At 37.6% G+C, this 72,089-nt stretch overlaps 2 protein-coding genes, 1 long non-coding RNA gene and 1 other non-coding gene across 10 annotated transcripts; 3 read left to right on the top strand and 1 right to left on the bottom strand.

Annotated features, from left to right (window-relative positions):
• Window positions 1-13,727: 13,727 nt before the first annotated feature.
• On the top strand, window positions 13,728-14,838 carry LOC116259180 (uncharacterized). Its single transcript, XR_004173887.2, has 2 exons — window positions 13,728-14,188; window positions 14,277-14,838. It is a non-coding gene; the product is annotated as an uncharacterized LOC116259180 (long non-coding RNA).
• A 1,255-nt stretch (window positions 14,839-16,093) lies between these two features.
• LOC116259747 (DNA-dependent metalloprotease WSS1) lies at window positions 16,094-25,638 on the bottom strand. 7 transcript variants are annotated; one of them, XR_007574163.1, is made up of 6 exons: window positions 25,247-25,638; window positions 24,941-25,136; window positions 23,064-23,462; window positions 22,878-22,991; window positions 17,663-17,857; window positions 16,494-16,629 (listed from the first exon to the last, which is right to left on the bottom strand). XR_007574163.1 is itself a non-coding variant. In XM_031637674.2 (6 exons), exons 1-5 carry the CDS (start codon window positions 25,414-25,416, stop codon window positions 21,586-21,588), a joined length of 918 nt encoding a protein of 305 aa, XP_031493534.1. In that variant the 5' UTR covers window positions 25,417-25,638; the 3' UTR covers window positions 16,494-16,629; window positions 21,544-21,585. The 7 variants fall into 7 exon arrangements, 4 of the variants coding, with proteins under 4 accessions (XP_031493532.1, XP_031493531.1, XP_031493534.1 ...); XM_031637674.2 differs by lacking the exon at window positions 17,663-17,857 and adding an exon at window positions 21,544-21,624; XR_007574165.1 differs by lacking the exon at window positions 17,663-17,857 and adding an exon at window positions 21,503-21,624 and having other exon boundaries at window positions 16,510-16,629.
• A 16,196-nt stretch (window positions 25,639-41,834) lies between these two features.
• Window positions 41,835-43,308, top strand: LOC116258473 (uncharacterized). The gene has a single exon (XM_031635641.2). The coding sequence runs from the start codon at window positions 41,951-41,953 to the stop codon at window positions 43,130-43,132; it is 1,182 nt and encodes a 393-aa protein (XP_031491501.1). The 5' UTR covers window positions 41,835-41,950; the 3' UTR covers window positions 43,133-43,308.
• Window positions 43,309-57,848: 14,540 nt separating this feature from the next.
• Window positions 57,849-57,922, top strand: TRNAT-AGU (transfer RNA threonine (anticodon AGU)). Its single transcript has one exon. It is a non-coding gene; the product is annotated as a tRNA-Thr (tRNA).
• The last annotated feature ends 14,167 nt before the right edge of the window (window positions 57,923-72,089 follow it).

Genomic DNA, 72,089 nt, shown 5'->3' with positions numbered 1-72,089 from the left:
GGTGAAGGCGTTGGCATTGGCGGCATTGAGGGATTCTAGCCGTTTGGGGGCCTTTCAAACCCTTGACGTGGCTGCCTAGACCATTGCAGCAGTCTAGACTCGTGATTTGTGGTGAACAAGGCGTAATTGAGCCCATTTTATTGTATATTTTCCTTTGGAGCATGTATAATTATTGTTGAAGCATGCTAGAATTTAGAATTGGTGTTTTGAGGACGCATGTTAGCGATTGTGCTTTTTGGGGAAAGTGTAGGATTATGTTGGAGAAGCGTTAATTCATGTATTTATTGATCTCTTAGGCTCGAGGTGTTGATTTTTGAAGCAATAGGGAAGCATGGTAGAGATTGTGATGTTGTGGGGAAGATTTAGAACCGTCTTTTTGAGCACGTGGCTCACACTTTTGCGAGCGGGCGTATCTTAGAGTTATTTGGGAAAAGTGTACCTAAGTTGGATGTGACAATGAGGTTGACGCCTAGACTACAGAAAGCATTTAAGAATGTGTTAAGGATGGACTGAGCGAAGCATTGAGTTTTGGGGTCTTGTGGCAACGTCTAGAAGTCAGGAGGAGGCCTATTGGAGGGCCTATAGGTCGACACTACCCGTCGACACCCTCTTGAGGCGATGATATGTGCCTCAATGATTTTGTTTTAGCTTGGTTTGGATTGATAAGCTAATTAGTAGAGATATTACCTTTTTCTTTGTCTGCAAGTACACCGGGCACGTCCCGTAGACATTGAGCGACTAAATTCGAAGCTCGAGGCATTTTGGAGAGTTTTATGGACGCGTGACAGGTATGGCAGCATTCCAGGCAAATCCTTGCCTGGGGCATTGTGTGAATGTGTGTTCCTAGGATCTTGGGATCCTAGGATTATGATGTGATTGATTGATTGATTGTTTGGTGCATGAATGTGTGTATGCATAAAAATGGTTTGATATCTGATATGATGTGTTTTGAAAAGCTATTAGAAGTCTGTATGAACATAGGGTAGTTGTACTCATAATGTTGAGACAGCTAGCCAAACTGTTGTAGTTATGTATAGCCCTCGTGTAGAGGCAATTGGAGGTGTGAGTTCACTCGTGAAGTGAACCAACCTCATGAGCTAGCCAGTTAATTGTGTTTGTGCAAGGATAATTGTAAGAATGAAAGAATAAGAGATGAGAGGTCAGTGGAATGTGGCTATGTGTTTGGGAGTTGTCCCGCCTTTGCCACTGGTCTCGCCTGTTCAGAAAGCAGGCGGTGCAAGGCCCCAGGGTACTGTTGTGTGACGTGCTTGGAGCGTGGGCTCCTACCTTCCCAACCTGGGTGTCCTAGGGTGGCCTGAGTATCTCTCCGTGGAATTCACACATCCATGGATGAGTGCTCTACCGCTGCAGCGGATGGATGTATCCATACTGTTCTGGGCCACCACGAGGGTTATCTCTCGGCTATAGGCCACCCGCGGTGTGCACGTGCCTGTGTTTGCACGCACAGAAACTGTCAATTCAATGATATTTATGAAAATGAAATGTATGTGAATGAAATGTACGAGATTGATGTGCATGTGATTGTCATGCTTATGAATGCAAGTAACCTGTTTAAGCATGCCTTGCATGTGATCTGAAATTGTGTGACTGTGCATGTCGTGCCCTAACACGACATGATGTTAGACTGTTCTGATGTTTGCTCATATAATTGAGCCCTACCTAAGAGGGTTTGGACTTTTCCTGGCTTGTTGCTATACTGCGAAGGCTAAGCCTTCAGTTGTTTCCTTTTTCAGGTTTTGGCGGACCCGGGGCAGCAGGTTGAGCAGATGGCTTCACTCACGTCCTACTGGGAAGGTTTTAGGTCAATTGTAGCGCCGGCGCGTCTTGTTTTGGTTTTATTGATGCCTTATTTTTGTTAGGCATCAATGTTGTGAGTTGGGCATTTTTGTCATTGTACAGATGAACTGAAATTCTTATTTAATGGAAAGCTTGCCCATTGTTGGCTCATCTCTTTTGAAATTGTTGTGTAGTCGCACCTCGATGCTTGATGTTTAAAAAATAAAAATGTTTGAATGTCGAAAGGTCAGGGTGTGACAGTTTTGGTATCAGAACTATGGCAAACCCCACTATGGATGTGAGTTAAAGCCTATCTGTGAAGCCGTGTTGTCCAGGTACGCATTTATTTGATTAGATTGTTATTGTAGTTTTGATTTTGTCACGTATAAGTACGTAATGTGATTTATGTTTTGAACTTTGTGCTAATGCACGTTGTTATTTGATTGGTGAGATTAGTCATAGACTGGATTTGAGAATAAGGTTCTTGTTTGTACAGATGGAATATCATCGTAAGGGTAAGAAGCGAACTGGGCCATCCACAGAGGCACAAAGGGAGCCACGTCCGGCCCATTCCGATGCACATACCCCACGTGATGACAGTACGTTAGAGCACCAGTATGCCCAACTGGGTGGGGGTGCTCAAACCCCACCAAGGCAGACTCCACCAGTAGATCAACAGACCATTTTGGTGACCACGTTGCAAACAGTGACCTCCCTTATACAGTCAATGGTCAGTAACCGGATGAGTAATGCATCTCCTTCAGGAGACACCACTGCGCCACTTCAGGAGAAGGCATTAGCAGTGTTGTTTCAACAGTTCATGGCGATGCAACTGCCTATCTTTACAGGAGGGTGCAGTCACGATAAGGCAAAGCAATGGATTGAGGAAGTTGAACGCATCTTTGTGCTTCTGAAAATGCCAGAGGGAGACAAAGTGAACTACGACACTTACCTGCTGAAAGGTGATGCCATGGACTGGTGGCAATCAATTCGTGAGATCTGGTATGCAGGCCAATTGTCAATCTCCTGGTATTACTTCTTCCACACCTACTTTCCAGTGCATGCTAGGGACAAGAAATTGCAAGAGTTTCTTGATCTGCAGTAAAATCAAATGAGCTTGGAGGAATATATTACAAGATATCGACACTTGGAGGTGTATTGCCCACACCCCTACACTACAGATGGGGCCAAAGCAGGCAAGTTTGTGTGCGGTCTGCGGGATGGATTGCGAAGCAAAGTTTTGACGAGCAGACCTCGGGACTTGGACGAGGCAGTCACCATGGCAAGATGCATAGAAGAAGATTGGGTAAGGACACAGAAGGACCACCATAAAAAGGCAAGCCAGCACTCACACAGCGAGCGAACGCAGGTCAAACGCCAACACTTTGCAGGCAGGACAAGGCCTTATGAGAGGCGGGATGACCGAACCTTCAGACGGAACCAGCCAACCCGCAGTGAGGCCACACAGGGGTCAGTGGCCACTCCGACTTCTCAGAGGTGCCCTACCTGTTCTCGTGTGCACCCCGGGAAGCCGTGCTATCGGGAGATCGGAGCTTGCTTACACTGTGGAAGGATAGGGCACTTCATCAAAGACTGCCCCTTAAAGAAAGAAAGAGATTTGAAGAAGCCTGAGGCCGGTCCTTCTAGCGCACCACAGATGACTGGACGTGTCTATGCTACGACTGTGGAGGAGCTTCAGGCACACGATCTTGTTGAAGGTACTTTACTTGTAGGTTTTCATATTGCTAGAGTATTGTTTGATGCAGGGGCGACCCATTCCTTTATATCTAGTCGATTTGCTACTTCACTAAAAGTGTCGGCTAGGAAGATGTCATATGTTTTAAAAAGTTGTTAGCCCTATGCATGCTCAAGAATCATGTCGTGAGTATCTTCCTAATGTGGACGTGGAGATCCATCAACGTTACTTACCTGCACAGTTGGTGATCATGAGTCTCAGTGAATTTGATGTGATTTTAGACATGGATTGGTTATATGCGCATTATGCTAATATAGATTGCAGGAAGAAGCAGATACAATTGTTGACTGATGAGATGCAACCAGTGGAATTTCATGCTCGCAAAGCTAGTCGAACTGACAAGATAATGGTGTCTGCATTGAAAGCTAAATGGTTAATAGAAAATTGAAGTGTTGCTTTCTTGGTCAATGTGTTGACCAATGAGACTGAACCGATGAGGTTACAGGAGGTTGCTGTTGTGAGTGAGTATCCCGATGTGTTTCCTGAGGAGCTCTCAAGTTTGCCTCCAACACGAGAAGTGGAATTCAAGATAGAGTTGTCACCAAGGACAACTCCTATTTCTAAGGCACCCTACCGTATGGCACCAGCAGAGTTAGAAGAATTGAAGAAGCAACTGCAGGAGCTCTTAGACAAGGGCTTCATTCGACCTAGTGTGTCACCTTGGGGAGCACCGGTGTTGTTTGTTAAGAAGAAGGATGGATCAATGCGCTTGTGTATAGATTACCGCATGTTGAATCAAGTCACTATCAAGAATAAGTATCTGCTTCCAAGAATTGAAACTTGTTTGATCAACTCAAGAATGCAAGGGTATTCTCCAAGATCGATTTGAGGACAAGTTATCATCAACTCTTGATACGAGAGGAAGATGTTGCTAAGACTGCTTTTCGAACTAGATATGGGCACTATGAATTCAGGGTCATGCTTTTCGGGTTGACCAATGCCCCCACAGCGTTTATGGACCTCATGAATCAGGTTTTTCAAGACTACCTGGATCGATTTGTTATTGTTTTTGTTGATGATATCTTGGTGTATTGAAAGAGTGAGACAGAGCATAGAGATCACTTGAGAATTGTATTGGGTCTTTTGCGCAAGCATAAACTTTATGTCAAATAATCAAAATGTGAATTTTGGCTAGAGAAGGTAAACTTTCTGGGTCATGTAATATCGAAGGATGGAGTTTCCATAGATCCAACTAAGGTATCAGTTGTACAGAACTGGAGGACGCCTTGCAGTGTAACTGAGGTTAGGAGCTTTTGGATTTGGCAGGATATTATCGTAGGTTCATACAAGACTTTTCGAAATTAGCTACGCCCATGACTAAGCTATTAAGAAAAGAAGTGAAGTTTGTTTGCAATGAAGAGAGTGAGAAGAGTTTTCAAACTCTGAAGGACAAGCTTACTACTGCCCCTATTTTGACGCTTTCATCAGATTATTCTGGTTTTGTATTGTACACAGATGCATCAGGAATCAGTTATGGTTGTGTATTGATGCAATATGGCCGTATAGTGGCTTATGCATCAAGACAGTTGAAGGCACATGAGTAACACTATCCCACTCATGATTTGGAGTTGGGAACAGTTGTGTTCGCATTAAAGATATGGAGATATTATCTCTATGGGGCAACATTTGAGGTGTTTACAGATCACAAGTCATTGAAGTACATATTTGCCCAAAAAGATCTAAATCTGAGGCAAAGAAGATGGATTGAATACTTAAAGGATTATGATTTTGCGATATCATATCATCCAGGCAAGGCGAATGTGGTGGCTGATGCTTTGAGCAGACATGCTAAGATAACAATGTGTAGTATGTTGGTTCATTCTTGGAATTTGTTGCAAGATGTGATAGCGTGGCAGCCTTATCTCTGTGATGAGAACAAAGCAACGATGAGTGTTGTGATACAACACCCTTTGATGGAAGAGCTTGTATTGAAGCAAAAGAAAAATCCTGATTTTGCTAAAAACGTGGAAGAATGTAAGAAGGTAAATGCTCTTTGGCATCAAGATGGAGATGGTTCATTGCGGTTTCGACACAGATTATGGGTCCCTAGAGATGAAGGGGTGAAGTGACAATTGCTTGACGAAGCTCATAAATCTAAGTTTTCTATACACCCTAGCAATGCAAAGATGTTTCAGGATATGAGAAGGAATTTTGGTGACCTTGGAATGAAGCGTGAAATTGTAGAATATGTAGCACAGTGCTTAGTTTGCCAGCGAGGCAAAGCAGAGCATCAACGGCTAGGAGGCTTGTTGCGAAGAATTGATATCCCAGTGTGGAAATGGGAAGACATTACGATGGATTTTGTGGTTGGTTTGCCTCACACTAGGAGACAACATGATGCCATATGGGTAATTGTTGATCGACTTACGAAGTCTGCTCATTTTTTGCCAATAAGAATCAGTCAGTCCTTGGAAAGTCTCGCAGAGTTATATATTGGCGAGATAGTGAGATTGCATGGAGTGCCAAAGTCTATCATTTCGGATCGAGATCCACGTTTTACCTCTAGGTTTTGGAGACAATTGCAAAGGGCATTGGGTACCAAGCTTAAGCTGAGTACAACGTTCCACCCCCAAACTGATGGGCAATCAGAGATGACCATTCAGACCTTAGAGGACATGTTGTGTGCATGTGTCTTAGAGTAGAAAGGAGAATGAGTCAAACATGTGAAACTGGCAGAATTTGCATATAATAACAGTTACCACTCTAGTATTGGGATAGCACCTTTTGAAGCTTTGTATGGAAGGCCGTGCAGATCACCAGCTTGTTGGGTCGATTTGGGTGATGGCAAGATCGAAAACCCTTTAGTATTGCAACACTACACCGACCAAGTGCATTTGATAAGGAAAAAGTTGTTGACTGCTCAGAGTAGACAAAAAAGCTATGCCGACACTCGACATAGAGAGTTGGCTTTTGAGGTTGGTGATCATGTGTTCTTGAAGATTTCTCCTACTAAAGGCGTTTTTCATTTTAGGTGTGAAGGGAAAGTTGAGCCCAAGGTTGGTAGGACCTTTTGAGATATTAAAAAAGATTGGAGAGGTGGCATACAGATTGACACTACCACATGACTTGAGTCATGTTCATGGCGTGTTCCATGTTTTCATGCTTCGAAAGTATGTACCAGATCCTACGCATGTGATTGATTTTCAAGGTATTCAGGTGCGAGATGATTTGACAATGGAAGAAAAGCCTATTAGAATTGTGGATCAAAGAGAGCAAGTGCTTCGCACGAAGAGAACTCCTTTAGTGAAAGTGGAATGGCAGTACCATGGATTGAAAGAAAGCACATGGGAACTTGAGGAGGATATGTGAAAGAAATATCCACACTTGTTCTTGTATTGAGGTATGATTTAAATTTCGGGGACGAAATTTTTTTTAAGGAGGGTAGAATGTGATGCTCATTTTATTTTTCAAGCTGGGTCGGATCGGGTCCAGATCCAGACCCGAGCTCCACTCGTGGTAAGGAGCACGTCGCGCAAGGGAGTTCCCCTCCCTCGACTTCTTCAGCATCTTCTTCTTCCCCTTCTTCGTCTCTTTGTCTGCTACGACCGCAACACGGAAGAACGAGGCGGTGGGTTGAGCAGCGGCGACGGCAAGGGCAGCGGCAGCGGCGGCAACACGCGGGTAAGCTCCCTCTCTCACCCTCTCTGTCTGCCTCTCCCCTTCTCTCCTGCGCATTCTTCCCTCTCTGCAGCTCTCTCTCCTTCCACACACGTTGTCCCTCTCCTCCTTACTCGAGGTCTCATTCCCCTCCTTCTCTCGCCTCCTTCTCCCTTCTCTCTCGCCTTTTCCTCCTTCCACTTCCTTCTTCTCCTCCTCCGTCGTGTGCAGACACTTCCCTCACCGTCTGAACCCTCTATCTCCGACTGTCTCTCCCCTCTATGTCTGCCCTACCCTCTCTTCCCGTCTCTCCACTCCGTCTGAACTCCCTTTGGTCGATTTTTGACTCGTTTAGGGTTTTTGGTCAATGTGCAGCATGGGGACGCATTTGTTTCCCCACATAGCAGTGGGGTGAAGGCGTTGGCATTGGCGGCATTGAGGCATTCTAGCCGTTTGGGGGCCTTTCGAACCCTTGAGGTGGCTGCCTAGACCATTGCAGCAGTCTAGACTCGTGATTTGTGGTGAACAAGGCGTAATTGAGCCCATTTTATTGTATATTTTCCTTTGGAGCATGTATAATTATTGTTGAAGCATGCTAGAATTTAGAATTGGTGTTTTGAGGACGCATGTTAGCGATTGTGCTTTTGGGGAAAGTGTAGGATTATGTTGGAGAAGCATTGATTCATGTATTTATTGATCTCTTAGGCTCGAGGTGTTGATTTTTGAAGCAATAGGGAAGCATGGTAGAGATTGTGATGTTGTGGGGAAGATTTAGAACCGCCTTTTTGAGCACGTGGCTCACGCTTTTGCGAGCGGGCGTATCTTGGAGTTATTTGGGAAAAGTGTACCTAAGTTGGATGTGACAATGGGGTTGACGCCTAGACTACAGAAAGTATTTAAGAATGTGTTAAGGATGGACTGAGGGAAGCATTGAGTTTTGGGGTCTCGTGGCAACGTCTAGAAATTAGGAGGAGGCCTATTGGAGGGCCTGTAGATCGACACTACCCGTCGACACCCTCTTGAGGCGATGATATGTGCCTCAATGATTTTGTTTTAGCTTGGTTTGGATTGATAAGCTAATTAGTAGAGATATTACCTTTTTCTTTGTCTGCAAGTACACCGGGCACGTCCTGTAGACATTGAGCGACCAAATTCGAAGCTCGAGGCATTTTGGAAAGTTTTATGGACGTGTGACAGGTATGGCAGTATTCCAGGTAAATCCTTGCCTGGGGCACTGTGTGAATGTGTGTTCCTAGGATCGTGGGATCCTAGGATTATGATGTGATTGATTGATTGATTGTTTGGTGCATGAATGTGTGTATGCATAAAAATGGTTTGATATCTGATATGATGTGTTTTGAAAAGATATTAGAAGTCAGTTTTAAAATATCACGCATTTGCATGTGCATGCTAGAATTGATAACTGTTTACGACAGATGAGGTGGGGTATCGAGTCGAGTGTCTCCTCGACCCCAATTGTGCATTAGAAAGCATCTTAGAATGATAACTGCATAGGACAGCTACAAGCTCATCACAGATCGAGACTACTCTCTGTGGTTTCGCTAAGTTTTTCAAAAATGTGATTATTGTGATAATAAATGTGAATGTTGTGTTTGTTGCATATACATTGCCACGGGCAATGATACAAATGATTGAACAAAGGGTAGTTGTACCCATAATGTTGAGACAGCTAGCCAAAACTGTTGTTGTTATGTATAGCCCTCATGTGGAGGCAATTGGAGGTGTAAGTTCACTCGTGAAGTGAACCAACCTCATGAGCTAGCCAGTTAATTGTGTTTGTGCAAGGATAATTGTAAGAATGAAAGAATAAGAGATGAGAGGCCAGTGGGATGTGGCTATGTGTTTGGGAGTTGTCCCACCTTCGCCACTGGTCTCGCCTGTTCGGAAAGCAGGCGGTGCAAGGCCCCAAGGTACTGTTGTGTGACGTGCTTGGAGCGTGGGCTCCCGCCTTCCCAATCTGGGTGTCCTAGGGAGGGCTGAGTATCTCTCCATGGAATTCACACATCCATGTATGAGTGCTCTACCGCTGCAGCGGATGGATGTATCCATACTGTTTTGGGCGACCACGGGGGTTGTCTCTCGGCTTTAGGCCACCCGTGGTGTGCACGTGCCTATGTTTGCACCCACAGGAACTGTCAATTTAACGATATTAATGAAAATGAAATGTATGTGAATGAAATGTACGAGATTAATGTGCATGTGATTGTTATGCTTATGAATGCAAGTAACATGTTTAAGCATGTCTTGCATGTGATCTGAAATTGTTTGATTGTGACCATTAACTGGCCTTTACATGTTGTGCCCTGACACGACATGATGATAGAGTGTTCTGATGTTTGCTCGTATAATTGAGCCCTACCTAAGAGGGTTTGGACTTTTCCTGGCTTGTTGCCATACTGCGAAGGCTAAGCCTTTAGTTGTTTCTTTTTTCAGATTTTGGTGGACCCGGGGCAGCAGGTTGAGCAGATGGCTTCACTCACATCGTACTAGGGAGGTTTTGGGTCAATTGTAACGCCGGCGCGTCTTGTTTTGGTTTTATTGATGCTTTATTTTTGTTAGGCATCAATGTTGTGAGTTGGGCATTTTTGTCATTGTACAAATGAACTGAAATTTTTATTTAAGAAAGCTTGCCCATTATTTTGCATTGCTTGGCTCATTTCTTTTGAAATTGTTGTGTAGTCGCACCTCGATGCTTGATGTTTAAAAAGAAAAAAGAAATGTTTGAGTATCAAAAGGTCGGGGTGTGACAAGAAACTTTAGCTGCAAACTGCACTCCATTAGAGAGCTACAAAGTTGGCAATCTTGCAGAGAGGGTGAGCACTCTATACTAAATTATGAATAGTTTCTCCTTAACTTTCAAAATCAGATGAACAACTTGTGCCCATCTTCACATCTGGGGCAAAGATAGCTTTCTAAGATAATGGAGTTGACACTTTTTATTTGGACTTTGAATTTTAGGTGAGGAGAGAAAAGACATTGTTCCAGGGGGTGCAGTAAGGTAGCCTTACTGGATTGATTACTATGAAAAATTCCTACTTACTATTGCTTTCCATTTATTCAATTCCTTTTTCATGTCATTGATTCAATTCCTTTTCATTTTGCCCCCTAAGAGTCATGCCATGACTTGCTTGCCTTCTGGTTCAGATTCTTCAATCTCATGGTGCTTCTTCAACTTTTGGTTATGTACATGACACGAATATGGTTCATTTGAACCTCCAACAAATGCAGCAAAGACTAATTCAAACTGCCACAGCCGGAGTTCCAAATGTACCACATTCATTGAGGAGAGCTATTAGTTCTCATTTAACTTCTATTAATTGATAGAGTTAAATGCCCAAATGAGCTAAACGATTTAAATGCCTAAACGAGCTAAACAATTACATGCCTAAACGAGCGAGTTAACGTCAAAACGAGCTAAACGAGTCACCTAAACGAGCTAAACGAGTTAAATAAGTCAAAGGAGTAAATGTTAAACAAGTTAATGAGTTAAATGAGTTAATCGAGTTCGAGCTCGACTTTGTTTTGTCGAGTCGAGCTCGAGCTTATTATAAGAAGCTCGACTCGAGCTCGAGTAATTTTAGTCGAGTCGAGCTCGAGCTGGCCAAGCTTGGGCTCGGCTCAGCTCGTGTGCAGCCCTACTCTCCCCTCCCCGACAGCTGCCAGTGCCATTCCTTGACGCCAACGGCCCGCCGGGTCTCTATCGGGATGGCAGAGGCCCCACATCCCCGCCAGCATCAGGGAATGCCTCTAGCGGCCACCTCTCCCCCTTTCCCATCACTCTCTCCCTCTCTCTGTTAATCTATATATATATATATATATATATATATATATATATATATATATATATATATATATATATATATATATATATATATATATATATATATATATATATATATATATATATATATATATATATAAAGAAAGAGAGAGAGTGTGAGTGTTGTAAAAACCATACCGATAGAACAAGGACAAAAACCATGCCCTTTAAATATGATATTTGAGGTTTTTTTGTGGAAATCTAACCTTGCGAATATAATCTTAAGGATAAATTGATGCAAAATCTATATTAAGTTTTAATATTTGTTATAATAAGCAAAAATGAATGGCTCCTATAGCATCAACATATTAATAATAGAAAAATCTACATTTTCATAACTTGATTCAAGCATGTTTTATATCAAAATAGGTTTTATAAATATGTTAAAAAAGAAATTAAAGGGTCTGGTTTTTGTCGCTAATATAAGTGTCTGGTTTCTACCATATATATATATATATATATATATATATATATATATATATATATATATATATATATATATAGAGAGAGAGAGAGAGAGAGAGCAAACTGCAGGTTGTCCAATCCATCGTTATGGATGGTCGAGAGAAAAGATAAGAGAAAATGTATGAACTAATATTATATGATAAAAATCTATCATCTTTTTCTCTTTTTTTATCTCATAATGTCCATCAAGATTGATTGGACGGGCCTCTTGAGTAAGCTGGATGACTTTGGATAGCCAAAGTCATCATTTAATTATTCTCCCCTACACACACACACACACAAAAACTCTTAATGGAAAAATGAAATTCAATGAGAATTTGGTTCATCCCACACACGTCATCGATATCTTGCTCTTTGTACATGTGTGTGTGTGTGTATACACACACACACACACACACACGAGCTCCATCTAGTGAAAAAAGCAAATTTAATGAGAATTTGGTTCATCCCACATACACACATGTCATGGACATCCTGCCTTTCTCTACTATGTAGACCTATATGTGACTATTGATTGTCAGGAAAAAGTTTTATTTTGGTTCAAAATGTTGAATACATGGATTAGAACAAGTGATTGCAGAGATTTGTGCTGGAACATCCGCTTCTCATTTTAAAGAGAGGGTTCGAAAATATATTTATTCTGACTCAAAGAGAGAAATGCATTGGAGCACCTGTGTGTACCCTGCACCTGAATATGCACATGGTAATGTTCATTTCTTACCCAAAATAAGTCATTTATGGACCTTATTGGAAGATCCATGCAAATCCAGTCTAGTGTCTCTTTCACTCCACAATGATCAAAATCAAATGAATGTTCAATCTCTTTCTATCTAAGAAAGATCCATTTCTGACTTCTTGGTGAATAATACTGGAGTGAATGCATTTCCCCTAGCTTCAGAATATAATATTATATAGAATGGATTTGAAGGATTAGTCATCTTAAAATTAAGTTTCATTTCTTGTCTCAAATATTCACTTGTGGCATACCATACCTCGATTGATTGATGTAATTTTTCTTCCGCATGTACATTCCCATAATGATGGTGCTTCTCCAAAATCAAATTTTGTTGTTCAGCATCTTGGACTAACCATCTCTTAGAAGGTGTAAAAAGATCATCAATTCCTAATGAAATGGAGGTAGCAGTGGCTTGCTGAAAACCAGAGTTTTACTTGATCCAGAATGTGTGATGTATAGGTTATTCCAAAATGATCTATTAATCTTCTAATAAGCCGTTTTATGGCAGTTTTATCTATCACCTTATTGTGAAAGACTATATCAGCCCATTCTGCCATATGTACCTTCATATTCTGATGAGTAGGATTCGACAATGGGTTTGAGTCAGTGATACTAAGACTTCATTTTCTCGATATATAGGATGCTCCTGCATAACTTTTTGAAGTATTTCCCATTGGCTTCTTTTCCCCTTTTTTTACTTTTAGCAAGTCCTATGTTGGAAGTGAGATGTCCAATTGGACCACGAATTACAAATGTTTGAAAAAGTTCTTTTTTATTTCTTTATATATATACATATATATATATATATATATATATATATATATATATAGAGAGAGAGAGAGAGAGAGATGGTGGATCCCTTTCAGTAGGAATCCCCTCATTAATGCATTAGGTGGCTTTTAATCATGCATGTCTTGATGCATGATTTAGGATGTGTGCTATGTTAGAGGAGTCCAGGAATTTCATATAGATATGCATGCCATGTGCCGGACATTGCTTGATGTTAAAATATGTTATTAAAAGTATTTTCAATCATTACTTAAAGACCATGAACTATTGTTGTTTCATAATCATCAGTAACGCTCATGCTGCAACTATATTTTTGTGATGAATTTTAAATTTTAGCTGTCTAGTAAGATTGAACACAATGCAGTATATGAACCGTTTGAACCCTTTCCTCTAACGGTCAGTTATGTATGTCGTGCAGCTCAAGGAAAAGCAATCCAAATCTCTTGCACTTTCGTCTCTCCCTCTCTTTCTCTCCTGCCCATGTCTTTCTCTTTTCGCCACAATCTGTTTCTTCGCTATGGATGTTGGGGTAGTTCACATACTCTGCCCGAGCTATCGCCATGCATCACATGTCACAACGCACCACTTTCTCAACACATTGCCCTTGCCATGACTCTTTTTAGAGTGTTTCATTCACAGTTGGCGTAGCACTAACTCAATAGACCCTAGTAGCATGGCTGGTGACATCAATGCCTCAGTACTGGCGCTTGGACCATTCCCAGAACACAGAATCCCCACTGGTTTCCCTTTTCATCTCTCCTGTAGCTTCTTTCATGGGCCTTTTCAGCTTTCTTTTGACGTGCATTTAAATGGTGCACTTGGCTGGATGAAGCCCATCGATCCTGGGTAGGCAGGAGGTTAACAGTACACTGCCTAGAAAAAGAAGCCCAAACCCTCCCCTTATTCCCCTATCTTTAGGCCTTGTTTGATAGCCTGGATAAAATGAGAGGAGGGGTGAAATTTCACCCGCCCTACTAAAAACGCATCAAACAAGTTCACTCGTTTCCCGTAAAAGGGAGCGGGTGAAATTTCACCCGCTCGACACCGTCGCATTTCACCCCTCTTCCTCCCTCTGCAGCTCCTCCGCGTTTCAACATTCCTGCCTAGACTTGCCGTTCGAGCTCCCCAGCTCTGTCACCTTCTTACCGTCGCACTAGAGGCGTCGCCGCCGTGACCGTCGCACCAGAGGCGTCGCCGTCCTCTGCCGGTTCTCTTTCTCCCTTTCTCTCTTGCTCTCTGATGCCTTCCCTTTCTCTCTTGCCGTAACTTGTTCTTCTCTGGCATCTCACCTGCAGGGAAGAGGGATGCAGAGACAGGGCAGCATCCGCCACCGCCACGGTCGCCGCTCCGCTCGTCCGTTGGTTTGGGCATTTGTGGAGGGGATTTTGCGTGTTTGCCTTGATATTGTGCTTTGCTCTTCAGATTGCAAAAAATGCGTTTGGATGTTGTTATTCATTTGTTCATGGCATTCGGGCATCTGGTCATCTGGGCATTTGGGCACTTGAATTAAAACAAACGTCGTCAGTGCGCTTTCAATGGAGATTTTTGTTCTGTTAGTGTGTTCCTGCTTCCGAAAGCACAAGTGAAGGGTCATGATCCTCTAGTGGGCTAACCTGCAGTATGTTTGCCCTGTATCTACATAAAAATTCCATTTTGTGATGGGCATTCATGGAACCCTTCATAAAATTGAGATGGGTGTTTCTCAGCAAGTATTACCAATTCTTGTTTTGTGTTGGACGTGAACGTTTTTTACATTGCTTGATATCTGTACTCTTCAGCAGATGTTGAGACTACTGCTATCTCAGCTAGAACTTACCAATTTTTGTTGAATTGGGCCAATTGGCTTTGATTGCATGATATTTATGCCCTTGAATTGCAGCCAGAAAATGTTGGTTTTTGAGAGTGGTGCTTTGTCAACATATACCAATGCACTAGTTCTTGTTTATTCTTGAATGCAAGTCTTTGCTGCATAGTTGGACATCTATAACCTTGGTGCATGTCATAGGGAAACAATTGTTTTATGAAGTTCTCCAAGTCTTTCCATGTTAAATTCTTCATGTGCATCAAACATGGTTAAATTTATGACGTTAAATTCTTTCTGTGCATCAGACAGGGTTAAATTTACCATGTTAAATTTCGTCTGACAATCAAACATGGTTTCAGATTAGAAGAGGAAGAAATTTCATCTTGTAAAATTTTCCAAAAAAATTGACCATGGTAAATTTACCACATTAAATTTCAACCGACAATCAAACGGGCCCTTAGTGTCCTAGGCTGCGTCAGGAACTTGGGTAAGGTACAGTATAACAAGGACTGTGGTGGTTTACTGTTTGCGGTTCCAAGGGAGTAACACCCACCGGAAGCCAACTGGTGATGCATGTTGTACGTGCTGTTTACCCGACCAGTTATGCTACACCCCATGAGGCAGATGAGGTTCATCTATTCATTTCACCTTGCTACATCAAAATTTTCCCAGCCAACCGTATTTAGCCCTCCCTCATGTAGGCTTTTAAAATCTCCATCGTGCATGCTACAGTTCTCGGTCATCTCATGTTTGTCCAAACTGGCTGTCTTTCTTTCGATTCCATACTATCCAGAACTTCTGTTCGAGGTGCTCTTTTCAGGGTTTCATCGTGCACTTCTTGTGCGACTTGCTGCTTGCGAAAGTTTAAGGCTTGCACCAAATGCAGTTGTACTTGAGAGAGAGAGAGAGAGAGAGAGAGAGAGAGAGAGAGAGTCTATGCTTGAAAGTTTAAAATGTTGAAGACCCTGTGTGTAGACTGATGAATTAGGAATGAGTATGGAAACTTATTGCTCGAAAGCTGGGCATTTCAGGGAGTTTTGAAAATGACTTGGAATCAGCATAGCGTTCCCCTAACATGCCCTTTCTTATTTTGCCTTGTGGGGAAAGGCACGGGAATTTTGCTTTTAGTTTTCACTGTTGTCTGAACTAGACCTAACTCCAGTTAGAAGATGCATGTCCAGATAAGTATCTGACTTTGGCTTTCTGCCTTTTATAGGTCAAATCCAATGAATGTTATTTTCAACGGTTCATAATAGTAAGTAAGAAGGAATCTGGTTTACATTCAAGAACGACATGGGTTCATGCTTCAGCTTGCTATACTTGCCTTACTCCTGAAACTTCCAGAGTCCAGCCAAATATGTCACTGCTATTCCACATAATCTGATGTTTTTGCCCTATGGATCAGACCAGCAACCGAATAACCATTTTCATCCCTAGGAAACCTGAGAACGTGGAAGACATCAATATTTATCAAAATAATTCCACGAGGCAAATGACAGTTTCTTATGCGTGCAAGAGATGAAAGTTTCCATATACAAAAGGACAGTTTTTCGTATACAATAAGTTACCAAGACCACCATTAACCACCATAGCTATTCTATAGTTTCATATTCGCCTTGACATGTCTGTAAAACTTGGGATTTGCTAATGAGTCATGTTGCATTGTTTGGTCCACGAATAGAAACAGGTGGTCCATATGAATATCTCCATTGCATGCAAGCAGTGCATTTCTCCAGCTCAATCTTGTTTTCCAGGGTGCAGAACTTACAGGTCCAGATTTTGAACTTTTTTCTACCGCTACTTGCTTTTATGGCACCACAAGCTCCACATGCTAAGGCCAATGGCTGCAACAGAAACAAGCACAAGTAATTAATCCATGAAAAGAAGGATAAAGCAAAAAATAGTTAGATATAAATGTTTGATAGACCACAAAAGCACATCTTCAGAATGTTTGCTGTGCATCAGTAGGCCAATGGCTGCTCATTGAAAAGAAGTGAACAAAATGTGGAAATAGCAATACCAGAATCATAGCACCAAGTATCAGTAAGAAAAAAACAAAAAGGATATATTCCTTATAATGCTGCAAACTTCATTACTGCATTCATCAAGATGGTGTGAAATATCCATGGTTAAAAGCTGATACTTTGGATTAATATCATATTATAGACAGCTTTACCAACAACTTACACCAGGCACGTGTGAAAATAATTTGCTCCCCTCTTCAACTCAATATCGTAAATCACTTAGCAGTTTGTGTATGGAAAACTATATTCCATGTCTTCAAAAAGCATTGGCAAGTCTTGGTGCGAGAGTACAAAAAGAGCACATTTGACCACACTAGCTTTTACAGCACAAGCAAGGAACAGTAAATTTGAGGCAGTATCAGCAATAATAACAACTTCCAAGCCAACTACCATTAAACACAATCAGTTTATTTAAGAAAAGAATATGAAATTTATCTCAATTTCTATCTTAGTCTATCTCTATGTTACAAATGACACGTTGCATATAATGTGTTGGTGTAGATATTATAGCTATCCAAAAACTAATATGATGCACCACTGAAACTGTTTCGGAAGTGCCTTTCGTATGGTGGGTTTGACCCTGCGTCATGCGTAACAGCTCATAATGTAAAAATACATTACATTATGTAATGTAACTTCTAATATATGCATTATATTGCATCTCAAAGAAAGTTCCCATGCAACATTTCCAAACATATGCATCATTTGTTGATGGCCCAAAGATAGTTCCAATGTAACAGTCCCTAACATATGCATCAATTTTTTCAGGAACCATAGTATCCATGTGGGCCGATACAATCCATATCTTACAATACAGACGAGGCAAATATTTTAAGAGACCCAAACCCCTTACTCTAGAATTAGGGCTTAAAAACCCCTCAAGGTCTGGTTCCTGGATACTCTTACAAGTTGTTTATGAGGGCAGGTGAAGCTATTTTGAGGAGGAAATTGTCAATTTGAGGCTTCAATCATGCTTGAGTTTGCATTGAAGAGCTATGCCATATGGATGAAGAGTAAAAGTGCTGACACGTGTGCAAGCTGCAGCAAACTTCAAAAAAAAAAACTTCACTACAGGTGTGGCTATATATATATATATATATATATATATATATATATATATATATATATATATATATATATATAGTAAATAACAATGAACAGATAACAATTAGAAATCAACAAAGATTAGACTCATAAAAAGGTTGCTTCATAAATACCTTGGTAGAATAACAATCACAACAAACTAAAAAGAATAGATTTAAGGATTGTTGGTTCAACAACTTCAAGAAAAACTTCATGTCTTCATCACGCTTTATTGATATTTTGGTTGTCTTCAATGCTTTCATTGAAATCAATATCATGACCAAAATAATCTTTTAAATGAATAACAGGACCAATAAATAATCTACAAAAGCTACACTTTTTTCCTTTCTTGAAGGTAGAAGCAACTTGGAGTACACATAAACTAAGTCGTTTGCATGCTTGTTATTGAGTTTTTTTCCTTTTAATATTATATATATGAGAATATATGTTCTAGTGTCTCTCATGGTATGATGACGTAAGAGGCTGAGTTAGTAATTTCATTGCCAATTTTTGAAGTGTTAGCATTTGTGATTCATATGTCGAACACCAATCAAAATGACTTAGATTTTCAACTTCTCTTGAAAAGGACTTAGATTTTCAACTTCTCTTGACAAGGACTTAGATTTTCAACTTCTCTTGCTAACTCTACATCTTTAATCAAATCTTCCTGCATTGAACTTCGAATATTCATTATTGGCTTGTTTTCTAATATAAGGATCTCGGTAAAGTCTCTCCATGCATGAAATTCTATTTTTTTATATTTCATGGTCTTGATTTGGAAAGATATATCTAGGAGCTCTTTGCTGCTATTTTCTACTATAATATTAAGGATTCAAAAAAATAAACCATGCAGCGCAAGAGAATATTATTTTATTTTTATCTCATCTTTCTACTAATATTGAATGGATGTGATTAAAAAGCTCTAAATCATTAAGTGCAATACATTTCTTTTCATGCTTAAAAAACTATAGGTTGAATTTACTTAATCACATTCTCACATCTGATAAACCTTATGAAGGATAGGTCCATCCTTATCTACTTCCCTCAGCATGCACCAAATTGGCTCAGTGAACTCCAAAATACATGTCAATCTATCTCACCATTTTCCATAATAATGTTCTTAATTGCTTAAGATTTAGTCTCATCTTTAGCATGATAGAAGCTCCAACCATTGTGAGTCACCATATGAACTGATGTTTGTGTTACTCATAGAAACCTTTTCAACATGATGATGAAAAACTACAAAAAGATACAATCTATATTGGTGATTAACAATAAAATTTATGACATTTTTTGCACCTCTTTCTAAATATTCAATCCATGAAAATAATTCATGCCCTCAAGGATCTTTTTCTTCATTTGGTGGACCAAATATGTCCTTCAATGCCAAATTTAAAGTATGTGCAAGACATAGGGTCCAGAATACACTACATTATCAAGGCCGCCCTTTTTTATCATTTCTATAAATAACCATTTCAAATGTTTAACATCTTCATACTGCCAAGTGCATCACCTGCCTTCAAAATATTGGCTCATCACATGCAATAGCAATAAAATTAATTAGTGAATGCCTTTCATAGTCTATCCACCAATCAAAAACAATGGATAAACCAGTTCTATTCCATTTAAAAATTGTACTACCTAAATTTTACCCCATTCTTCTCATCCTTAAGAAATGATGTTCGCAATCTTTCTAAACTTGGAGGCAGATTTCCAACCAATTTGCTATTTACAACTACAAGCACAAAATTTCTTCTAATAAGAATTTCTAGCTACATTGAAAAGAATGCAGCTAGAATGGAAAAATTTACCGGCCAGTCTGTCTGATTTGTTCTTCCATATGACCCAAAACATGTCTCTAAAGCATTCTCATCTACATAAGATCTATGTCACATAGGTACAGGTACGGGTGCTGGAACCATGACGAAGACATGAAGTTTTTTTTGTAGTTGTTGAACGAACAACCCTTTAAGACTAATCCTTTCGGTTTGTCATTGTTAATCTATCAAGATATTGATGGAACCACCCTTATGAGTTATGACTGATGTATATATATATATATATATATATATTTCGCATCTACACCAAAGTTTTTTTGAAATTTGCTACATCCCACACCCGTCACCGTACTATGGACCCATGTGGCATAGCCTTTTTGTCCGGTATACAGGCCCCCATAACCAATTGTTCCTATCATTTTTATAAATAGCATTCTTGAGTTTTTTAATGGCAAAGATTTTCTCAGGTATTTTTTGGCAAAATTGTTTCTCTCGAGAATATCAACAATATTTCTAGAAAAGAAAGAATAATAAAATTAGGTAAAAATAAAATAATTAGAAACTAATAAGAAGACATAGAAATAACTTGATAAGATGATAAACATAATTTTTTAAAGATGACAAAAAGTATAGTCTAAGTTTAAAGTTTAATCCATGATGATATTAATGTCAAAAAAGAGAAACATTGAAAAAAGGAAAAGAAAAACATGATAAAAATGTGTTAAATTTTTTTTTTTTTAAAGTGTGTTTTTCCCAGTTTTCTTACTTTTTCTTTTTCCTATAACATAGTTTTTTTTTTTTGAAGAAAAAAAGCAATGTATGTGACAATGCTTCTAATAAAGACTCCATGATTATAGCTCATTGTATATAATTTTTCATAGAAAGGTTAGAAAAAGGAATAGAAGAGACTTTTTTGTCCATGGAAGATAGTCAATCGCACTTGCCAATTCATAGTATTCAGCATGTCCCTCAAGATGCAGCAACAAATTATTTTCATGATTTCATCAATGCCAAAAGGTTGGATAGAGAAATCACAGTAATTTCACCAACAGCTGGTGAACAAGCCACGCTTGAGGCAGGAAAAAATAAACACAATTAGATCGCATAAATCCAAGCCCTGATACAATGTAAATCAGAGCACAAGCACGCAAACTGATTTGGTACACAGCCTTAAGGAAAAACAAAATAGAGCCTCACACTATTCAAACCAAAAAAGTATTAATGAAGGAAAGGGCCACACACTTAGAAGACCTTGAAGGAAAATTCAAAAGAAGCATCTTTGGAGGGCAAAAAATGGCCCTTAAATAGACTTCCTATAGAGCTATTGGGATCTCCAATAACTAGAATTCTAGCCATTGAAGGCTCGAGCGTTTTCCGCCGCTGAACAGTTTCAGCTGAACAAAATACAGAACACCGAAAAAAGGCAAAGCGACAGAAATAAAAAGAACAAACAGAAAATAAATAAATGAGACAAAATTAGAAAAGAGTCCTATGTACAATATGTGTGTGTGTGTGCGCAACAGTTACTAACATATATGCAAACTATGGCACATATGCATAGAGTTTGTAACACATGACATGGTTCATATGTGCACATGCAACTATTCACATAAAATCTAAGACATGTTTGTAACATTCTTTTGTTAATTTTTTACTTAGATTTCACAATGGTTAGATTCGCTAGAACATCTGGTGACCTTGTATGTCAATATTGTCAATTAAACATTTAAAATAACTGGAACAGCTTATCAGTGTCTACGAGGTAGACAGCAAACATTTAAGTTGCAACTAAGTGGCAGACAAGATAGGTTCATGTTGACATAGGAGTTCACCTAAAAAAGGACAATAGTTGCAATCAACATCCCAGGTGTACCTGCATAAGTACTGTTTTGACTATAGAGATCAATATGATACATTAGAAATTTGATGGACCTTGACTCTTGTGATGAAGAAGCTGCACCAACATCAACAGCATAAGTTATACGACTACAACATCAAAAAGAACTTAGTGAAGATGCTGCACCACCATCAACAGCATAAGTTATAAAAGAACTTAGTGGGACGGCCAAAAAGTCTAGCGAAGTCATCAAGTCTTCATCGGAAATATATGTATCTCCTCTTGTTTTATTAGTTTAAGGACCTTGTTAAACAATTGTATTGTAGAAAAAGAATCTAAGAAATCATCATATGTATCCCTTCTTATTTTGATTAGTTTAACTATTTAAGGACTTTGTGGATAAATAATTAAATTCTTGAATCATGCACTTGCAAGTTTTACTCTTTGGCTTATATTAGGGACTTTTTTATCCATAGAGAACACTTTTTCCTTTTTTCCTTTTTTTGTGTTTCTTATGGAACCCTAACAAGATTACCAGCATTAAGCTGAAGGAAGGTGTGGATGATGTTTTGCAACGTTATACATTTTATTTATGTCAAAAGAATGTGGTTTATTATGCAATGTCACATTACCTATCCAACTATTGGCAAGACTGTTACCCGTCATGTGTCCCACTTTAATATTGGTGAAACAACAGCATGCCCTTGGAAGTGTACCCTAAGAAGGATGTATCTTAGGGTAAACTTCCAAGGAACTTAAGATGTGTCAAAAAAAAAATTTCTTTTATTTCCTGTTCTTACTCTTTTTGTTTGGCCTTTATTTAAAATATCACATAAAGCACTCCAAATTATTCTTATCAGTGTGAGGGATGCTTCCTTGAGGCTTGCACATTTAGGATCAAAATGTAAAATATGAGGCTGATTTCCTGAATGAAAGTAAAGGCTTTTTTTTCATAGAAAATAGGAAGCCATTTCAACCCTCCGAAGGAAAAAACTTGAAGGTTTATGTGCCTTTAGGTTATCTGAAGAGAAACGCATAAAGATTACAAGTTATCCTCACTTTCTAATTGCCTAAGTATTAGAAATTAAGGATCATCTTTGCCATCTAATGAAATATGCAACATAGTATGTATTTTTTATTATATAAAATTCAACACTAAGAGCAATTTATGATCACTTTTTTGTTAATATTATTCTTCTTGCAATTCTTTTATTCTATTTTCTAATTTGTGTAGATCAAAAGAACTGAAAATTTATGATTTAGGACATGAAACTAAGGTATATAGGCCCAACAAATGCATGGTATGACATGCATTTTACAACATCAGCTTAACTAAGCAATTTTTTAGAAGCAAAATATACCCAGCATACCTGGTTAAGCAAAGTGCAAGTACCACATTCCCACAAATCATGGTCCTCGAAATCTTTAGCCTCTGATCTAGGGACTTTTGGTATTCTAAGTTTTGAGCTGCACTCATATGCCTCCTAAGACAGCCAGTACAGTGGTTACTGAGATAGCAAAGCATTATGAAGCTAAAAGGCTAGTTCATCATCTACCTTCGACATGTCCATGTTAGAAGCCATGGAACTGTTCAAAACTTCAAAATGTCTCTTGACAGATGATTGCCTATGATTCATGGTGTCGCTTTCTGTTCCACAAGGATCATCATAGCTCTCAGCACCACACCATAAATCATCATGCAGCCTTCTTTCAGCAGCCATTGCAGCTGCTTGTATTGGACTTAATGAGCTCATAATATTGCTATCACCACCAAGGCGCCTTGGCCCAGAAGGAAGCAGAGCTGATAACTGTGCCCTTCTTTCTGCAGCATGTAACGTGACTTGGCGTAATGAGGAAAGAGGAGGTGTGTGGGAAAATCCTCCCAATCTTCTCCCAGGAGCATCAAACCCTTGACCTGTTCCTGTTACTCCTTTGGCAATAAGATCCTCGCATTCCTAAAACAAACAAAAGGATTGTCTCTCAATTCGATTATGATAATTGTCTCAAATATTATTCTCAAGTTCTTATGAGTGACATTACTCTCAAGGAAATCGCAGAAACCCCAAAAAAATAAAATATGTATGCAAAATAATAATAATAAGAAATTATGACATATTAATTTACTAATGATTTCCTTAAAAAAACATTAATAAACATTCAAAACAATTACTAAAATGTCAAAACAAAAAAGAGGAAACAATGGTTATTAAGATGGCAGTTTACAAAAAGGGGAATGAAAATCTCGGGAACATATTGTGATATTTTCATTAGAGCATTAGTTTCAAAATATCGCAATAGATTCCTTTTTCTTGTTTCATTCATTTGTTCTTCATGAAATCTCTGACATCTGTGGCAATGCTTACAAATGGACCATATGCATGCATCCATACAGTTTATTTGCAATCAACTTATATGAACTATCATATCACCATTTAATTTTACAATGTAACTTACGGATCGTGCACTACATTACTAGCTTGGCTGTCAACTCATGGACTAGTCTACTATAATTGCAAAATCAGTAGAGCCTGGACTCTGACTCGGTTGACAAGTCAAGGCCTAGTCATTGACTGACTAGTTATTATGCTAAGTTACCCTTCCATAGAACATCTACGCATAGTGATTAAATTTAGGAAATCATGAGAAAAGGACATGTCTGAGCACCAGTATCAGGGTGTTGAGACAGGAAAGAAGACAAATTTTCCATGTCTTTGTGACTTAGGTTGTGCCCGTTATGAAGATCAAACTGTGACGAGAATCGAAAAGTATAATTCAGAATTATTCAATGTTCTTCTGAAAGTTTGTAGGAACAAGTTATTGTTACATTCGAATCAATTTGTTGAGATTCCAGGTCAAACCGCCTAGCCTTTGTCTCAAGAGCAGGGAATGAGAGTAGGGCTGTAATAGACCTAGACACAAAAAGTTCTGCTAAGCAGGATTAGTTCAGCATTCCCTGCACATCCGAAGGAAAGGCTATTTACGTGTCTATTTTATAGTATGCAGGAAACCGCCAAAACTACTCAAATGCACTAATACGCTATACGTACATGAAAGAGAATTTCATTATTGTATCCGTACGGCCTTCCATTACCAAACGACGAAGCAACGCTTTTCAAACAAAGTAACAAACATTAAAGAGGGAAATGTGAAGCTTTCAGGAAGCATAAATAGGAAGTGGACAGAAAATGACAATTAAAATGGATCACAAACAAAAGCACTATCAGTTGGATAGAGAATCAAATTTTATTGGAAGAAAAAAGAAAGCACCTGAATGCCGCTCAACTTCTAATCATTTAAACGGTTCATGCATATTTTTCATCGATCTCACAGTTTTACTGTCTTATTAACGCGTGAAATATTTCATTAGAAAGATAAAAATATCTTAATTTACCCTGGAAGCTTTCAAACAAATCAGAGTAACTAGTAAGCTCACCTTTCTTATCGCATCCCAAAGGTTGTAGAAACTAGCATTGTGAGGGCCGTGCACATTATGGCAGAGCTCATGAAGCATCGTATCTAGGACCTGCTCGTAAGGCAGGAACTCCGAAATCCTATCGTGCCGCCTCAGCCTAAGCTTTACCTGCGACCCTCCACCTTGATTTACACCCAAAAGACGTGCATTTGAAGGACTGCAGGTAAGGTTTTATTTCAATTGGCCTTCGTAAGCACAGAAGAGGAACCAGGAAAGAAGAAAACCCTCGAAGAAGACGATCAAGTGGGGAACGAAAGAAAAGGATACCAGAATTCGGAGAGGATTTTCACCCTCCACTTGTGCTTACGCATGATAGGCTGCACCTGCTTCGCGATGCTTTGGAGGATCCGTCGGGCCTCGTCTTCCCCAGCCTTCTTAAGGGGCTTCACCTCCCACACCTTGTGAAGATCGCCAAGATCGGCGGAGCCCGATGGCATGTCGGACACAGGAAACTAGGAGCTTCCTCTATGTTGAAGATGAGAGCTTGATTCCCCAATCGACTGCAGAGGCATTTACCGTCCGAAGAAACCCTTGCGGTTCGATCGAGGCCTTCTCCGCGCGAAATCGATATTTTGAAATGCAAGAAAGCCGACGAACCTGGTTTATGTACACGACGCCGTATGCCCGGCTTGTTGCGACGGGTCCCGATGCGAAGCTGGTTGGTGTATGATTTTTTCGTGTAACATTAAACATGATAAAAAATAAATATGGTTATTGCAAAAGCAAAATTTTGGTAAAGAGCGCAAAAAAAGATTCTGAGATTCCACAAAAATAAAACTTATCACTTTGCATACGTTGTCTCGTAAATCTGTCATTATTTTATACCTTTTTTGTTATGACATACCTTTTATCTCATGCAATTCTCATTATCTAATGTTTATGTCATTGTAAGTCATTATATCGTATCACTCATTGTTATAATCTCATGTGCTACAGGTATGATATAGTGACATATGCTACATGTATAAGATAATGGGTACAAGATAATAACATGAGTATGACGGTAACATGAATAATAGGCCTGGGCGCCGGGTCGGGCGCCGCTGGCTACCCGGTACCCGGCCCGGTTCGGGCCCTTGTTTTATCTTATCGAGCTTTCGCCCACTGTGCCCGGCCCGGCCCGACATCATAACGGGCCGGGTCCGTTAGGCCCGTTAGCTTGAGAATGGATTCAAGAGTTTCGATTTAAAATTTTTGGAAAATGCATTTATGGATTTAGGGTTTTCGATAGGAGACAGCTATGTGCGTGCATTGAGTAAGCCTTGGCACCACCACCGTCGTCACACCGCCGGTCTGCCATCTTCACCATCAACCTCCAGTCCACCACCGGCACACCTCATGGCAGTCTTCACCTCCCGTCGCAGAAGGTAAGATCAACCCCAAATCCGATCCACTGCTTCAAATGGATTCAGTCGATTCATTACAAATCTTTTACTTTTTTGTTGATTGACTCAACATCGCTCTCCCCATCTTTCTCTATTGTACGATTAATGATGTTGGGTCATGGGGATGATGCATTTGCGGGTTGCAGGTTGGAAGGAAATTGGCGATCGTAAGGGAAACTGGCGATCGTGACGGTAGGAGTGAGAGGGATCGGGAAGACTACAGCGGAGCTCTTACACCATCCACCGCTTCCTCTATTCCCACTGCGATGTCACCGCGGCCATCGACCTCGCCCTCGCCCGCTTCGGCCGCCTCAACATCAAGGTCAACAACGAGGGCGTGAGCGGCGTCGAGGATTGCCACGACATTCGAAAGGTCGACCTCGGCGGATTTCAAAGGGATTTCGCCGTGAATGTGGACGGTGTCTTCTTGGGACAGTCGGCCCGGCCCGGTTAACAAAACGGGCCGGGTCGGGCTTCGGAATAATAGTCGGGCCGAGTAGCGGGCCGACCCGATCCAAATCCGGACCCTTAACGACATTGACTAAAAGGGTCGGGCCGGCCTGGCCCGGCCCGATGCCGAGGCCTAAAGATAATAGCTATGAGATAATGACATGGGTATGATAATAATAAGAGTATGAAATAATGTGTATCAGATAATAATTTATTAATAAGATATGATAATAAGATATGATAATGACATGAGGTATGAGATCATATGTATGAGATAATGACAGAAATACGAATTAATGATAGAGGTATGAGACAATGACATGATTACAAATATTCATTGCGCACAAACAATGTTTTGAACATTAAAATAAATATGCATATTGGTAGTATGGTCCACATTTGACATACTCTCGTTATGTACACGAAGCGGTGAAGAGAACTTGATGCTATCTCAATCATGTCACGTGGAATAAACTGGCAAGTTTTGAGGAGGTTGATGGACTAGATTGGTATGAGATATAAATGGCTCAACCAATATCTATATCAGATCAAGTTGCATGCATGCAAGCGCCAAAGAAGTGTTGAGGTATTTTTGAAATTTTTTATAAAGTAATAGATATTTTATATTTTTAAAACTTTTAAAATATTTTTATTCTTTAAAAAATATTTTAATGTGCATACTTTTGTCATTATACACTTCTCTGCACAATTTTGTGTGGACAGGTGTGCACATAACTAGCTTCTTACCCAAATGACATTAATGTCCTCTAAGCATAGGTGTCCCTAAGCTAAAGTCATCTTTCTCCTACGGTCCACATTGCTTATAGGCTTTGGTGGTTGGTAATCAAACTATTGTATATACATTTCTAAAGTTGACGAGGTAAACTACATCCCTCGAGCCAATAATATGTACCAAGCATAGAAATGCAGTCTCCAACAAGCCAATGTTTGGAATGTTGCCACTAGCTTTTATGTTTTAATTTTTTGCAATTAATAGTTTAGTTTTATTTGCTTTTGTTTAATGTGCGGTAACAGTAGTTTAACTTTATCTGCTCTTTGTTCAATGTGTTTTAACAAAATCACTTGATTTAAATTATAAAAAAAAGGAAGGTTGTTTTAATTGATTATGTGATTTGGTTTTTAAGGCTAAAGGGTGAAAAGCATGGGTGGAGACCCGAGTGGTCGCCGTGGGTGATTCCGTAGGAACCCACATCGTCGTACCAGGTACGATGCTCCTCAATTTTTTAAATCAAATGGTCCCCTTTTCAGAAAAAATATCATCGTAGATGGCACCCACTAACCCCATTCTCTTTCCTGCTCCTCTACCCTCCTCACATTTCTCCAACACATAACGACGATCATCAGTGCCTAGCGAGACGTCTTCCGGTGACCATTTGAAAAGGTCGCTGTTCTCTCCCTCGCAAGGTCTTACTCTTCCTCGCCCCATCAGAAGCCGATTTTCCCTCATTGATAGCAAGGGGCAGCATCATTTGTGAACAACTGCTAGAGAGATGCCCATTTGCCAGCTGTCGTCACTTGCTAGAGAAAGCTTCTACCGGCAAAACACCCACAACAATGGCATATATTCTCTCCCTCACTCCCCTTTCACTTTACTGTTTCTCCTCCTCTCACAGAAATTTTGTTGTCCATTCCCACATTACTGCCCATGGTTGGACAACCGCGAGCTGTTGGAGGATCAAGGACTTGACAGCTGACCACCATAACCTGTTGGTGGAAGTGCCCAACAGAAATTGTAGGGGAGGTTTCACTTTTCGTCTCGTTCCTGTTGACGTGGATATGAAGGAGTTTCTTCTTCTTTTGGTGGTCGTGGTGAAAACAAGAAAACTGTTAGCTTTTCTTTGGTGTCAATATTTCTTATCTATAATTTTAATGTTCTACTAAGCATGTATATTGGCCCGAGTTTAAATATAAACCTACATAAGGTGCAGATTGCCCTGACTAAAAGGCTTTTGTGAGTGTGTGTGATATATATATATATATATAGGGAGAGAGAGAGACAGAGTTACATGAATTGGACTATTGTGGTTGTTCATTGTATTCACTTTAATTTGGAAGACCTATAACTTGTCATTTTGTTATGCTTTTTTGCTTTGGCTTGCATGGCTTCAAGAAGTCTTATATGACTATGTAAAATCAGAAGTCAATATGTGAATTGAATCCATATAGACCAAAGCATAGAGAAAGAAAGCAATGAAACAGTTTTTTTGTGGGAAATTTGTGAGATATTTCCCCTTTTCCCTTTTAATTTTGTATAGAGTTGAATTCCTATCTATTGATTAGGCACAACGACTATATTATTAGCTTGTGTTTTCTACCATAAAGTTCACATGAAAAACCTTGGACTTGCAGATCAGATCATGGCTATGTTCCCTACATATGCCTCAAGATAAATCCATTTGCAGGGATGTTTGAATTCCAAGATTGAAAAATGAAGGATTAATGGAGAGTCAGACACATTCACTACCATTATATCACCTTATTCACTTGCATGTTGTTGGGAGATGAGAATGGCATTTGAGGGTGAAGGTCAACGTGAACTATAGAGTGCACTAAGCATTTTCAACAGTTTAGTTTCAAATCTAGTGCAAATTTAAAAGCTGTATTCAAGTTTTAAACAAAACTAAATCGAGAGGTCGAGCAACTTTAATGGAATTTGAGAGTTCAAAACTAGGGAAACTGAATTGGTTGGCTCTTTTACTAGATACCGACCAAATTAGAAGGCTGTGATAAATCCAATTCCAACAAAGTGACAACTAAACTCTAAAAAATATAACACAACATGAAGTGTTCTTACATTCCTCTCCCACATAAAAATCCACAAAAGAGAATAATAAAGAAACTAAACAAAGAGAATGACACATGAATCATGTTCCATGCGATGTTGCATACTATAAACTTTGAAATTTGAAGAACAAAACTTTGTTACTAAATATAATCAAAACCACGAGCATGAGGACAAAATTTCACAAGAAAATATTACGTGTGAGGAGAAAAGAACATATTATATAGGTTGCTAGAAAGTGAGTTGCAAATGAATATTTCGCCCGCTCATGCTTATGACATCTCTCTTATTTGATTCTAAGATTTTTCTCCAAAAATTCCTTCTCTGTCAATGCTACTGATCTAAACATTAAAAAATGGCATCAACGGCCTACGTTAATAACATGCTACCGAGCTTCACCCCAATTTTAAGATCTTCAAAGCAAACAACTGATATACATGCCAAGAAACCCAAATAGTCGCCAATCTAGAAATGCTTTTTGGAGGCTGGGCATCCTACCTCTTATTAATCACTTGAACAAAATAACATCTCAAAGAAGTAAAAGATGTGAAACCCTCGTCTATCACAACCCATCAGACTAGGATGAAAGCAAAAAAGCAACATCTACAAAGGAATTACAAGGAAAAATGAACATAGAGGATAGGCATTTCTTTAGACATCCTACCCCATCCATGGGGCATCTCTAGCCTTCAACACATTCACCTAGCCATCATAACCATATTTTATTTTTTTAGACCACCTTATTAAGGTATATTTCATCCATAACCCAATTCAACAAACTAACCTCATGCCCCTCACTTCCAACACACACGATTTCCCCCAAATCATGTTTTATTCTAACTGGAGCGAACCTCTTGTTCCCCTTCACCTTGGAGGCCACTTGAATGCATATATCTTCACCGTAAACTTCTGGCCAATCATTGAGGGAGAGCCCTAATTGAACCCACACCTTGCATTCTCGAATCTCAGACCGGTCTTTAAGAATATTAATGAAAGTCTCAACACACCTATGCCAAAGGATATCATTTACAAGGTTTGCAATCTGGGTGTAACTTTCTAGGTGGAGTTCAGGTTTTCTTATTGTATTTGATTTTTAGATGTAAAATCATATTACAGGATATATTCAAAGGGATTGCTTCCATTTGTAGTACCCATATCTAGTGATGCACAAGGTAGAGGTAATTCTTTCTAATATATTTTATGTATAACACATGCCAACTTCAATTGTGTCTATTTTCTATTTTAATTTCAAATGTGTGAGAATTCTGGTTAGCATACTAGAGTAGATCCTTTGGAGAAAGGAGTGGGATCCTAGAGGAGCTTGATACTTATCAGTAGGAAAAATGTTCATGGAAGCTTCATTGTAAATCTTGAATGTTGTCTCTTAGTAGAGCTCTTATTTTATTAATAATCATTTTCATTATTTGATTTCTTTCCTATACTCTTTCTCAATGGAGTTATTTTATGTTAACTAACCTAAAGCACAAAGCAAGGAAGCAGGTGAAGAAGAAAAATATATCAAGGATGCATGTAAGATACAATCATCTTCAAAAGATAAAATTGGTTATATAGTCCAAAAGGCTAACTTTGTATGTATTTGAAGTGTTTCTCGAATATTCCTTTTTGTTGTGTCTCTATCATTGCAAAATGACTCATTGGGCCTTGTCAATGAAATTATTTTGTGATTGATTGGCTAAGAATATTTCTGCAACTCATTCAAATATTCACCAATCAGAACTACAGTTTTCTTACAATCACAAATTATAAGCAATATCATTGTTCCTATGTGTTTATGTTTGTATATTCTTCATTCCTTTTGTTTATAGTGTCTTTGGTGTATACTTGTGTTTTCTTGTAATGGAGCACCTTCCCACTGGTCTCAATGCATGCTGGTATTCTGTATTTTGGGTGGTCGACATTTGAATCTTATGTAAGTGGTTTCGGTCATCTTATGTAAGTAAAGTGGGTTTCTTTTAAGATCTCATTGCTTAGATTCCCTTGTGATGAAGACAATCTATTCTTATTACAAGTTTCTCCTTCCATTCGCTTGTGTACTTTGCTTTTCGTACATATTCTTTGTTTTGAGTAATCTGTGTACTCTCTTGGCCCTTAAGGCTTATGGCAAATAAGCAATCATTGTGCCTCACAGTTTGAAAAAAGTAGGCCCGTAACAACTGGTATCAAAGCCAGCATGAGCATTTGGTACAGTGGGGCCTAAGGAGTTAAGTGTGTCAAGCAAACTGATGACATACTACTGTCTGTGGCCACATGGTTGGAAACAAGACAAGTTCTCTAGCAAAGGGAGTATAGACTCATCAACAAAAAAGGCAAGTGATGAGTGGAACCAACATATTGATGGAAACTTGACTGGTTACAGTCAATACGACTATTGCATCCTTTAATCATTTCGATGATTGAAGCTATTTAGAGCTTCAAGGACTACAACATTGGGACTAACCAGAATTTGAACTAGGTGAATTCTCAGTTGGAATATGTTTTGGCCCGTTTGGCTGTTATGGAGGATGAAATGCAGATCCTCAAAACACAAAATAGGTTCTTGGAGAATCGGCTTGCTAGGATGGAGGAAGCTGGAGGAGTAAGTGTCGCACCTCATATGAAAGTCCCTAAACCACATAGATACAATGGTACTCGAATTGTGAAGGAGATTGAAAAATTCATGTATCATTTGGAGAAGTGCCTTAAGGTAAATTGGATTTATGATGATGAGATGAAGATCACTACCGCTTCAATGTTTTTAACAAATGATGCCATGTTGTAGTGGCAAAGGTGGGTTAGTAGTGTTGAGAAGGGTCTTTGCACCATTGACAATTGGGATGAATTCAAACACGAAATGCATGAGCAATTCCTGCCTAAAGATCCATAATATATGGCAAGGATGATTTATATAACTTAAGCAGATGAGTTTGATCCATGATTATGTTTAGGTATTCACAATATGATGCTGAAGATTCCAAAAATGTCCAATGAAGATCGATTATTCCACTTCATGAATGGACGACAACCTTGGGTAGAGCAAGAACTTCGATGACAAGACCCCAAGGACTTGAGCAGTGCCATTGTAGCTACCAAAAGTTTGGTTGACACATCAAGACAGCCCAAGTTTTAGTATAAGCCCTATAATTCAAATAAAGACGGAAACAACAATCACAATAGTGATGGCAATAGTAAGATAACTGGACAACAAGAAAGGATAAACACTAAGATGACTGTCTAGAAGAACGGTGGTGGGAGTGGACGAGATGACAACAACAATAAGTCTTCTCAACCACTTCTAGGATTGAAGTGTCAGCACTATAGTATAAATCACTTTGCTTCAAAGTATCCAAATGTTGAAAGCAACTAGGGAAGCTACTCAAAACAATCTGCTTATGTGGTGTGAAGTCAAGAAAATGAAGGCCCGTAGATAGGAGCATTCCAGCTTCTCAATGCTTTGAAGGGGACGACAAAGGTGACAGTGATGACAACTACTAGACTTATGCACTTAGACATTCTTGTAAATGGAAAGTTCATAATGGCAATGGTGGACAAATTGCGACACATAACTTTGTCATGAAAAAAAAGGCAAGGAGATCGAGCCTCACCCTTGAGAAGGGAGAGTTACACATGAAGGCATTGAACTCGGAGGCAAAGTCCATCCGCAGAGTGGCCCACGGTGTGGATGTAAAGATTGAGAGTTGGTTAGGAAAACCCAACTTTTTAGTGGCACTGATGGAAAATTAGTTTAGCAAAGATGGTCCCGATGCCGCATCTGCAAGCTATTGGCATCCTAGACGAAAGGGCCTCTACATGGTTCCAACATTGACAACAAAGAAAGATAAGGTCAAGGTTGTGATATTGTCTGCTATTCAGTTGAAGAAATACCTAAAGCATGGAGATGAAACATACTTGGTGGCAATCAAGAAAGTGTCTAATGATCCCCTGGTTTGGTCCCAGAAGCGTTTGGGTTATTGGCAAGTACAATGTAAAAGAAGATGAACCGAAAACCACCTGTGTCATTTTACTATAGAGCCTATGAGTTCTTAGTTATGTTGTTTGAGTTGAAAAATGCCCATGCCACCTTCTCAACGCCTGATGAACAAGATTTCCTATCAATATCTAGAGAAGTTTATAGAAGTCTAACTCGATGACATTGTGGTATTGAGTGACAACTTGAAAGAGCATGTTGGTTAGTTGCGAATGGTGTTCCAAGTGTTGAAAGAAAATAATCTCTATATGAAGAGGGAAAAGTGCTTCTTTGGCCAAGGGGAAATCAACTTCAACAGCTATGTTGTCAGGCATGGCTAGCTGCAAACAAATACAGAGAACATGAAGGCCATCCTGGACTGGAACCCGAAAAGAAAATCAGCTCTGAATTGATGCTTCGTTTTGCTTCACTAATGCTTGGCTAAGTCTAGAACCTTCGTGCTAACAGCCTAGTATGGGGCACCTATAGGGATTAGTGTGTGAGACCACGATCCACAAACTAACAGTTCTTCCACCCATTCCACTAAGAGGAATTCTATAAGACCTTGTTGACATGTCAAAAGTGAGAATCGTGTCACTTTCTAGTTCCAGTTTCGGAGCTAGTGCTAGTGTCGGTTCAAGTGAAAGTTCTACAACAAGTCTAAGTACCTTTCTATTCTAGTTCATTATTAATTGCTTCCCTCTATCTGGTATCCAAGGGTGGGTCTTTGCTCATGGTAGAGGGAGGGTGGTGGTTGCATGAGCGAAGGAAGAGGTTGAAGCCGTCCAATAGTTGTAGTCTTTCCTTAGGTTGGCGATCTATTGTCAGTGGTTCATCAAGGAGTATTCTCTGATTGCTATGCCCCTTATTGATTTGTTAATGAAAAATCAAACATGGGCTTAGACGGAGCTAGTTCAAGATGCTTTTGCTAGGCTGAGAAGGCCCTTATGCAGGGACTTGTGCTAAAACTAGCTAGCCACTTGAAGCCGTTTGGAGTCCACACTAATGCTTCTGATTTTGCTATTGGTAGGGGGTTAATGCAAGAGGGACATTCCATTTGTCTATGAGAGCTGGAAGCCAAAGGATGCGGAGTGGCACTACTCCATGTGTGAATGGAAGATGATGACCTTCATGCACTACTTTTGTATTTAAAGGTATTATCTATTGGGAGCTCAATTTATTGTGAAGATAGACAATGTGGCAATAAGTTATTTCCAAACTCAAAAGAAGTTGACCCCAAAGAAAGCTTGTTTGTAATAATCTTTAGCAGTTCGATTTTGCACTGGAGTACAAGGCAAGAAGAACCAATGTCGCAGCCAATGCATTAAGTCATAAGGCAAAACTCGCGGCCACTTGGTCAAAAGCCTCCAAAGCATAGCTAGAGAGTGCTCTTATCGACCGTGTTTGCGAAGGCATGCGGTAGGATTTCACAACAAAGCACCTAGTGGCCCTGGCCGAGATAGGGAAGACTAAGAGATTCCATCTATAGGATGGACTTCTCCTCACCAAGCGCATATGCGTGTTCATGCCAAGGTGTAACAAACTTTGATGAGAGCTATTAAAAGAGTTTCATGACACATTATGGGCAAGTTATCCTGTCTAGAAGCAAACCCAAACACTCCTTGAACATAACTATTACTAACAATAGATGCATAACAAAGTTAAGGCCTATGTGATGATATGCCTCATTTGATAACAGGACAAGGTGACAAATTAGAAGACTACCGACCTCTTGGAACCTCTTCCTATTCTTAAAAATCCATGAGAGAACCTTTCAATGGATTTCATTGTCAGTTTCTCAAAAGTAGATAGCTTCAACTTTATGTTTGTGGTTGTGGATTGATTTTTTAAATATGTTACCTTGATTCGAACCTCAAAAGAATGTCCTATACAAATATGGCAAAGTTGTTCGTAAATAACATCATGAAGTATTGGAGTGTGCCAAAAAATGTTGTAAACAACCATGATTCCTACTTCATAGACAAGTTCTAGCATAAAGTGTTCCAATTACTGGGCTCAGACTTGCTGTTTTCAACAAACTTTTATCTGTAGGCAGATGGTTAGGTTGAGTACATTAATACTTTATTGGAGCAACACCTATGGTACTTTGTTAGCATGAGCAAAAAAAAGGGTGAAATTGTTAAGTGTAGTCCAATTCTGCTACAACTTGCAAAAGAGTGAGTCTTCAGGGCACAATCGATCCGAATAACCACTAGGTGGCAGCTGCTGATGCCACATATCCTTGCTGCCTAAGAGAAATGAAGGCTAGCCTTCACCTACCAGTTTTTTAGGGACTGGTAGGAGCAAATAGAGTTAGATAAAGCGTTCTTGCACAATGCCACCATATAATTAAAGAAGTGAACCAACAAGCAACAATAACTATGGAGTTTAGAGTCAGAGACTAAGTCCTCGAGAAGGTGTACCCAAATCATATGAGAATCTTTATTGGGTAACACAATGCCTTGATTCATAAGTATGAGAGACTATTCACTATAGTTAAGAGGATCGAGAAGCTGACATACTAGCAAGAACTACCGCTTGACCTCAAGGTATGTCCAGTGTTCTATGTTTGCAACTTAAAGCCCTACTATGTCGATGGTGAAGGCCTAGAGAGGAGCACACCACAACGGGAGCTAATCTTATAGTAAGTACATCAACCAAGTAAGCAGCGGACTAATAGGTGGAGTAGATTCTTCGAAACAAAATCTACTATCTTAGAGAGCCAAAAAAATAGCTTATGAAGTGGGTAGGCGAGGAGCAACTGAAGTGGGAGTATGTTTTCTAGATGAAACAACGATACCCAGAGGAAGTCTCAGCCTACCATGTAGTAGTTGGTGCTAAGGATGAAACATGATTTGAAGGGAGAAGCCTATTCCCCAATGTCTACATTAGTATACTCTTCTGTATGCCTGTGTTTACTTATAATAGAGTACCTTTCCACCAGTCCCAGTGCATGTTAAGGAAACTATATCTTGGATGATCAACATTTGAATCCTATGTAAGTGGCTTTAGCTATCCTATGTAATTCATCACGATCTCATTGCTTACATTTCCCTTGTGATGAAGGCAATCTATGCTCATTGCAAGTTCCTTATTTCATGCCCTTGTGTTCTTTATTTTTCGTGTGGACTCTGTTTTTGAATTATCAACACACTCTCTTGTCCTTAAGGCTTACATTGGATAGGCAACCGTCATGTCTCACGGTTCAAACAGGTCAGTCTTCCCAATGCATGATAAATATTAAGCTTTATCTCTATAGGAATGACAAAGAGAACACCTAAAAATCCAAAACTTTTTCCTTTAAGAGGATTAGAAAATTGATTTTTCTAAGAAGGGAACTATGAAACACTATAACATGAACCATATTGTATGACTTCACTTGCCATCTAAAATACAAAGTTTTGTAAACCCTACCGTAACTTTAACTAGGAAGAAAAACTTATAAATGTATGAGTGTATAATAGAGTGGTGCCAAAAGATATCGAGATAGACCTGAACATTCATGAAGAGAAGAATCATGGGTCATGAACTATCATTGTTAACCACCCTCACTTTATCTCTACATTTAAATTCATGCTCCTAGATGTTGTTTGGATGACGCTATCAAAATGGCAATTTCATGGGCAAAGCATTGTTTTGCCTCTAAAACAAAGCTTAACTTAGGTTTGAGTGACATGAAACTAGGCTTACGAAAAACCTAATTTCAAAAAACCACTTTTACACAGTGAATGAAACATGTACCCCAGGCTTTTTCACCCCACATGTAATTTTGGATGAGCTCACCTAAAAAGTTGATCAAATATATTCATGGGAGTCGTTCTCAAACACCATTCTTGTGACAAAGCTACCTTTAGTGAACTTGAGGCAACATTCAGGCTTGAGTTTTGTTAAACATTTATGCTAATTTTTTTGCTATTATCTTCAAAGCAATAAATTTCTAACAGTTTACAAAAAAAATTAGGGAATTTTGTTATCATCTTCAAAGGGAAGGAAGTTGGGATTCTTAGAAACCACTCTTTCGACTAGATCTTCAGTGCTTTTGTTGTTCTTGCCCTGATGGTTCAAGATGTCTAGAAATGTTGATGGAGTTTGTTTGGTAGTTAGGGGATTATGCTAAACATGGAGAAAATTAGGGGATTCTATTGAAGGAAGGTGGGTGAACATTCACGATGAGGGTGCTGCTTGATAAACTATAGGAGAGGAAAGAGAGAGAAAGCAAGAGATGAGAACTTATAATGTAGAATTTGTCCTGAATAAGGCATCTCTAACTGCAGCTCCATCGTAGGAGAGTCCATCATATACTTATTTTATTTCACTTGTTCATTACATTTTATATAGACAACGCTTATATAACTTTTGAAAAATTTTTAGCAAACTCGATGGGACATACTAATTATATGCCTTGCTAGCATTTTGTTTGAATGTCATGTTTTGTTCTTCTCATTTTTTGTTTAGTGAACCACCTTTCTAGCTTATGGATGGGTAGATTTTTCACTGTAAATCCTACAATTGAAGAATACTAGTTTCATATACCTTTTCATATGTGTATCAATATCCGCAAGTCAGAAAGGTAACATACTTGATTTTGCAAGTAGAGATAGAGTAAGGATCATGGAACCAATTATTTGCTAGCACTGATTCAATGCTTCGTTGTCTTTAATATTTGATAAAGTGACCCATTTAATCTTTATGATTTTTGTTTTCTCATGATGTTTATAGAGATCATCTATAAGAATGTTATCTACATGATTTTTGGATAAGCAAATGCCCTACTTGACATCAAGCTTTCACTTGTTCAACCCTGCGCCACCATACATGGTTGTGGAGATAGAATACGTGTCCAATGGAAGCACTCCAGTGTCAGCCTAATGCTACACGTGGGAACTTATAAACAAGACTGCAACTTTCAAAGGGATTGCTGGCCATGTTGCACTGATATGCTTCGTCCTTGCAGCACTGCATCACTTATCCCAAGTGCATTGTTATTTGCTTGACTCAACATTTGATTAGATCCTACTTGCTTCCCAAGCAATGCTGAGGTTGGCTGCATGAGCATCCCATATTGCTGCTTAGCCAAGATGTTAAAAAACTGGGATATGTTTATGTAGTTGATGGTCCATAGGCTTATAGCCAACTCTTCTATTTCTATTCTTCTTCTTCTTTTGTGTAAACTATTTAAGAAAACATTATATTTTTTAAGGTGTCATACAGATGCTACCTTAGCAATATTCTATCATAGAGAAAAACTTCTCTCCCCCTCTTTTTGGTGGGCTGCATGAAAATATTTGACCCAAAATCTGCTTTTTAAACCTCACAAGTGTTTTAACTATGTGTGCAATGCTGGAGCATTATATGCTACGGAAGACACCTCATGCAAGACCTATTGATCCCGTTTAGCATGATGAACACTATTGGAATGTTTCATGAATTTAGCACAAATATTAGGCAAAATAATGGTGCACTTATTCATTCAATAAATATTAATACATCATTTCTCATGCCAAACAAACCATAGGGTATACTAGTTATTGTTGTAGTGCTGGTGAAGATACGGTGAACCTGAGGAGGTAATCTTAGGAACAACTCCTCCACCGCAACAACTAAGGTCAATAAAAAGGCAATGATACCAGAATGGAACCAGCAAGTAAAGAAAATCACAACAATCAATAATGAAATGGATATAAGCTCCAACTTCTCCATCAACAGCCATACTGGTCATAATGGTTGTGTCGAGACAAAAATAAAAACAAATGTTAACATTAAAGTTTATTGAAAGAATCAAGAAAGCAAGAACTTACTATAGATGTAGGTCATCCAAGACGGAACCACTTAATTGTGTTGTATTCCATTTACTCTATTCTTTCTTGCGTCTTTTTTTTTTTGTTAAAAGTTTTCGTTAGTTTGCTTTTGCTAGTTTGCTACTTGATGAACTCAGATGTGGTCTAAAACTAGCTAAAGAAAAACTAATTTCGTCAACTGCATAAGGTCTAAGTGAGGCCAAATAGAATTCATCTCATAGGTATTCAAGTAACCTTGGCAGTATGGGTGCATCACTTAAATGATTATCGCAACTTGATTGGAGTAGGTAATTGTTCTCTACTTTTCATGCCAAGTGATAGGACTAGAGTAAACCCCTAAGCAAAGGCGTCATGAAAAGTAGCTGATTGACAATGAAGAACTAAAATGGCTTCATATCAGAAAATGCAGTTGGGATTCTATCTAAGAAAGCAACAAGACAACATTAAATAATCAAGCTTAGACACTACTTGAAAATAAACCTGGGCAACGGGCCGGGTACCCATCGGGTACCCAGTACCCAGCCCAGTCGGGTCCGGGTTTGGGCCGAGAAAACGGCCCGACTCGTTTATAAATTAAAAAATATATTTTTAAAATTTAATAATATGTATTTTATTAGTAAAAATATATTTTATATTATTAAAAATTTATTTTATAAATAAAAAAATATTTTTTATTACCAAACGCGCCAGGCCATGGGCCGGGACTCGGTCTATGGGGCCGGGCCCGGGCCAGGTTTCGGGCCTGACGGGCCGACCTGGGCCGGGCCGGCCCGTTGCCCAGGTCTACTTGAAAACATGTGAGAACAATCAACATTTGGAAGAAAAATTTTCAATTAGAATACACATCATAATGGCACAGACAAAACAACTAGTACATGAGATAACATACCACTTACTAATTGCACAAGCTTATAGACCTCCACATAGATAACATTAGGTTGTACACGAGAGTACACATGGTCTAAGGCTAAGTACTTGACATTGGTAACATAATGGTTGGCAGTCTTGCTTACAAATCTAATGAACAAATAATTGGCTGGAAATTTGTTTTCATTAAGACAAATGTTGGTTTCATGAAAGGCTTTCTGAATTAAGGTTATACTCTCAAAGATATGCTCATTTGTAAAATCTTACAAGTAGTAGCCATTTCATCATAACTTGTAATTATTCACTGCTAATTTTTAGACTTTAAGAAGTGTTAAAATGTTTAATTCACATTTAATTTCTATACTCCAAAAAATGTTAAGAGGTCTAGCAGTTGTCTAATTTTAGAGAGATGAGCGGTCTAAAGAATGACATGTTTTGGTAGTGCCTTGCGGTCTCTACCCATACTCATTGCGAAAACTTTCAGATAACACTTTCCCAAGTATAAACATTATTCCTCTTCTAATCTTTGATCGATAAAACTTTCCACAAAGTATAAATGGTAGTTTCCAAGTTTAAAGAATAATCTTCTTTTGATCTATGGGTCGTGTGGCTAAAAGAATTAGCTGAAAACGTGCATGTGTTACCAGCGGACTGTCAAGATTACTAAAGCTAGTTTTGTGCACCAGCCTATGCACACAATGATCGTACACAAGGGTGGACCTTACTACTAATATACAAACTTTTAGTATTGACCTTTGTGACAAATAAGATACAATGTCTATATTTACTTCAATGCCCTAACATTAAACAATAGACATTCTTAACATATGTCATATAGCGTCTGAGATAACAAAATGGATGCGACTAAATAACACAACTTATAGCATCTCAGATAATAAAAGGGACAAGACCAAATAATACGGCATATAGAATCTGAAATAACAATGCAGGTAAGACATCCTATAATGTCTGAGATAACAAAAGAAGCGATAACAAATAATGCATCTCATAACATCTGAGATAACAACAGAGATATGAGACAACAAACCAGGTCCTATAGAATCTGAGATGACAACGGGGTATGATATAACAACATGGGTCTTTTAGCATCTAAGATAAAAATATGAGTATATGAGTATGAAATAACGAAACATGTCTTATAGTATCTAAGATAACGACAGAGGTATAAAATAACAAGACATATCATGTAGCGTTTGAGATAACAAAAAGAGTATGAGATAACGACATATGTATGTAATAACGAAAAGAACGGGATAAAAAAACGAATATGTTTATTTACGTTCAGAGAGGTATATTGGTTATAACATTGGTTATTACGACATGCACATACATTAGCCTTTCTTTCAATCTCGATTCTATTGTTCAACCGCAAAACCTTCAACCACCACACGACTGCATTACAAGTGTGCAAAATTTTCGTGGACCATGGAAGTGTATATGACCTACTTTCCCACAAAATTTCGCCGGTTTCACGTCCCAACGATGCCAACAGCGATCCACTATGGTCTTTACGGACGCGGGACAGCGTCTTTCCCGACAAAGACGAACCGGTATATAAAACCCTGGGAGGCCATCCGGCTCGTCCTCATCGCGATAGTGCACAAATAACAAAATCCATGGCGGCAGCGCCCGTCTTCTGCCAGCTACTCCTCAATCGCCTTTAAAGGGTTTAACCAGAGGAAGATGGCGGCCCCTACCTTATTTCCCAATGCCTCTCTCTCCACTCTTAGACCCTCGACACAAGGTCCGCAAAAGCCTTCCTCCTACTCCTTCTTCCTAAGCCGGCGCCTAAAACCCTGCTGCCCCCAACTGAAGCCGTCGTTCTGCCGCAGCAGCATCGCCTTTAGTTGCAGGGCCTTCAACCAAGGAAATGGAGTTCCAAAGCCTGAGAAAATCCTCAGAACAGAACCACCGTCTACTACTGGCGCTACCACCAAGGAGAAGAGCCGTATACCTCATTGGTCGCTGATGTCTGCAGAGTCGTTGGTTCAGAGGGCCTCCGGATTGACGCCTCTGGAGGTGTGCAAATGGGTGGGCTTCCTCTCTTTGGCCGTTGCCGCAGCGAAGAGCGTCCTGAGGCTCGCGACTGATCCCTTTTTCTTGATGTACTTCAGCTGGACCTGGCTGTTCTGGCCATGGATGGTCGCCTTTTCATTGGGCGCCCTTGGCTTGTATTTTGCTTACAAGCATTCCGCCGGTAAAGCTTCCATCTGGGAGCAGCTGGTGGTGGTCTCCTCCGCCTTTACCTGGCTCACCCTTGTGCCGCCTGCCGTTGCTAATGGCTTTTTGGAAGGCTGGCCTGTAGCTTTTTTCTTCATCTACCATTACTTCTTCTTCTTCAATGTCAGCGTGAGGAAGAGGCTCTATGGGGATTATTACCTCAGGCCCCACGACGAGAAATGGGATGTGAGGCTCCCTCTCCCCTACAGAGTGGCGTTTGCTGCTGCCGTCCTGGTGAGTCATTTTCTGGCTGCGTTTGAGGCGCCCCCTCTTCACCAGGTCCCTGGAGGATGGCAGAACCTGCCCATTTGGTTGCTGGTAATGGTCGTTTTGCTTATGCAGTACAAAAGTGTTCTTCATCTGTCGAATTATTCGGAGAAGGTGGTTGTGCCGACTAGCGTGGTGCAGTTTGGCCCATTTCGCTGGATTCGCCACCCAATTTATGCTTCTACTATGTTCCTGTTTGCGGTTTACTTTGCGGCGCTTCGGGCGCCTTTGAGTATGTTGTTTATCCTGTTTGTTGGAGTTCTCTATTATGGTCAGAAGGCTAAATTGGAAGAGGATTTGATGTTGGAGAGTTTCGGAGATAGTTATGAAACATACAGGAACAAGGTTAGATACAAGTTCATGCCTTATGTATATTGAATGTTTTGGTGGAGGACAGAATCCGGCTTGTTCCCACCATGTCAAGGTTAACTGAATTTATTATTTTTCTTCTTTTGTATTTGGTCCCAGAGATTGTATCGGTTTTTGGTCTCTTTTAAACGAACTCTGTTCACGGCCTGCATATTTGAATCACCACATTCTTATTCCTTCTGTTATGTGTGATCCAATGACTTCTTTTTTATTTGTCTGCACGCCCGTGATGAACAAATATCAGTTGATCTTGGTAAGTGGCAAAAGCAAATTCTTTACCATTTTTTCCGGTAAAATATGAATATCTTGATTATCGTGCGTTAACGCTAAAAATAAAAGAATAATCTTCCCATTCAGCTTCAACAAGTGAAAGCGCAGCCATGGTCATGGTGATTCATATGATTGTTACCCTTGTCTCAAAAAAAAACAAGGATTGCTGTTTGCCTGTTTCTCTCTTTAATAGCTTCAAATTGGAAAGAAATGTGTCTGCATTGAGGTAGGGTAAAAACCCTAAGCTAAAACATTTGAGCATTTGATACCATTAATAGATGCTGAAAATAATTTTGCATGGTGATTGGAAAAGCAGGTTGGATGATCCTCAGCGAGTAAACTCTCGAGGTTATCAGGTACATGAAGATAATCGGGTACAGGAGGATCTTACTCTAGTACCTTTTGAGAAATCACATGATTGTCTTCTTGAGTTGATACGTTTCATTCCTAATGCAGGATATATCTTTCACAAATTTCTTTACTACAATTTATATTACTTCTTCTTATCAAGTTAGTGCTTCTTGTCATTCTTCCTCTCGAAGCTAGGTTTCCTTCACTTTGAACTTCTTTCTTTGTATCTTTAGGCTGTTGTATCTGTGGTCTTTCCTTTCTTTGGTTTGTTCTTATTGATTATGGAGCTAGTTGTTTTTGTTTTTCTTATGGTGCAGTCAAAGCCTGTCTCAGCAAGAGCTTCCTTCTCAAAATCATAAGATTAATTATCTTGGTTTGCTGGAAAAGCGGCTTATAACATCTTTCACAGTGTTACACCTCACAGAACTTTCAGTTCTTTTGGACCTGACATGAGGTTGGAGAGGCAAAATGGTATTGTGCCTCCTTGAATAATTAATATTATCTGCAATTGGAGCGACAAAATGCTCCTACCAGAAGAGCTACAGATATATCTTACTTTATTGTTTAACCTTGTGGTTTTCATGTTATGTAGTTATATTCTTTTTTGGTAACTTTGGCGTTGAGGTATCAGCTGCCCATATAGATCGTACAGTTACATAATAAGGCTGCTATCAACTTACCAATATGGAGGAAACTTTTGCTGGTCCTCTAATCTACGTTATATGTTCTGCAAGATGGAATAGAAGGTAATGCAAAATTAAGGTGATTCAACTGTCATGATATGATACTTAAGAAGCTGTGCAACAAAAGCTTCAATACACTTATCATAAGGGAGTTGTTATATAATGAACTTGAAGGTCTGTCATCAAGTAAAAATAATAACGTGAGCAGCAGACATGGAACTTATGTCAGTTGAGGAGGACCAGGATTTAAATATGCAGAACACTTCATATAGGTCTATCTAAATAAAAGTCGCTTGCTTGTAGCAACTACTGTCTTTGCTATATTTATGATGATATTTGATAAAAGGCAAGCATTTATTCTGTTGTATGATACTGATCTGATTCTGCAATTGATGCCTTTTTCTTCAACAAAACATACAATGATTATGATCATGCCATACAATTGATGCCTTATTCATGTACGTACCTTAGAGAACATGTTTCTCTTTAGTAGATGAAGGGAAAATAAACAAGTACAGCGTAGTTCATGAATTTTTTGGATTATTGTGTCCATGTTTGCCAAATACATTCTCATAATAAGCTCTTCATACTTTTAGTAAATGGTTGCCTTGCTGGAGTGGATTTGGTAGTATATATTGGTTTCTAACTTGGGTATGGGGAAGCAGATGATCTCTTGTTTCTGTCCTCATAACACTTGTCCATGTCTTATATTATATCGCTCATGGCATATGTGACTTGATAATAAACCCAATGTTATCGGTATCGCACAATACGGGCCCATATCGTGCGATACGTATCATATATGTTTAAAAAACCTATACGATACGCCTACAATATATGATACAACTTGTATGTAGTAGGCGTATTGGCCGCATCGTGCGATACGGCCGATACACCCCCGTATCATACGGTACAGGGATAAAATGATTTTTTATGTTTTTTTACAAAGAAACGTCTCTCTCCCTCTTGCTAAAAATGTCTAAAAGTTGTGAAAAGGGGAAGTTTTACTTTTCTACAAAAATTGCCCATTTGTATGATAAATTGTCGATTTAGGGGAGAACTCGCTCGTGGAGAAGAAGGTTGACTTATGGCCCTGTGGGAACGATGAGACCTTGATTGATGATAATCATGAGATATTATGTGTTGTGAACTTGTAATATAAGCTAAAACACTTTAAAGTTTAAACTTCAAAGTTGTGATGGGCGTCTATTATGTTCTTATGAATTTCTTATTTCTCAATTCTAAATGTATTGTTAATATATTATGGCTTATGAATGATGTGATGAATTTTTTATATAGAACACACTTGTTTTCTTTGTTTTTCCTGATTTTAGCAAATTTTTCTATTTTTTTTCTATTTTTAAAATTTTTATGAATTAAAAAATTTAATTTACGATACGCTACACTACGTTTATGATACGTTACGATATGGTGTATAGGTTACGATGCGCCTTTTACAACATTGAATAAACCTATTACCAATGTAATGTTGCCTTTTAGTTTTTAAGTTTTTAATTGAATTTGTATGTGGACAGTTTTGATAACTAGGGGATCATGGATGCACTAATCAACCAGAACGATTTACATATTTTATCTAATTTCATTGTCATGTTCTTTTGACATCATGGCTACATATGGCTTGATTTGACTTTTGTGACACATTTGCATATTCTCTAAGTAATTACTTCTGCATTTCGTGAGTGCTATAAGTTGTATAGTCTGGTTTTTCTACCCTTTGACTCTTGAATTTAGTTGTCTATGTAGTTTTATACTTTGACAAGCTTTAGTTTAGCAGGCGTTTTTTTTGTTGTTGCCTACAGAAATATCACTTTGTTTATTCATTTTGCTACACTTTTTAAGTGCGAATAACCCCAAGGAGTTGTGTGTGTGTTTTCCCTATCAATCGGGCTCTCCCATCACAGCCTCCATTGGGGTTGGTCTACAGGATCGTAGGTACTCCTCTTACTACAAGATGCTAAGGTGAATAGTTACAGGTAAATGATTTGTGTGAGACAAGGTAATGATGAAACTTTGACCAATGCATCTTACCGTCTGTTGGTTATAATTGAATAACACGTTATTAACTATTTATATGTAGTTCTTAGTAAAGAACATTACATAATAAGTAGACATGCATAAGAGAAAGGAAACAGCCATGGTAGTTTTACTTGTTGCCAATAAAATGGAACCATGGTTCATGAGAGGTCTTCGTTGTCAAAAGGCTGTAAGCCCCCTTCTGAAACAGTATATGGATTTTTACAACAAATTAGAAGGAATAAACTAAAAGAGGGACTGATAGCCTCCTTTTTTCTTTTTTTGTGCAAGTAGTTGAAGAAAAGGAAAATTTCTCTTATAGGCACTTGAATTCTGCATGTTGAAAAGACAAGTGCAAAAGTGAAGAGTATCTGGATCAGAAATTGATCTATGAGCCATTGAAAATGAACATTCCTCATTCTTCCTCTTATTGTTAAGAATCCTTCTCACCCTTAGAAACCTTAGTTTCTTTCCCCTTTTTATTTGTTGTTTCTTCACTTTCTTGGTTTTCAATGTTTCTTTCTATCAGACTTCACTGATTTCATGATTGAGGTCCATCTTTTGATGCTGTTGTCTTGATGATGAATGTTATTAGGTTCTTTCTGTTTTTCTTTCTTTTCTTGTCTTTTGTTAATTGTTCAAATATTGTATAGACCTTTAGTTCGAATTTAGGTGAACTTAATTATGATTTTTGATATGGTAAGCTATTATTTCGCTTTCCACCAATGTCTGTGGCCCATGTATTTATCCTGGTCTCTTCCCTTTGAGTCCTTCTTCAATAGGTTCTGCTCAGAAACCCCCAAATCTGCTTCTTTACGTTCAGATATTTCCCTTTGCATCGTTCTAGTGTATATTTTTGTATGATTTGGGTGCTACACTCAATGTCTTTCTGTGATTCTGAATTTCAGGATAGTGCGCATATTTATTGAGGCCTTTTCTGAGTCCACTCTATTAAAGTGAGTAACATTTCTTTCATGCTATTTCTGTTATTTTGATTCTGCAGGTTTTCTTTAAAGGACCTAGAAAATGCTTCTGTGTTAGTTCCTTCCACCTCCCATGTGAAATTCTCTCACAAAAATCAAATACGAAATGTAATCCTGAATAGTGCGTCTGTGAGACTGATGTTTCTACATGAAGGCAAAGCTTTGGCACTTATTGCTTGAAATGGAGAGAACGAAAATGTCAAACATTAATGTTAGCAAGTTCTTGTCGTGCGTTAGTAGCAACTCTTGTATTTTCATCTCCCGCTGTGAAGCTCCACTCTTAAATTGGTTATTTTCATCCAAATTTCAAATTCAATGGGAGATACTAGTTGCTACTTTCAGATTCTTTTCTTTTGGTTGCTAACTAGTGCAATTGTTGGACTTCTTTAACTGCGTCTTAGCTCGTTGGGTTATTTTGTTATACCATCAATGATGGACATGATTCCTGTGTGGAAAAATAAATAAATCAAACTGTTATTTAATTATTTTACAAGTTTGGAAATTGAGGAGTGATAGTTTTGGAAAATTAATCACCACAATGTATCTCTGCAAAGAAAAACAATGACGGAAGACAAAGAGGCGCCCACTAATCACAACCAACCTCACAGGGAGAGAGAGAGAGAGAGAGAGAGAGAGGGGGGGGTGGGGGTGGAGTGACCTAATTTGATCTATAACATTAGTTCGGTTGTTATTGCAAAAGTCTAAAATACCTTCACAACTTGCAGCATTATACACCGAGACGCACCCAATATACACTGTATAAATTTAATAAACAACCTCCTTCAATTTCCAAAATTTCTATCTTCTCTCTCCTGGTAAACCAGCCACTTGATAGGTGTGAGTAAACTGACGTTCATCCTTCAACTTTCTTTCTCACAAAGTGCTGATTGTTGCATTACAAAAGTAACTCTGTGGTACATTCTCTCAACTCTGTTAATAAATGTCTGATTCATATCATTTTGGGGTTGCTGCTGCAACCATATGTCTGTATTTAACTTTAGTTCTGGATTCGACCAGAAGCCTTTATTTTGTAACTTGAAGCCATTAGGATCACTTGGCTAGTTTACCGTCGGTGTAAGTGACCATTTCATGTGCCTCTTTATTTTTCTTGGCAGAAAGATCATCTTCAATTTTCTCTTTTAGATATTTCAAAATTCTCTTCACAACATCCATTTGACTAGTCTTCTAATGCATGATTTATGGAACAAACATCTAGACTAATAAATGTTCAAGCATACCTACTATGTTGCAGACTTGCAGTATTGTGGAACATCATCATATAAGGTTCCATTAAGTGTGGTGGAGTTTATGATTTAACATATTTGGATTACCAAAGGTTTATAATCGTTCATTCCTTCTGTACTCAATAAATCGAGGGTATATTAGTCTGAGTAGATGTTAAAATGTCGCCCCTGGATTTTCAGACTTTCATCCTGTACCTTTTGACTCAAAAAGGTCCTTCACCACTTGCTTGTGTCGTTCCAATTTTTTTTTAACGATAAATGTTCGCATATAAAAGCAAGAAAATAGTTATCTCTTTAAATTGAAAGATAAGTAATGAATGGTCCAGTAGGCACCAAGAACCCTTGCTCTTGAATTTATGGGAAACTGTCAAACGAAGATCGAGACTTATTCAACCCATATAAGTTTTTTCTTAGTTTACCCATGTAAGTGTTGAAATCTCATTTTGTACATTAAGGTGGCTACTCCATGTGTATTTCTTCCTTAAAATCATCATGCAAAAATACATCTATCAGATCAAGTTGCCTCATTGTCTTGTCAATTGGGAAGAGAAAATGATAAAATTGTCCCCATTTTGACCAAAGAGTTGACGGTCTCATCATAATATTTCCCAATATTTCAGTACATTCCTTTGTTACAAGCTTTGTTTTATATTGCTCACTAGTTTCCCATTATATTTTTAATTAATTTGTATCCACATGCAACTGACAACATTTTTATCAGGGGATAACTTGTCATGTTCAACATTCTTGTAGAGCTTCTTTCTCCTCATTTATCTTTCAAACCGCTCGACTGAATGAAATGTGATGGGGCACATTCTGTTTTCCACTTTTAATCAAAATAATTTGTAGACTTCAACGTTAACGTGGCCTTGCACTCAGCGTTTGTGAGGTGTTCTTACAAGTTTTCCTCATTGAAAACAACATTCTTGGATATTTTAATTTGTGCGATTTTTGGATCATAGCATTTGTATATCATGTTCATTAGTACATCCAATAAACTTACACTTACAGGTCTTGTCAAATATTTGTCATTGTGATGGTAGAAAACACATCCAAAGTTTGCAGCTTACTACATTCAAGTTGAATTCTACAGTTCATGAAGTGAACATGCTATTTAAAATTGGCATGGGCCGGCAACATGACCGTAGGAAAGACTTGTATTAATGAAGTTCGTAGAATTATCATAATGTAGCAGGGTCGTCATTCTTTAGACAATATGGCAGTGGTTGCATTCAAGGATTCCATTTTGTACGAGGTGTATGTGAATAGGAAACTTTATGACTTGTTCGATTATTTTGTAGAACTTCAATAAGACCATGTGAAGAGCATTTACTACCTTTATGGTATTGAAAATTGAAAAATATTTGTGGAGAAATGGTTACTCGCAAGAGCATAAAAAGATTGGAATAAACACTTCAAATTTTTGTTTCACAAAATGTATCCAAGTGTGGGAAGAACACTTGCAATAAATATGACATGTCATTGACTTCCAGAAATTGAAGATTTTGGAGCATTTCCACACATTAGATGAGCAATTCCAATAGAATGTGCGACATTTTTATTTATTGAATTGAAAGGTAACACGATACTCTTTCATAAATGACAGCTGAAACATTTCCTACAATCGAACTCAAAAATCAATAGGAATATGAACAAAGAGAATTCGACTCTAATGATGTCCTTAAGTAGCTAAGGGCATTCCTTGAAGATGTATATACTTTCTCGTTGTTCTCTTTTAGTGGACATATATTGCTCATTTCAAGATCCTTAATAAGAAAAAAAAAAGAGAAATAACTTATACAGAATAATTTGTATACCTAATAAATTTGGACACAAAGATAATATTCATTTTGATATTTGGAGTATGGATACCATTAGCTAAACAAAATAGAACATACTGACAATAGAATAAATAGCAACACTAATGCAAGAAATAGAATGGTCATTACCATCATCAGTTACAATGTTTCCCTTGACAAAATAGTGAGAAGAATTAGAGCTTCTCAAGATCATTTTCAGCATGAATCACTACCTTATAATCTACATACTATATATCATTGTCATTTCATTTGATATTTAGTTGGGAGAATACCACTTGTAATAATTGTTGGGCATTTCCACTTGTTAAATTCTCAAGGTATAGAGGAAAAGCACACAAGGACAAGAAGGTTTAACGTGGTTCAACTTTGGGAAGAGTCTACATCCACAACAGAAAGAATACTCTTTCAATCTCTCATCCATATTCGTGAGATAGAGAGGTTCCATTTAAAGATATTTTCTTGCTTACATTGGGAACAGATTCTTTATCAGTCACATTTACAGTTGCTGATCTTATAGGGATTGAGTTTCCCTTATGCTGATCCTCCTCAGATTTATTTCCTTTGATGGTGGCCTGAATCCCTGATCATTATCTTAACGTTTGCATCTTTGATTTGTACGCATGGTGTCCACGGTATTCTATTATAAAAGAAACATGTAGGTATAGATCTATTAGTTTCTGTACTTATGAGATATTTAGAGCAGAGAGAAGTCTAGGACCTCTATACATGTTCCTTTCCCTCTTCATTCTGGATACTTGGCTATGCCATGACCATATCCACATACAATATCAGTAGAGAGAATGTCATGTGCATTTTGAGTTATACATTACCAAAGTTACTGATATTCTTTGAAGTAGCCTGAGTTGTAGGAGCTTGGAACATAAATCTTCAAAGGTGGGTCGAACTGGCAAACATAAGAGCATGGTAGTTCGGACCTGAACTACTTAAGATCGACTATACATTATCCTTGTCAGGATATGGCTCTCGTCTGAGTAGTAAGTCGGTAACCTTCAGCTACTAGTATTATATGAAATGGTGCATAACTCAACCCATTCATCTCTCTGTTGCACATTCTTAACGGAACATTCTAGTCATCATCAATATCACAAGTACCCAATGGTTAGCTTAGCTGAAGACTCACATACCCTTGCTTATAAGAGGAATTTAGCCTCTCCCAATCCAACCCTCTCGATCTCCCTCTCCATGCAACGTCTCTTCCTGTGCCCATGCTCACATGTGCAAGACAAGGACTCCCTATGTGCCAGTCAATCATCGACGAAGTTCTTGCCAATCTTAGTGCATTTTGATAATGATGGGAAAGCTTCGTTTGACAGAGGATGGCAATCTTTCGTTGTACAAGTCCTTCTCTCCTAAGGCGAGGAGGTATTCATTGCTAAATGAGTCTAAGGGCACATGCCTAGAAGTGCCAGAAGATCCAACTTGCCAAATCACAGGCGAACAAAATATTCATGGTAAAACCCTGGCTAAATTGACTTAGAACATTCAAAATCCATCCTAGCGTGGCTCTGCCGACTGGAACACACAGAGGCATGTGCTTGAATCAATCTCGTGTTGTGCGGCTCAAGAATCATCCTTTGTGGTTCAATCCATTAGCCAGCCCACATTGGTAATGCATGAAATACGTGAGTTCTTCTCAAAACTCTATATCCATCGATCAAGCTTGACTCAAACTCAAGTTGACTAGCTTGAGCTTTGCTCGGCTCAAGCTTAGAAAGCTCGAACGCAGCTTGATGATCAAGATTTGGTTGGAGATTAAAATAACCATTTATTAAAAAAATATTTTTTAAATTGATAGGCAGCAAGGAGATTCAAATTTTGAATCCACCTTTTGTTAGGTACAAGAACACCCACTGAAACCATTTCTTTTTGTTGACAATAAGGTGAAGCATCTTTTACACATACTATTTGCCACAAGCTTAAACAAGTTATACCGACGCGAGCTTGTCTGGCTTGAGCTCGACTTGCTTGTTTCATCAAGTTTATTCCTCAACTCAAAGTCGGTTCATTTATTAACAAGACAAGCTCTAGTCGAGCCTAGCCAGCTGAATTCGAGCCATGCTCGAGTTGGCTTGACTTGTTGAAAAACCCTAGCTAGCAGTAGGCCAATATCTATTGACCAGTTTAGGATTTTATGCATGCTGAACGCCAGTTTCATTTTCAGTTATTATTTAATTTTGTATAAGTATTATGTTGATTTCTCTATGTGCACATTATCATGCATTTAGGTCATTTAGTTTAGGTATTTCATGTTCAAATTTAGTTATGGCATAGTACAAATCATGTAAGTTGCCTTTGAGGAGTCATTATTAGGTTCTTCATCATGCTTTTATGGTGAATTTGGCATGTTTCTCCATGAAAGCACCTCTTATGCCCCGTTTGGATGGAAGGAAAGGGAGAGAAAGGACCTTATGGAAAGGAAAGGAAAAAGGAAAGAAAAGGAAAGAAGAGAGATAAAAGAGGAAAAAAAAGAAAAGAAAAGAGATTAATGTAAAAGCTTGTTTGGATAGAAAGAAGGAAAGAAAATGAGTTATTAAAAAAACTATTTTCTATGTAACTTAATTTTTATTTTATTTATTTTTTGTTTACTTTTTTTACATATAAAGAATAAAATATGGTCACTATATAAAATGTTTTAACATATAAATGTTTATTTTTAAATATTTAATTGTAAAAGTTTTGAAAAAACATATTACTGTTAGTCAGTCCAATGTTAAAAGGTCATGCATATGTGTATTCATAAAAACAGAGTGAAATCTATCGGTTTGAGTTTTAAAGTTTCATTTTTAAACGTCAACAATATTAAAAATTGTTGGTGTGAAAACAAAAAACATAAAAAACTCGTGACAAGACGCCTTTCAAGGTCAAAAACCAAAAAAAAAAAAGAGAAAAAAGAAAAAAGTTGCAATGTCTAGAGAGAGAGAGAGAGAGAGAGAGAGAGAGAGAGAGAGAGAGAGAACCGTGTGTGTGTGTATATACGGAGTGTAATACCTAGTTAAATAGTGGCCAAACAGCAAATGGTGTGACTTGAGAAAACATAAGTAAAATCATCGTGTGAGCCTTGAGCTCCACCGAGGACGTAGGCACTCATTGCCGAACCTGTTGATCCTGTGTTTTCTGTGCTTGTGTGAGATTGTTGAATTCTTTCACCACCTTGAGCTAAATACATATGGGCTTGCTCTAAACGCATGAACAGCTCTGCTTCAGGTTAATTTGCATTGTTAACAAAGCAACAAACGAGCCTATCAACAAGCTGTTTTGTTTACTAAACAAAGGTAAGCAAATCCTTGGTCGGCATAACCAGTGTGCAGACCCTGACACAATTAAGGGTTGAATCTTCAGCTCCATATCCACGGTGAGGCTATAAAGTCCTTGGCTGGTCAAGTGATGGCCATGGTGAGCTGGCCCGACCGAATATGGATGCAAATAATTCTGATTTAAATCCAATATTTGAGCAAAACAGTTCAAGGACATCAAATATGAAAAAAAAAATTAAGATATCATTAAGAAATCAGATAGGATTGGAATTTATGTAGTGATATCCAATTGGATTTGGATTTGAATTTATTTTTAAATAAATATCTTACATCCAATGTCCATATGTTTTTAAAGTTGTAGCTTGTTGGTTTAAAAGTTGGATTCAAGTTCAAAGGTAAGTCTTAACAATTGGATTTGGATTGCATTGAAGACTGACTTTGAATTCAAATTCGGATATGGTATATTTTTTCTTCATTTATATTTGAATCCCAGTTCAAATGAGAACATGTGAACATCAAAAAAACAAATATGGTAAAAAGTATGTATGATTGGAACCCAATCCATTGACATCACCACAACTAAGTATTCTGTCAGACCATTTTGCAATCTATTGGCCCATACACACACAAATGTTTAAAAAGCACACCTAATGATATGAATCTGAACCATCCACAGTAGTGGACTTGGTCTGTTCACAACATTAAGGTAGCGTTTGATTGCAGGCACTTACTATTTTGCAGACAAAAACTTTTCTGGAGAAAGTTACCTTGGAAGAGGGTGGAAGAAGAGAAATTTCACATGGTTACAAATTCAAAGCTTGTTTGATAAACTTGAGAATGAATGAATAGAAAATTTCTTGTGTGGTAATTGGTGAGCGAACATAAGGAGAAGGAGAAAACATATGGCCATTGGATTACAACCGTTGGAAAAAAGCGGTGAAAAAAACATGCATATAACATATTGATTTCACCTTTAATAAGCACAAAACAACTATGTGCTTGTTCCATCTTACATAAAAATGAAGAGATGTTAAGGTCGTTCACAAATTCTGTATATTCTTGGTAGGGATGTACTGATAATAAACAGGCTGTTAACGATACTTTGAAAGGAAACCTTTCTAAAGAGATTCAAGGAAAGAATCTCAGCAATCTAAATCAAAATTAAATAATAGAGGAAAAGAAAATCTTTCCATATCGTCAGGTGGATGCCAAGATTATGGGAACGTCACCTATTAAGTTCTTTCTTTTGCATTGTGTAATCAAGGCTCATGATGGCCTTTCATGGTGAAAAATCATGTTTGTTTAATGAAAATAAGCTTTTCATTGCATTTTCTTGTTTATTATGTTTCTTTATATTTTTTCAATATAGTAACATAGCAGGATGCTTGCCGAAGAAGATCAAAGTCCAAAGATGGCATGCAAACGACCAAAGAGATAATTGTTTTCTTTGACAAAGCGAGAACTTGATCTCGTTGAAGAAAAACTTTATGATGCAAATTTGGGCTTGTCGAATAACCACCAAAGAGATGGAATGATCACAAAGTTCAAGAGCAAAGTTAGACTTTTAGATCCATCGTCCAGTTTGAAGAAGGATGTTAACGATAAAATTGAAAGACAACTGTTTCTAAAAAGATTCAAGGAAAGAATCTCAACAAGATAAATCAAAATTAAATGATAGAGGAAAAAAAAATCAACAAATCATAAATCAAAATTAAATGATAGAGGAAAAAAAAAATCAACAAATCATATTTAGTGTCCCATGCTTATCATCAAGTGAATGCTATAGAAACACCTATTTAATATTTTCTTTTGCATTGTGTAATCAATATTTTCTTTTTGCTTTGTGTAATCAAGGGTCAGTCTTCCATGATGAAAAACGATGCATGTTTAATGAAAATAAGCTTGCATTTTTCTTGTTTATTATGATTCTTGTATATTTTTTCAATACAAGCACATTGGCAGAACTAACGGGTACCAATGTACACAAGCTATTCATTAACCTGTTGGGTTTAGTACTTAAATACCTTGTATTTGCATTAGAAAACAATATTGACTGGCTCTCACAATCGGGAGAGCACCTTGCAACCACAACCCTTACCGCAGGTATTGAGATAAAACCAAGCGATTTCCCTGACAAAAACTTCTAGCGAGGACCATCTTTATTCTTGTTTTGGTTGCCATACTCGGTCTTTCCTCTTCAGTTGTCCCTCGCATGCTGATTAGGTTTGCATTCCAATGAAAGGAAGAAAGACGATTTCCATTGCTGCATGCAACGGTGCGTCACCGCACAAGTCACATAGATTTGTATCCTGCCCATCATAGATGGATTCAGATCCGAAGGTCCAACAAACGATTAGTAGGCAAAAGAAGAATATGGCTTAAAGTAAACCACAAAGTGAGAAGATCAATAACGGATAGAGGAGAATAACAGCAACCTTCTTGATTGCAGGACATGACATATCCATTTCACCTAAAATAAACACAATATAACTGTGGTTGTTCCATCTCAACATAAAAATGAAAAGAAGTTAAACTAGATCGTTTATTCAGTATATGCTTTACAAGGATATACTGATAATAATCAAGCACATTGACAAACTAAGGATTCGTAGGCAAAAGAAGAACATGGCTTAAGTGAACCATGAACTGAGACGATCAAAGGCACGAAGAGGAGTGAAATTGCAGAACAGCTCCACAACAGATGCACACCTACTGGTGCACGTCAGACGTTCCCTGCATTCAACAAAAGAGAGAGAAAACAATCTTTGGGGCCGAAGTCTAAAAGTTCCAGTTACAAATAAGGCGCATGCCAATCAACTAATTTACATAATTTGCTTAATTGAAGCCAATTATTATAATCTTATTCAAATGCACCATAAGAAACCACTAGTTAAATGATGATAAAGTTTGAGAAACTAATAATTGAATAGCCAGGTTCTTACAACAGTAACAGTTGGCCTACTATCATTTGTTTTAAAGAAAATTAAAGCTACAATCCTTTGAGCAACCAATTAACAAATAAACGTCTTCACCATAAACAGGAACACAATTCCACAATTCCAAGTAAAACACTATTGGCCTTCCCCTCTTTCAGCTGCGCTGTGAAAAAAAGTATCTAGTCTAAATCTCCTAGTGTAAACAGTTAAAGAAGGAAAGACGCCATATCGCTGTCAACTTCTGCAGCTTTCTGCGGAAATCCTCAGCTTGACCACAGCCATCAGCAGCAGCCACCAATATCGAATCCACGGGCTCCTTCAATCATATTTTAACTTTTCCGATCGTCGGCCCCTTTACAGCTAGATTCTGCCAGACAGCTCTCCACCCAAAATGTTGCCCCGTTCCCCAGTGCCCAACTTGACACTTTTTCTCTAGTTCGTTGCATGCCCGGACTCCTCCACCGTGCTACTGGAGCGAGAGAGAGAGAAAGAAGAAGAAGAAGAAGAAGAAGGGATTAGGTTTTCGTGTGGACAGGATTTAGGTGCCTCATACCTTCATCGGCTTCCAGACCAGAAGAAGAAGAAGAAAGGAGACGATGGGAATTGACATTCAGGCGATCGGAGGAATAAATCAATCTATATGAGTGCGCTAGTCAGAGTAATAATATGCACAATTTTCAGAGTGAAAATTTGCAAGAAATTACTATTTTACAAGGCAACCGTTGGTTCTTGTGCATGTGAACGAGTCGTATAGGGCTGGTTCAAATGATTTTTCTTTCCTTGAGCGCGCATTCTTACACGGATCAAGGTCCTCCGGTGTCGAATTACTTTAGCGGCTGATCAGATACATTTTTTACAGCAAGCACGGTATCGATTGGTGCAACAGTCCTGGTTGCGCCGTTCGTGCCAGCTGTTATTTAGATTTTGGGATTTCGTGATTTGGATATTTTTGGCGTACCGGATCCGCTCGTCATGATAAACTCGTTCAAATAACGGTCTTGGCGGCTTCAGCTTTGCCTAAAAGAGATTCGGCCCATTTTTTTTATATTTAAGGTTCACCATATTTCATACACCTGACTAAATATAGAGGACTAAATATAGGATGGGTACTCGAACTAACCTTCAGCTCGCTTTCATAGCTCAGTTGGTTAGAGCACCCGTTTAGTAAGCGGGAGGTCTTGAGTTCGAATCTCAATGAAAGCAATAAATTGTTTAGTAACATCAATTTCCACTTTTGGTGTTTCCGCATTTCCTGCACCTAATCTTTACCATTTTGTCTGAAATAAAAAATCAGAAGCCGCTAAAGTTCCAAGCCTTTTTGTTGACGATGCAGGCGAAGGTTCAATCTCTCTACATGTTTTAAAACTGCGAATGTCGTCCTTGCTTCCAAATGACCTAAAGCAAACATCTTTTGCTGCTGTATTTGCGGTTAAATCATCCTTGACAACTTGTTGTACGATGAGCTTAATATTCTTTCGTGCACGTAGAAGGGCAAGTGAGTTAAGCTTTCTTACTAGCTTAATAAAAATACATAAACGGGTGATGCTACCAAACGTTGGACGAAAATGAGAGAAACATGTTATTAGATACCGTTTGGTTGCATAGACAAGTGATCCTGGAGCACGTCCTTGATACATGTGTTCTAAGAACAAAGAGTTCTTGTCCTTGTGAACAAATTGTAATTTTGTTTTGACATTTGTTTACTTTGATAACATGTTCAACTCGTCTTATTCAACATTTTTTTAAATCATTAAATAAACATGTTTAACACATCTTTTCCATCTCTCTCTCTCTCTATATATACACTATCTAAAATCTACATACAATGAAATAAAATACATGATAAAACGTATCAGCTAATTATAGAAATGCTATTTTTTTCTCTATCTACACATATGAGAAACTTAAAATCAACGTAAAAAAAAAAGAAAAAAGAAATACTTAAACATTCAACCAATAAAAATACACTGTCGCTTTTTCTCTGTGTACATGTTAGTGACTTCAAAAGCCACATACAATAAAACAGAACTAGTGAAACATGTATACAACCATCCTCGAGTCTGCGTCATGCCTCTCGTTATAACCATATTTGTATCCAACATTGTACTCCAGGTTGTGACAACCACATGCCTCATACTTCTCAGAATGGCCACACGGCACCTTGTACACCCTCAGCTGTTATACGTTGCACCCACAATACTTGCGAACTCGACGGCCATAACCCCTGCCCACCAGAGCGGCTACTAAAGCAAGAGGCCTGGCCATGGCAATTCTCAAGGCTGAGGAGTGAAGATTAGGATCGATGGGGAATCATTAACCAAGGAATGGAGGACTAAGGCAGCGATGATAATGCTGCTTCTTGTTCATCTATTTATAGGCAGCAATCAAGTGCTAGTTGAAGAGATTTTACTTGGATAATGTACAAGTAAGCTGCTCTTCTTTTCAGCGAAAGCATGTATCTATTAAGTACTTGAGCATGAATTTGGAAAACGAAAAAGCAAAAACTTTCAAGCTTGTGTTGACCTGAGTCCCCTAGTATTCTCCATCCGCTTTGCTTTTAAAAAATCAGATATGTTAAGCAATTTAACGTCCGATTAAGAAAATCAGATCGAATTCAAATTTAAGAAATAACATCCGATTGGGTACGGATTCAGATTCAGTTTTAATATGCGATTGAATACTAACTTTCTTAGCAAGTATATCTGAATCTGAACAGTGAGTTGATATCCAAATTTGAATTGTAACTTGATATCCGAATCTTAACCGCAAAAGATGATATCTGAATTCTTTTGAAGTTGCAACCTATGACAATGGTAAGATGTTTGGGCAAAAGGTTTAGCCAAATGCACTAACTTAACATGAAGAATATAAATTTTATATAAAGGTATAATCTGACTAAGAGCTAATAACTTCCATAGAGTTGCATATAATAATAGCCCTATAGTTACCATATACACCATTTAAAACTATATCATATAAAACTAACTATCTAATTAATTAATACTATGTTTAATTAAACTTTTTATGTAATCAAGCAAACTATTATAGTTAAGGCATCAACTAAGCAGGATATCTTAAATAATTTATTCATTTATTTGGAAATAATAAATAAAACTTCAATAAATTCAACAAAATTGGCATTTCTAAAAATATGAAAAACACTTTTAGAGCTATAAATCTTTAATTGGATTGTTATGTCAAATTGGTTCCAAGAATAGCTATATTATATATTTAAAAAATGACGAGTTTAAAAAAAAATTATGGGCATGTACATCACATATGAGAGAACTCGAGGAATTGAAAATAGTCGGCTGCCAAATATTTCCTAATGACAAATTTGTTTAAAAAACTGCCCTTAAAACACCTTGCAACGAAACATTAGCAACAATTATCGCATAGCCATGGTTTATGGTGACTCTAGCAAAGGCATATGGTGTTTTTTGTAGTTATCTAGGAGCAGGCTAATTTCAAATTTTTGAGACTCATAAAATCAGAATTTGATAGAAACCAAACAAGTTACTTCTTGAACAAAAGTATCAAACAATGTACTTCAATTAGTATAATTATGTTTGTGCAATTTGACCTTGTAAATTTGATCTTTTAATCCATGTTTCTTATGAAAACTAATAAAAAAGTTATACTTTTTTTTAAACAAACTTAAAAGAAAATATATTTCATAATAAATAGAAAATCTTAAACATATTGTGATATTAATTTTAAGTTGAAAGCATCTTCATTGTGCAAAATCTCAAATAAATATATTTAATATGAAAAAACTGTTGAACTCATAAAAAGGTTTTATTTATGAAATTTTCAATTGCTTATTTAATCAATCAAGTAAATTATTTTGTATAATCATATAATTTATCCCAAAGTCATAGGTATTTGATATATAACATATAAATTCACAAATTTGAAAGCAAAAACCTTAAATTAGTAGGAAAACAATAAATTATTCGATTCAATAAATTATCTGATATATCATTAGATTAAATATATAATTTTATGTAAAAGAAAAAACACCTATTGCAATAAAGCTAAGAGGACTAATAAATTATCTGATATATCATTGAACACTCTTTTTACAGATGTAACACAAATGATTTTAATTAACTCAATAGAATGAGAAAAAATGATTGAATGATGTCTTTTTTGAAATGAGAAATAATATAGGTCACCTGATTTAATAATTCTCATAAGTGATAATTATGAAATAATAGTTTACTCAATTAAAATATATTATTATTTTAAATATAAACTGATATATGTTTAATATGCACAGTTAGTATGAAAGTCAAATATACTAGTTGTTCAATAGACCAATCAATGTTCAGTATACTAGTTGTTTTAGACAAGTATTTAGAAAAAAAAAGAATTTATCAAAGAATTGTGTAAAAATAATACAACATGTCTTTAAACGACTTGAAAACATAGAAATCAAATATGACAAATTATGGGCATGAAGAACTTATTGAGAAAATTGATAAGCTAATAGTTAAAACATCTTAACTAACCATGTAAAAATTAAGTAATAAATATTTGTTCATAAAATGAAAATATGAAAATCTAAAAGTTCAAAATTTAAAGCAATTTATAACCAAATTCACTAAAAAAAACTCGACTTGTTGTATATATATATATATATATATATATATATATATATATATATCAGTGCACCTAATTTGAAATGTATTTTGATTATAAAAATAAAATTTGAAAAGTATTAAGAAATCAAGCAAATATTAAAAAAATAAAAAAATAGAGATACAGAAGCTTCCCTGCCCCCCATTCCCCTTTGCTTCTAAAAAAAGCTTTCTTTCCATTGGTGGTTTCATGTATGTTAGTGGAGATTATTGGTTCTCTCTCTCTCTCTCTCTCTCTCGTTTCTTCCTCAAACACGTCTTCCCTACACCACCCAACACCAAAGGAATGATTGTTTAGGTTTCTTTAGAGAAAAATTGGGCGACTGACCTAAAACCTGAACGACAGCCAAAAACTTCCAATTGTCTCCACGGATTGGTGTGAGTGCTATGGGTTATCCACATCTACCTTTCTCTCTTTTTACATCCAAATCAATATGCATGTTGTTTTGTATTCTATTCTTTTGTGTGAGTACTTTTCCTTTTTTTTTTTTAAGCATAACTATGGTCTTATTTACATGTTGCAACTTGTTCCATGTTGTGCCTTAATGTAATATTATCAGACCTGAGACTCACTCTCAGAAAGATGCAAAAGGTAATTGGATGAGAGTAACAGCAAATCAGCTGGAAAATATTGATCCTTCTCCACCTTCGCAGCATCTCCAACTAGGAAGTTTTGCCAGCTCTTGTTACCAAACTTTCCTGTCCCTATATGAACACTTACCTTCCTGTTGTTAACCTTTATGCCCTGCACAAACCTACGCCAGTCTTCCAGTGCTTCCTTTAACATACTCCACCCCACAAAAAACCAGTGGAGCTATCATACTGACAACAGGAAAGGGAGTTACATGGATAAGGGACAGAGCAGCAGCCAAAAGACAATATAGATTAGCAACTCGCCGGATTTGCTCAAAGGGCATTGTATTTGGTGATTGATATATAATTGTTTGGACCTTAAGGATAACACTGATGAATGTATAGGAGATACTGTTTCAGCACGACCTTTTGATACTCATGTTCTATATTATAACATGAGGTGTGAACTCTAGATCCAAATAATCCATTTTTATAGTTGAGTTGCGCTGATAAATAAAAGTATACTCTTTTACAAATACAAAACTAATTTTTCAAAACAAATAGAGCCATACTCTTTTACATGAGATAGAAAGGGAAACAGGGTAATTAAGCATTACCAAAAAGGGAAACAAGGTAATTAAGCATTACCAAAAACATGAGTCAGCCATGTCTAGAACTAGATTAATGAATAGCTCTAGATCATGAGCTAACGCCTTGTACTCTTATATAAACATCTTAGTTTTTCTTTGGTTATGCCAGCATAAAATCCCACTCTCCCTAGCTGGTCTCTGGTTGGGAAAACTCTTTAAACTTCACCAGCCTGCAATGTCTATAACCACTTTTGACTTTACATTAAGGAAACATGTAATATGTGGCAAATATTAGTTTCGGCTGACATTGAAAACTGATAAATATGAACCATAACTCCCATCTGTTAACAGAAATTATGTTAAAAAACATGAAAATCGGTACAATGCAGGAGGAAAAGAAAGGAGCATTGTACAAATAAAGCATGGAACCTGAATGGTCTAAAACCTTGCAGATTGCAAGCATATCCTTACATTTTTTGTAAAATTTTGTCAAATTGGTGCTGACATATTTAATAAGGCATGGGATATGTGAATCGAAACTATGTTTTCAGATAGAACCCCCAATGTATTTTTCTGTTTCTAACTCTCCCATGTCTATTTCTATTCCCTGTGTGACCCACCTCCATCCATAATTATAGATGTCATATAGGGACTGAATGTACATATATTGGTTACATATACACGATATATACCCATACAATGAGTAGACACAACCTTTATGAAGTTGGGCATGTAAGACCATCAATATTGCAGGCTTCAATAGGTAAGATGTTACAACAATAAGATGATATTATCCTCTGATAAACAAAATAGTGTTTAATGTATATTTAACACTTCTTATTCTTAGGGTAGGCATAGAAAAGATCACTTCTGATCCATTACAATTTCAACTACATACCCTTTTCATTTTTGAATTTTGGGACCTTTTTTGCCCCTTCTGACAGCTTTTGATTTCCATTGCCCATGTAGGTGATGTGTGGTATGTAGTTTATGATCTATCTTTTGATTCATCCCATTAGGTATGATACCTTCCATACTAAGCACTTCTAATTTACTCATCGAAATTAGGCTTCATTTAGTCATATTAAAAAAAAAGGTCTGCCTCACCCATTCAAGCCCCTTCTTTGTGTATGTTTCCTAATTTAAATAGCTTGTAAAGAATCTGTTAGCCTCCAATCGCCTACAAATTAATGCATTCACCTTTTAGAGATGACATCTATCTATGTGCAACAATACAGTAAAACGGTGCTAGCAAAGAAAACTCTCTCTCTCTCCCTCTCGCTTTCTCTCTCTCCCTTCCACATATACAAACACTAGAGACATAGATGTATCATTGAGAAACATATATGAATCAATCTACCTGGATGCCATCAAAAGGAAGATGAAGAAAGCAGGTTCTGATTTTACAAAGAACAGTTTTGTATTGGTGATTGTTGGTGAATTCTTTATGCTTCAATAGTTCCTAGTTTGTTTTTATTGTTCATGAATCCTTGAGAAGCATTTGAGTCATTTGAGGCTTAGCTTTCTCTATTATCTTGCTTCAATGGCAGGTTTCTTCAGCAAATGCATCTGTGGAACACATCCTAGTAAGCAATCATTCTATTAATGTTAAACTTTGATTTTCTAGACAGTCCATTTATAAAATAGCAAGATCCTTGTACTTGCATGTTGTAATGAAAAAACCTGTTTTGCTTTTTTTATTTGGATTAGAATGTGCAATCCAGTGTATTAGCAGATGCAAGCCTTGGAGATTGGTTTGGAGGCTTCCTGTATATGGCTAGGCAACAAGCCACTGTGGCTGTTGAAGACAAACTTTCAGCTCTGAATTTAACCATGTTAATTGCAATTTTAGTTTGCAATTTTGTTATGTAAGTTTCAATAGAATATGACTTATTTTTAGAAAGCATTCATATATTTACCATACATTTGATTTGTCTCTTTGCAGTTTGGTGGTAATTTTTGGTGTTGGGCTTGTTACAAGTCTTTCCCCTTGTACACTAAGTGTGCTTCCATTGACCCTTGGCTACATTGGTAAGCCTTGTGGAATATCTATTTTATTCCTTCTATTGCATCATTTATTAGGATGGTTGATAATGAGTACCAATCGTTCACGGAAAATAAGTAGACATCATGTTTTGAGGTAGCCCACACTAGATTTCTCAACTCCAAAACGCATGTAAAGTGAATTAGTCCATATAATAAAGAAAATCAAGCTCTAAACAAGGAAAAAAAATATGCCAGATTTTTTTTTCATCCAAGTTTATGTAAATGCACAACCTACAAAGTGCTATATGAATGTGAAGAATCAGAACTCAGACTTGATGGTGGATCATGAACCCATCAAGTGCATAGGTGCAAAGAAAGTACAGTCTTCCCATATAATACAACGATCCCGCAGGGCTTTAAATTGCAAAACTACATTTATTTTTCACACATAGATGAATTTCATTTCTTATGTTTACACCTTGCATCATGTAACACTAGGCATGAATATGATATGCATACATTGCTAATTTCCACTTAAACATGCCTTCCATAAGAAAAAAGTTAGTAGTTATTCAATATTGATATCAGGTAAGATGATAAAGTTGCCCCTCGAGTAACCTACTACATAACCAAAACTAACTAATAACCTGGGCTCCACCTTAATAGAATAATAGAAGAAAAAGGCAAGGGGCAACACAAAAGGCAAGCGGTTGCTGCTTCATTTACTGGAAAGGTATATGGACAGGTTGGTCAAGGTCTTCCACTACCTACTGTAATTTCTTAGTGGATTACATGCTGGTCAAACTTTTTGAATATTACTATGTTGCCAACTTCACGATAGAAAGTCATCTAGGCTACATTCTTGCTTTAGTTGACAACTTGAATCTTTATTGTAGTTATAGCAAGCTCAGTTGGATATTGAAATGCTTGATGATCACAAGTGTGAGCTAGATGTATGCTTAGTATGGTGTGAAATAAAAGTTCTGATTCAACTACAACACATCTTTAGTGGTCTAGTAAGGCCATATATCTAAGTAAACGTTAATATATGTTGACTATATATATAAACACTGCTAGGCCATCGCTTGATAGAATTATTGGGCTGACCATCTTTAACATGGTCTAGTCTGCCATTCAACTTTAAATTGAGCTTTGTTTAGTTAAATTTGTGTGAATGCAAAAAATGAATATTGTGTGCATTTGTTATTCTCGAACTATTTGAATCTGCAACTCATGTTTTTTCATATTCTCTCCAGCTAGCTATCAACTGCATTTGTTATGTCATAAATTATCCATTTACTTATTTTTATTTTTTATATATGCAGCATATGAATTCTACAACATCTGGTGCTAATGCTTCTAGTTTTGTCTCTGCTAACAATATAGAAACTGACATGTTTCTTACAAAAGCCAAGTCACTAAGTCACTAAGATCAACAGTATGGAAGTAGTTTAGCAGGACAATAAACAAATCCGATATTCAATGACCTATTTGTCAACACTGTAAAGTAACTATAGATTGCAATAGTAAGATGGACATTATACGTTTAAAGAATCATTTAAAGGCATGTCCTAAAAGGTCTAACTTAGAATTAGACCAACAATGTCCTATCGTTGGTGGAAAGACTAATGATAGAAAATGTCCTATTGGTACTTTCAAGTTTGATTCAGATAAAGACCGAGATAATTTAGGCAATATGATTATTCTTCATGAATATCCATTTTGTATAGTTAGTCATTCAGACTTTCAAAAGTATATTAAAAGATTAGAAGCACAGTTCAAGTTATTGACATGTAACACTATCAGATCACATTGCATATGTATTTATGAAAATGAAATAACAAAATTACATAATATTTTGGAGAAGACTAATGGGAGGATTAGTCTCACATATGATATGTGGACTTCATCTTGTAAAAAACGTTGTTATTTATGTTTGACTGCACACATATTGATAATAATTGGAAAATAAGAAAAAAAAATTTCAACTTTGTTATGATTGAAACATCTCATACAAGAGAAAAACTTGCATCATTCATCAAAGATTGTTTACTAAAATGGAAGATTGATCTCAAATTATTTTTAAGTACATTAGATAATTGTTTGACAAATGATATTATGGTTACAAAATTGATAGAGTGGCTTCTTGAAAATGATGCACTTGTTTGTAATGGAATTTTTTTTAAGTTAGATGTGCTGCTCATATTTTTAATTTGGTTGTGCAAGATAGTGTCAAAGAAATAAGTGATGTAATTAACAAGATCAAAGAAAACAAAAAAATATCAAGGCATCTCCAGCTTGATGTAAAATTTTTGATCGAGTAGTGTGTCATGTCAAAGTTACTTGTGAAAAAAAATTGTCTTGATGTTTTAACTAGATGGAACTCAATATGTCTTATGTTTGATGTAGATTTACAATATAAAGAAGTTTTTGGTCATTTCCAAGAACTTGATCATTACTATCATTTGACACCGACTAAGGACAAGTGAAAGAAGACTACTATTATTCATAACAATTTAAAAATATTTTATGATGCAACTAATGCCATTCCTATAGTCAAGTAAGAGTTTTGTGAGATAAAGATTGAATTTAAAAAAATGTGTTCAAATTTAGATATTTTCCTTTCAAATATGACAATGGGATGAAAACAAAGTTTGACAAGTATTGAAATATCTGAGTTGCAGTAGTTTTTGATTCTCATTATAAGATGAAAATAATTGAGTTTTATTATAAATAATTTTGTAAAGAAGAACCATATGAATATGTCTCTGCAATTAAGAACTATCTTTGTAATCTTTGTGAAGAATATAAATCTACTTATGCATTGAAGACAATCACTATTGGTACTGGATGTATTGTTGATGTTGAGATGAATAGTGATGCTTCTACCTTTACATCTTTGATTGAATTTTCTTCTCATAAGAAACCTAGAACAAGTGTACTAGATGACTTTCTTGAAGAATCATCATAGAGCCAATGTACAAAATCAGATTTAGAATTGTATTTGGAAGCGACTATTTATCCAAAAAACAATCCAATAGATATTTTGACATGGTAAAAGGTCAATGCACCTAAATACCTTGTGTTATCTAAAATAGTATGTGATATTTTGGCTATTCCTATATCAATTGTTGCATCAGAGTCAACATTTAACACAAGTGGACGTATTCTTGATTTATACAGAAGTAGATTAGGTATAAAGAACGTAGAGGCTTTGATTTGTGCACAAGATTAGTTGTGAGATGAGGCTGAAGGTAATTAACTTATTATTAATGCTTTTAAACATATTTTTGCGTTCATTATTTTATTCTTTTGTTAGATGATTCTGATTTGCTTATACATTTGCCTAAAGAGGAAGCACCATTTGCATCGACATACGTTGAAACTGAATCATAAATTAGAGGTATATATTTTTTTATATTTATCTGTTTTCTTTACATCAACTAAAACCTACAGTTATTTATGTCAAAGATGTTTACTTAATTAAAATTTTCATTTGCATAATGCAGGTTAATTTGACAACATTATCCTCAATATAGTGTCAACGTGGTTTAAGTGCATATCTAAATAGAAAGAACATATCCATTGTGACAAATAGAAACATTGAAAGAAAATTTTTGCAAGCTTGTACTATATAGTGATTTTTTTTTTTTTATTGAAGTTGGCAAGGATGACTCGTCTAGTCTCTTGTTGCATCAATGGACAACAACCAAGTACTATTTTAAATTTGCATGTTCTATATAATGAAGTTTATATATATATATATATATATATCACCAGTCAAGTTTGGGCTAGTGTGATGTTAAAATAGGGTTACATAGTTCATTTGGTGTTTACTTTCATCTATGTCACAATGGTATGAGTATGGGTGCAGGTACGGGTATTGGTACAACATTTTTGTAAATCTTGATACGGTAGTACGATGAATATTATATATTATTATATATTTTTAATTCAAAAAATAAAAAAAACCAAATGATATCATCACATTAAGACAATGTTCCTTTGATGAATCCATAGATAATCTCATAAATAAAAAAACAAAAAACAAAACTTTTTGGGTTATAATATAGTCTGCATATAGTTCCAACCCGGAACCAGATCCAAACGTATCGGGCCATACCACCATATCGGTACACCGTACCGGTGTATCGGTATGGATACTCCACCAAATATGACATACCACTGTGACATAGAGTTTCATACATAAATCAGATTTCGATCAGATTTGCACATGACTTAAAAGTCATAAATCAGATTCAGATGGATTTAGATATAACTCAAAAGTCGGATTCAGATGTAACTTAAAAGTCGGGTTCAGATATAACTTAAAATTTAGATTCAGATCATATTCAAATATAACTTAAAAGCGGATTTGGATCGGATTCGGATATGGTATAAGTTTTTTCATCCTAATTCAAATTCAAATCCGAATCCAAATATATAAATATATGAAAAATCAGATATGGTAAATGCTATATCTAACCCGTTGACATCCCTGGCTGTAGATAGGTGGGGCCTTTGTGGGGTGTATGGCCTCACAGAATCCATCCTTTGAAAGCTTAAATTAGTGGTTAAATTTGGGTAGATATGGTTTCAGTTATATAGGACAACTCCACAACCCTACAAGACCCACGTCATTGCCCTATGGCCAATTAAAAATTTGCTAGTTATATGTTTATTGCCGATAAAATTTTTTTTTGATTCCACTCTTGAGTAAATAGGAAGAAGGAGAGACTCCATCAAAGGTGACACATCCTGATAGCAAGTTACAGAGCCTGTGAGCAGATCCCCCTTGATGGACTTGGATTTGAGCCTGGCTTCAACACCTTGACTTAAAAGGAAGATAAATAAATGAGTATTTAAAAAACACCACCATCCTCTTCTTCTAGGTAGTGTTTGATGGCTGGAAATCTGGAACTGGAAATATATTTCAGAAAATATATTTCTTGAAAAATTGAAATGAAAAAAATCTTTCTTATTTCCAATTTTGATGTGTGTGTGATGATTGAGAAATAAATTTCCAAAAATTTATTTTTTATTTGATGAAATAGAAATATATTTCCAGGTTTAGGGGAAGAAGGGAGCGAGGGAGAAAGAAGGGAAGGAGGGAGGAAGAAGGGAGGCAGAGGGAGGAGGGAAAAGGGAAGGAGGGAGGAGGGAGGAGGAAGAAGGGAGACAAAGGAAAAGGGGAAGGAGGGAGGTGCTCAGGAGCAGGGATGACTCGTAGATTTTTACAAAATCCGTCTGGCCTTCGATTAAGCTGAAATTTGGTTTGGAGTTTGCTAAGATGTTGGGGATTGGGTGCCCAGAAGATCAGCTTCAAATGAGCTTCACACAGGAATCATATTTAGCCTGATCAGACGCTGTCTCACAGTGAAAAATACCAGTCGCAGGTGTTTAGGCGGTAGACGGGAGTCATCCTCACTCGCAAATTTTTTAAAACTCACAGGTAGCTCCAATTTGCTTGAAAATTTGATAGTAGGTCGACAACAAGCTGAGTAGTGGACACTCCAAATTTCATGTCCAATGGAGCTACACAGGAAAATCGCGTTGAGATCCAAAATCACTAATGCGCACAGGTAGTTCCTGAAACATCACGGTGGAGTTCAACTTCTGCTCCACCGCGATGGCCAAAATTTCGTCCAAAGCTGATTCTGACGCCGTCAGAGATCAGATTGCTCTCAAACTTGGTCATGATCTTCCTTTGCTCTGGGTGATCCTTCTACAAATTGTCAATCATCCCAATTGTCCACCGATGTCCCTGATTTGGCCGCTGATCAGACAATACCCCAAATCAGTATTGAAGAACAGAGCACTATCGTGAAATCCCGATCAATCCTCCTTGATCCCAATTGTCCTCCTATTGCTCCTGAGCACCTCTATTCTTCCTCATCCCTCCTTCCCTTCTTCCTCCCTTGCTCCCTTCTTCCTCCCTCGCTCCCTTCTTCCTCCTCCCTCCTTCCCTTTTCTCTCCGCCTCCCTTCTTCTTTCTTCCTCCTCCCTCCTTTCTTCCCCCTCCCTCCTTCCCTTCTTCCTCCGCGTCCCTTCTTCTTCCTAACGGTAAAAAAAAATTTCCAAAAAAATTTTTCTACATCTCTAGTTGGAAAATTTTTTCTGGAAATATATTTCCGTTTCTAGCTTCAACGTTCAAAAAAAAAATTTTGCGTTTATTAAGGAGGAAAAATTTTGAAAATTTAAAAAATGTTTCTTGCACTACAGGAAATTTCTGGCCCATCAAACACTATCCTAGGTAGCGTTTGATGCAGTGGAAATCTACTGTTCAACCAGAAAAATAATTCAAATTAAAAAAAAAATTCCTTCCCATAAACAACGGAAGAAAAAAATGACCGTTGAACCCATTTCCGAAATTTTTTTTCCGCTTGAGGGCTTGTTTGGTTGGAGGGAAAGGGAAGGAAAGGGAAGAGAGGGAAAGGAAAGGATTGTGCAGTGTAAATGCAATCCCTCTCAAATCAGACGGATTGGGAAGGAAAAGAAAGGGAGAGAGGAGCAAAGTGTTGACTGCCCACAATACCCCTTCCTTCACGTTCTTAATTATTTAAACATTTTGACTGTTAGGGGTATTATTGTAAAGTATTAACCTTTCCTTTCCTTTCATTTCTTTTGTATCCAAACAAGCTTTTTAATCACTTCTTTCCATTCCATTCCATTCCATTCCTTTCCCTTTCCTTTCTCTCCCTTTCCATCCCTTCCTTTCCCTCCCTTTCCCTCCTACCAAACAGGCCCTGAGAGGTGAAAAAAATTTCCAAAAATATCTTTTTGCCTATTGGGGCTTCTCCTCGCGTATCTCTCCTCGTCTTGCTCTTCTCATCCTCCGCAGCTGCCTCACCATGCTGCTCCCTCAACCCCCATCGCAGCCTCAACACCACTGTCTATTCTCCTCCTTGCGTCTTTCTCATTCTGCTGAAAGGAGTCTCGCTCAAAACCCTCTCACTCGAAACCCTCGCTCGAAACCCTCGCATCTTTTTTTCACCCAACCTGCCTTCATCACACCTTTCCCCTTCTCTCCCTGCTGCTGCCTCAGACACATTCATCGCCAGAACAATGTTCTTCCTCCTGCACAGCGTTCTCACCAACGGCTTGATTTGGGTATTTCCTCACCAGCACAGCATCTAGCAAGGGTGAAAGGTATCTCTCTCTCTCAGTCTCTTCCTCCACCATTTTCCCACCGTCCATTGCATCCTATCACCTCATGCTTATCTAGTGCCAGTTTATGCATTCCTTTCTAGGATTTGAAGTGTGAATCTCCTGATCAATTGTTGATGCATCTTGGAATCCTGTTAGAATTGATACCAGAAAGATAATTCGGTTCTAATTTTGAAATACCCTTTCATGACAATTCATGTTATCTGTGTTCCTCGTTTCCCTTTTGACTGTTAGTCAATCGGTTGTCTTCAGGTCTTTACATTATGTTATGGTAGCATAAAGATTGAACTGGAAGAAAACATAATCAATTAAACAGATCCTATCAAAGATGAAGAAGCATGTGCTTTTTTGCCATCCATCCCTTGACTGAGAAATGAGTTTTAAAGCTTGAAAATTACTGTTTTTCTTCTA

This window comes from Nymphaea colorata, chromosome 8 (genome assembly GCF_008831285.2).
Source record: "Nymphaea colorata isolate Beijing-Zhang1983 chromosome 8, ASM883128v2, whole genome shotgun sequence".
In the NCBI taxonomy this organism is placed as follows: Eukaryota; Viridiplantae; Streptophyta; class Magnoliopsida; order Nymphaeales; family Nymphaeaceae; genus Nymphaea; species Nymphaea colorata.
The sequence above is the reverse complement of the archived record's forward strand: the minus strand, read 5'-3'. Positions and strand labels throughout refer to the sequence as shown.

Excerpts from the sequence above, each read along its gene's own strand:
- LOC116259747 (XM_031637671.2), bottom strand. The coding sequence starts at position 25,416 with ATGCCATCGGGCTCCGCCGATCTTGGCGATCTTCACAAGGTGTGGGAG. Across the intron at positions 23,463-24,940 it reads TTTGGGATGCGATAAGAAAG|GAATGCGAGGATCTTATTGC; the intron begins GTGAGCTTACTA and ends TGTTTGTTTTAG. Across the intron at positions 22,992-23,063 it reads CTAACATGGACATGTCGAAG|GAGGCATATGAGTGCAGCTC; the intron begins GTAGATGATGAA and ends TGGCTGTCTTAG.
- LOC116258473 (XM_031635641.2), top strand. The coding sequence starts at position 41,951 with ATGGCGGCCCCTACCTTATTTCCCAATGCCTCTCTCTCCACTCTTAGA.